The sequence below is a fragment of the Thalassophryne amazonica genome, chromosome 4, assembly GCF_902500255.1.
Source record: "Thalassophryne amazonica chromosome 4, fThaAma1.1, whole genome shotgun sequence".
Classification (NCBI taxonomy): domain Eukaryota; kingdom Metazoa; phylum Chordata; class Actinopteri; order Batrachoidiformes; family Batrachoididae; genus Thalassophryne; species Thalassophryne amazonica.
Window position 1 is genome coordinate 123,846,614 of NC_047106.1, and position 72,089 is coordinate 123,918,702.

Genomic DNA, 72,089 nt, shown 5'->3' on the forward strand with positions numbered 1-72,089 from the left:
ACTAAGCAACCATCTTGTACTACAACCCCTGGCAAAAATTATGGAATCACTGGCCTCGAAGGATGTTCATTCAGTTGTTTAATTTTGTAGAAAAAAAGCAGATCACAGACATGACACAAAACTAAAGTCATTTCAAATGACAACTTTCTGGCTTTAAGAAACACTATAAGAAATCAAGAAAAAAAGATTGTGGCAGTCAGTAACGGTTACTTTTTTAGACCAAGCAGAGGAAAAAAATATGGAATCACTCAATTCTGAGGAAAAAATTATGGAATCACCCTGTAAATTTTCATCCCCAAAACTAACACCTGCATCAAATCAGATCTACTCGTTGACACTGACCCTATGTGTCTTTTTACAAGGAATGTTTTCGCAGTTTTTGCTCTATGGCAAGATGCATTATCATCTTGAAACATCCCCAAACATCCTTTGAATTGTCCAAAATATCAATGTAAACTTGTGCATTTATTGATGATGTAATGACAGCCATCTCCCCAGTACCTTTACCTTACATGCAGCCCCATATCTTCAATGACTGGAAATTTACATGTTCTCTTCAGGCAGTCATCATTATAAATCTCATTGGAACGGCACCAAACAAAAGTTCCAGCATCATCACCTTGCCCAATGCAGATTCGAGATTCATCACTGAATATGACTTTCATCCAATCATCCACAGTCCACGAATGCTTTCTTATCCCATTGTAACCTTGTTTTTTTCTGTTTAGGTGTTAATGATGGCTTTTGTTTAGCTTTTCTGTATGTAAATCCCATTTCCTTTAGGCGGTTTCTTACAGTTCGGTCACAGACGTTGACTCCAGTTTCCTCCCATTCGTTCCTCATTTGTTTTGTTGTGCATTTTTCGATTTTTGAGACATATTGTTTTAAGTTTTCTGTCTTGACGCTTTGATGTCTTCCTTGGTCTACCAGTATGTTTGCCTTTAACAACCTTCCCATGTTGTTTGTATTTGGTCCAGAGTTTAGACACAGCTGACTGTGAATAACCAACATCTTTTGCAACATTGCATGATGATTTACCCTCTTTTAAGAGTTTGATAATCCTCTCCTTTGTTTCAATTGACATCTCTCATGTTGGAGCCATGATTCATGTCAGTCCACTTGGTGCAACAGCTCTCCAAGGTGTGTTCACTCCTTTTTAGATGCAGACTAACGAGCAGATCTGATATGATGCAGGGTGATTCCATATTTTTTTTCCTCTGCTTGGTCTAAAAAAGTAACCGTTACTGACTGCCACAATCTTTTTTTCTTGATTTCTTATAGTGTTTCTTAAAGCCAGAAAGTTGCCATTTGAAATGACTTTAGTTTTGTGTCATGTCTGTGATCTGCTTTTTTTCTACAAAATTAAACAACTGAATGAACATCCTCAGAGGCTGGTGATTCCATAATTTTTTGCCAGGGGTTGTAATCTATGCATGCTCAAAAAGAACTTAACACATGCACAGAAGTGCACATGCACATTTTAACCTCCATGAAAAGCAGTGACAAATCACATGGAAGCGTTCTGTGAAATTTTAATGAAGTTCTGGGTGAGCATGCACACAGGATTGTGCTACCATGTCTCACGGCATGTTGTGATTCAGCAGCACGAAATATACATTAATCTATTGGTTTGTGATATTGTCACGAAAAGCGCCACATTTTCGTAACAGCCCCATGAATACCTTCTAATTCATTCTATGATGTCTGCACAAAATTAAAAGTCAAGTGTTGGGGGGGGGGGGGGTCAGGTCATTATGGTTAGGGTTGGGGGAAGGAGTAGAGTTAGTAATAGTGAGTTAAAAAAAAAAAAGGTCACGAAAATTTGAATCATTTCGTGACAGGAGCACAAAAAAAAATGTGAGACAGGGTTGGGATTGTTTGAGCTGAATTAAAATAAATATCTATAGGAAAGACTTGAGATTAAACCATGGTGTTGTCAAAAGAAAGCAGTTGTGACTTCAACAACACTATGCTGGTCCTACTGCTATCATGCCCAGCTCACAGACACTGTCAGCTGAATGGGAGTATTTGCTGAGTGAGGTCAAATAAAAGCTGAGACTGCTCTCACTTTCAGACCAGTATAAGTACAGAAATGGTCTTAACTGCTGAAGATGCTGTTAAGGACACATATCACAATTTGAGAACTAATTATACAATAACATGTTTTTGGAGGGCCGTATGCATTTTTTAGAGGCCCGACGTTCACGCCCAGTGGCTTAAAATGACAGATATTCGCCCGAGTTAGACAAGGGCGAATATCTGTCATTGTGGGCGACGGCATTGACGGAGGGACTCAGAAAACAATAACATGCTTTTGGAGGGTGGTATGCATTTTCAGAGGCCTGATGTCCCTGCCCAGTCGCCCAAAATGATCGATATTCGCATGAGTTAGACGAGAGCGAATATCTGTCATTGCGTTTGACTGGGCATGGATGGAGGGACTCATAAAATGCATACTGCATGACAACTGCATGTTATTTGCATTATTATCACTTACTGAGATACACAACACGTAATGCGTACATAAAAAGTTGGCTCGCTTTAACTTTTGTCGCGTTGGCTGGTACCGCGCTGCTCTCCAAATTCGGCAGTGCGTCCTTATAAAGCTGGCTACTTTGGCTGTGTTCATGAGAAAATCATCTGGAATATCCATTGGGACCAACACACAATTCTCGCCTTTTTATCTTTTCCTCTGTGGACAGTTTTTTTCCCTCTGTGGACAGTTCTTGGGCTGCGCGCTATAATGTCATTTGTTTATGCACAGCGGGTGGATATAGCCAGGTAGCGTCGACGTAAATCTATGATACCGGCCTAGCAATGCCTCAGTAAAGTGATAATAATAATACAATAACATGCTTTTGGAGGGTGGTATGCATTTTCAGAGGCCTGATGTCCCTGCCCAGTCGCCCAAAATGATCGATATTTGCATGAGTTAGACGAGAGCGAATATCTGTCATTGCGTTTGACTGGGCATGGATGGAGGGACTCATAAAATGCATACTGCATGACAACTGCATGTTGTTTGCATTATTATCACTTACTGAGATACACAACATGTGGAATCACATTAACAATATTTAATGTCATTTCAAAACGCACGACATCCAGCAAACGCATACATAAAAAGCTGGCTCACTTTAACTTTTGTCATGTTGACTGGTACTGCGCTGCTCTCCAAATTTGGCAGGGCGTCCTCATCAAGCTGGCTGCTTTGGCTGCTGTTCATTTTCGTACTATCCATGATAAAATCATCTGGAATATCCATATTGGGACCAACACACACTTCTCGCCTTTTCATGTTATCGTCTGCGGACAATTCTTGGGTTCTGCATGTTATGATGTCATCACTTTATGCACAGTGGGCGGGTATTGGGATACCGCCCGTTACTGCGGGCAGGTATGTACAGGTAGCGTAAATGTAAATCTATGCTACCGGCCCAGCAATGCCTCAGTTAAGTGTTATTAATGTACATTACTTTGAGAGTGAAGCTGTGATGTCCTGAGAATATGCAAGACTGTCAGAATTATTATAAATGAAAGTCCTGAAGCTTTTCAGAGGAAATTGACAAAAAGGTCTCTCTTATGATTTGACCTCAGAGCACTGCTCATTGGTCACAGACAGAATTGCACTCATGATTCAAAATCTCGAGGGACAACTCAGTGACGTCCAAAATATGGCCAAAGTGGAAGATCAGCCTTCCAAAATCATCTTATCATCCATCATACAGATTGGATAGTGTCATAAGAAAGACAGCGATGCCAGTCTTGAAATACAACTACAAAAAGCCTTAAAGAAATGGTATGATGAAGAAGTGGTGAAAGCTGTCGTTCAAGCCATAACTCCCAAAATAAAAACAGAAGCAACTGAGAAATTACAACCCGATATCACACCAGCTCGTGATGGCATCAGGGAAAGTGAATTAATCTATTAATTCTTGATACCATTACAAAATGCGTGACATTTTTGTGACGATATCAAAAAAAATTCTGTGATGGTATGGGGAAATTTAGAGTGACATGGAGGACTGTTGGAGTTATTGTTGGGGTTCAGGTAAAATATAGTGACTGAAATTGCATTACAAAATTGTGATGTAAAGGATCTTACCGTGTGGGCTCAGGAACACTTCAGAAAAAGACTGTCAATTAACATTGTTCATCGCTACATCTACAAGTGCAAGTTAAAACTCTACCATGCAAAGTGAAAGCCATACATCAACAACATCCAGAAACGCCACCGCCTTCTCTGGGCCACTGCATTCTCTGGGCCTGAGCTCATTTGAAATGGACAGGCACAAAGTGGAAAAGTGTGCTGTGGTCTGAAGAGTCCACATTTCAAATTGTTTTTGGAAATCATGGGCGTCGAGCCCTCCAGACAAAAGTGGAAAAATAACATACAGATTGTTACCAGCGCAAACTTCAAAAGCCAGCATCTGTGATGGTATGGGGGTGTGTTAGTGCCCATGGCATGGGCAACTTACACATCTGTGATGGCACCATCAATGCTGAAAGGTACATCCAGGTTTTGGAGCAACACATACTGCCATCCAAGCAACATCTTTTGCAGGGACGTCCCTGCTTATTTCAGCAAGACAATGCCAAACCACATTCTGCACGTGTTACAACAGCTTGGCTTCATAGTAAAACAGTGCGGGTACTAGACTGGCCTGCCTGCAGTCCAGACCTGTCGCCCATTGAAAATGTGTAGCGCACTATGAAGCGCAAAATATGACAACGGAGTCCCCGGACTGATGAACAACTGAAGTCATGCATCAAACAAGAATGGGAAAGAATACCACCTACAAAGCTTCAACAATTAATGTCCTCAGTTCCCAAACAGTTATTGAGTGTTGTTAAAAGGAAAGGTGATGTAACACAGTGGTAAACATACCACTGTCCCAACTTTTTTAAATGTGTTGCAGGCATCCATTTCAAAATTAGCAAATATTTGCACAAAAACAACAAAGTTTATCAGTTGGAACTTTTTCAAATCATTGTACGAGGTCTGTTAGAAAAGAATCAGACCTTTTTATTTTTTGCAAAAACCTGATGGATTTCAATCACGTGTGCTTGCATGAGCCAACCTTGAACCTTTGTGCGCATGCATGAACTTTTTCACGCCTGTCGGTTGCGTAATTTGCTGGTAAGCAGCCTTTGTGTGAGGATTGTGCAGCGCGCTCGGCGGATTTTCATTTCAAGGAAAAAGATGGAACAACTGGAGCAGTGCCGCATCAAATTTTGCCAGAAACTGGGCGACAGCCAGGTGGAAACTATTCGGATTATTCAGACGGCTTTCTGTGACAATGCTCTGGGCATCACACAGATTAAGGAGCGGTACAACCGGTTTAAAGACGTCCGCACAACGGTGGAGAGCGAGCCACGCTCTGGTCGGCCATCAACATGCTGAAATGACCAGGTCATTTCCAAAGTGAAGGCTGTGGTGATGCGGGACCATCGTGTGACTATCCGAAAATTGCGGAAGAGGTGGACATCAGCACTTTTTCGGCACATTCCACTGTGACAGAAGATATGGCCATGAAAAGACTGGCGGTGAAATTCGTGCCGAAGGGTTCGGCACGAAGCTGCTGACGGAGCAAAAGCGCCTCTGTTTTGAAGTCTCACAGGACATGTTGTGACATGCCCACCTCTTCCACAATTTCTCGGATAGTCACATGACTGAAAAGTCACCAAAAGCCGTCTGAATCATCCGAATGGTTTCCACCTGGCTGTCGCCCAGTTTCTGGCAAAATTTGATGTGGCGCTGCTCCAGTCGTTTCGTCTTTTTCCTTGAAATGAAAATCCGCCGAGCGCGCTGCACAATCCTCACACAAAAGCTGCTTACCAGCAAATGATGCAATCGACAGGCGTGAAAAAGTTCACGCATGCGCACGAAGGTTCAAGGTTGGCTGATGCAAGCACACGTGATTCAAATCCATCAGGTTTTCGAAAAAATAAAAAGGTCTGATACTTTTCTAACAGACCTCATATTCTGTTTTAATTTACATTTTACACAACGTCCCAACTTCATTGGAATTGGAGTTGTATTAGTTGAACATAATAATGACACACATCAGAATTACAACAACCGCACATATACATTTGATTGTTTAACATACATTTAACATTGTTTAACATACCTATGTACTCCTAATCTGGATGATGTGCTTACGTGAAAAGACTGTTGTGTTGGTCCTGGTGTCTCACTTTACAATGCAAGTCATCACATTTTGAAGCAAATGATTCATTTTGAGCAAACAGCACTGTGTGTGATGAATTTGGTAGCCCATAGCGGTAACCTGAACCATGACCATAAACAAAACATAGATGAATGCTCCCTTATGATACAGAGGTGAAGCGGACAGTTTTATAAACAGCCAAAAACACATCTCCCCAGTGGTCACTAAATCACGTTTCAGGACTACCTGACTTACTGCATTGTGATATAAAGGGGCACTGACCAAGCATATTGATGTGATGAGTTGGCAGTGACAATGTGTAGCAACTTGAAAGCTATAAGATGAATCTGAAGAAATGTGAAGTGGTTCAAGCACTAAAGAATGCAGTACTAACCACAGTGAAAGAACTGAGAAAATTAATGGGTTTCCTGAGTTATTACCGATCAACACACATGATTTCCCCAAATTGCTAAACCTTGGTATGGACTACTTGCAAAGTCATTTGCTTTAAAGAAAAACAGGCCTTTTTGTTGTGGCCTGTTTTGTGGAGAGCAGTCAACTCAGCCTCCCTCATTACATCCAAGGCATTGATGACTGTAAAGCAGAACTGCAAGTCATAAGTTTGAATTCCTGTCATTGAAATGGGCAGTTGCAGAGCACTTTCACAGGCTACCCAACTTCACAGTGCAAACGTGACAATAACCCTATCACATATATGACACAGACAGCAAAACTGCCACAGGACACTGCTGGGGACAGACTTATCAGATTACAAGTTTACATTCAAGTACAGACCAGGACCAGCAAACACAGATGCAGGTTTTCTCTCAGGATAACCAAAATACATCAAGGAAGCCGTACATGAAAGTACACATACACTGGATGTGTTGGAATCAACTACCAATATTCTTAAAGTTGCTAAAAGAGGAGAAATTGACTATATCTGCAATAACATGGAATGCAAATCCCCTGCCCAGGAAAAACTACCAGTTCAGCCTTGGGCAGCAGAAGAGATGAAAGCAGCACATGAGGCCAACACAGTCTGAGTCTTCAAAGGAAACCATACTCACCACAAACATTGGGAAAAGATGAGGAAAACAGGATCAGTTTGTCACCTTATAACAAAATGGTCCAAAGTTAGGATAGATGGAGACAAGGTCCAGCATCAAAAGAAGACTGTTTCTCGAAACCACTTGGTTACTCTGGAGTCACTGCAACAGATAATATATGAGGTCTGTTAGAAAAGTATCGGACCTTTTTATTTTTTGCAAAAACCTGATGGATTTGAATCATGTGTGCTTGCATCAGCCAACCTTGAAACTTCGTGCACATGCATGAACTTTTTCACGCCTGTCGATTGCGTCATGGCAAAATCTTCTGTCACACTGGAATGTGCCGAAAAAGTGCTGATGTCCACCTCTTCCGCAATTTCCCGGATAGTCACACGACGGTCCCACATCACCACAGTGTTCACTTTGGAAATGATCCGGTCATTTCAGCATGTCGATGGCCGACCAGAGCGTGGCGCGCACTCCACCGTTGTGCGGCCGTCTTTAAACCGGTTGTACCGCTTCTTAATCTGTGTGATGCCCATAGGATCGTCACCGAAAGCTGTCTGAATAATCTGAATGGTTTCCACGTGGCTGTCGCCCAGTTTCTGGCAAAATTTGATGCAGTCACGCTGCTCTAGTCGTTCCGCCATTTCCTTGCAAAGAAAAAACGACGAGAGACTCCACCCATCCTCACACAAAGGCTGCTTACAAGCAAATGACGCAACCGACAGGCGTGAAAAAAATCATGCATGCGCACGAAGGTTCAAGGTTGGCTCATGCAAGCACACGTGATTCAAATCCATCAGGTTTTTGAAAAAAATAAAAAGGTCGGATACTTTTCTAACAGACCTCGTACTTGGACTTCTATTCCATTACAGGCAGCATGTTTTGTGTTTTGTGTGTGCTGGCACCCAGAATCATTGGTCCCCTTCTCATAGCCAAGATAGTCAACCCTGTCTCTGTCTGCCTCAAGCTTCCCTGGACTATGATGATCCATCCCACATAAGCTACGTCAAGCCTGTCTCATCCAGTCCTTTTTGACCTCCTGCCAACCCCCCCCCAACCCCAGTTTGTGGATGGTGATCCTGTCTTCGCTGTGTGGTGGATCCTGTGTTCTCGTCAGTGGGGTCGGGATGTCCAGTACCTCGTGGATTTGGAGGGATATGGGCTGGAAGAGCACTCCAGGGTGCCGTCCCGCTTTGTTTTGGACCCTACCCTGGTTCGTGACTTTTATGCTGCTCATCTTGGCGCTCCTGGGCCACCTGGGGTCAGCTCTTGAAGGGGGGGTGCTGACATGGTTTGGGGTTTGTGGGGATGTTTAAGTTGTTGTGGGATTTATTTCATGTGTTGGTTTTTCTTTGTCTGGTTGGTATTCTATGTCTTCACATTCTTGTTTTGCTGTTGGGGCTTGGTTTGGGTGTGTCAGGTCATGTTTGTTTGCCACGCCCTTTTCCCCTGCACCTGTGTCTGTTTATCCCTCATCACACCAAGCTGCACATTTCTCTCAGGTCACTGCCAGATCATTTGTGCTCTATGCCAGCATTTCCAGCCTTTCTCCACAGTGTCTTAGTCTTCTTGTTTATGTCCTGCTGAGTACCATTGTTTGACTTGTTTTTTGACCTCGCCTATCGCTTTGTGTTTCAGACACTGTTGCTTACCTTTATTTGCTATCCTGTGAACCGAACACTGCCAGTTAAATGAGTAAAGCCTTTTTAACTTACCTTCTTGTGTCTGAGTCCTGCCTTCGTGTCCACCCTCTTCTTTTCTGCAACCTTGACAATGAATGGGGATGCAATAGACAAATGTTCCACCGTTCACAGTGTATCCAATCACATCCACAGAAACCTGTGATTCTTTCAGAGCTATCAGGGGTATCTTGGCAGCTTCCCTCACTCGACTCCTTCCAGTAGCATGACTCAGTTTTTGAGAACGTCCTACCTGACCCATGTAGTATCTGTTTATATTTCTTAATGAGTGATATAAATGAAGTCCAAGACATATTCAGTGACTAGGAAACATTCATGGATTCATCTCCTGATTTGTCTCAAGAAACCTGGCTGTAAAAGTGATGATTTAATACTTATATTTAGAATAAATTGCCCCTGTCTCGGGCAGCATGGTGGCTTAATGGTTAGCACTGTTGCCTCATAGTGAGAAGGTCATGGTTTCAATTCCCACCTGTGGCCTTTCTGTGTGGACTTTGCATGCTCTCCCCGTGTTTGTGTGGGTTCTCTCCGGGTGCTCCAGCATCCAAAGTTACACAGGTTAGGTGCATTGGAAACTTTTAATTGTCCATAGGTGTGACTGTGTTTGTTTGTCTATATGTGGTCCTGCGACAGACTGGCATCCTGTCCAGGGTGTACCCCGCCTCGCGTACTATGACTGTTGAGATAGGCTCGCGACCCTTAATTGGGCTAAGCGGTTGAAGATGAGTGTGTGTGTGTGTGTGTGTGTGTGTGTGTGTGTGTGTGTGTACCCCTCACTCAACTTTTTGGGAATGCGATGCAGGCCTGAAATTCAGGAATGGAGCTATATTAACAAAGGAAATTAAATTGACCACACAAAACATGAAATATCTTGGGCATCACCACATCAGCACTATTGTTTTAGGCCATAAATGAAGTTTAGCACTCACAGACTGCTATTGTTCAGCATTTTAAAAGTGCTGTGTGATAAAGGTAAATGTATCAATCTTGTGGTGTTTCTTCAGTGTTAAGATATTTATTTTCCATTTTCATTATTTTATTTTTACCCGTGGCCAAAATATGGCCATCGGATATTGCAAAGACTTTGCATCCATCCGTCCATCTGTCTGTTTGTCTGTGATCAGCTTAAGTCCATTGCTATTACTGCTAGGGTCACAGGGAACTTTCTTGAGACACAGACCTTGGCTAACAGAAAAATTCAAAGTTGGCCAACCTTGAACTATTTTAAGTGGTCAAAAGGTCACATTCTGTCTCCTATTTTTATGCTCATACGGCCTAGGGTACAACCCCAATTCCAATGAAGTTGGGACATTGTGTAGAATGTAAATAAAAACAGAATACAATGATTTGCAAATCCTCTTCAACCTATATTCAATTGAATACGCCATAAAGACAAGATATTTAATGTTCAAGCTGATAAACTTTTTTGTTTTGTGTAAATATTTGCTCATTTTTAAATGGATGCATGCAACACGTTTCAAAAAACCTGGGGCAGGGGCAACAATGCTCAAAGAACACCCGTGTAGAACATTCCACAGGTGAACAGGTTAATTGGAAACAGGTGAGTGTCATGATTAAAAGGAGCATCCCCAAAAGGTTCAGTCATTCACAAGCAAAGATGGGGTGAGGATCACGACTTTGTGAACAACTGCGTTAAAAAATAGTCTAACAGTTTAAGAACAATGTTTCTCAATGTTCACTTGCAAGGAATTTAGGGATTCCATCATCTACAGTCCATAATATAATCAGAAGATTCAGAGAATCTGGAGAACTTTCTACACGTAAGCGGCAAGGCCAAAAACCAACACTGAATGCCCGTGACCTTTGGTCCCTCAGGCAGCACTACATTAAAAACCGACATCATTGTGTGAAGGATCTTACCGCGTGGGCTCAGGAACACTTCAGAAAACCATTGTCAGTTAACGTATTTCATTGCTACATCTACAAGTGCAAGTTAAAACTCTACCATGCAATGCGGAAGCCATGCATCAACAACATCCAGAAACGCCGCCGCCTTCTCTGGGCCCGAGTTCATTTCAAATGGACAGACGCAAAGTGGAAAACTGTGCTGTGGTCTGATGAGTCCACATTTCAAATTGTTTTTGGTAATCATGGATGTCGTGTCATCTGGACAAAAGAGGAAAAAGACCATCCAGATTGTTACCAGTGCAAAGTTCAAAAGCCAGCATCTGTGATGATATGGGGGTGTGTTCGTGCCCATGGCATGGGCAACTTACACATCTGTGATGGCACCATCAATGCTGAAAGGTACAGCCAGGATTTGGAGCAACACATGCTGCCATCCAAGCAAAGTCTTTTTCAGGCATGTCCCTGCTTATTTCAACAAGACAATGCCAAGCCACATTCTGCACGTGTTACAACAGTGTGGCATCGCAGTGAAAGAGTGTGGGTACGAGACTGACCTGCCTGCAGTCCAGACCTGTCACCCAATGAAAATGTGTGGCACACTATTAAGCGCAAAATACGACAATGGAGACCCTGGACTGTTGAAAAACTGAAGTCATACATCAAGCAAGAACGGGAAAGAATTCCACCTACAAAGCTTCAACAATTAGTGTCCTCAGTTCCCAAAAGTTTATCGAGTGTTGTTAAAAGGAAAGGTGATGTAACACAGTAGTAAACATACCACTGTCCCAGCTTTTTTGAAATGTTGCAGGCATCCATTTCAAAATGAGCAAATATTTGCACAAAACAATAAAGTTTATCAGTTTGAACATTAAATATCTTGTCTTTGTTCTAACCCTAACCCTAACCCTAATCAATTGAATATAGGTTGAAGAGGATTTGGAAATCACTGTATTCTGTTTTTATTTACATTTTACACAATGTCCCAACTTCATTGGAATTGGGGTTGTATTTTAGCATTGCATTATATTTTTAATTTTAATATTTCACATTCTGTATTTTATAGAATTAGAATAATTAATGCATTATTGCACACACTCTGAGACAGAGAGTGGTGGTATGTACCTCTAAAGCTGCCTGCAATCCCAAATAAACACAAAGAGGAAGTAGTTTTATTTTTGTTATTAACTCATTAGAGTTAAATTAGCTATAGCTGATAATGTGACCAAGGTGAGTGCCTTAAGGAAGTGGTTCCTGGATTTAATCGATCACGTGTTGAAAGTGGCAACTATACTGAAGTCTCACGGTCCATGAGATGCTAGGAAGTCCAAAACAATCATGACGGCAAAGATGAAGCTTTAAAGATAGGTAACTGAGAAAAAGCGGCCCACTGGACAGTGGCCCAAAATTTCAACTCAAAAATACCCATTGTGGAAGGCCATAATAACAATCCATTCCTAGGCAGAGTTTGGCAGTGATCATACCTGTTTTAGTGGAGCTATTAGCTGAATGACGTGGAGTGGCAACATCCACAGAAACAACACAAATCACAGGCAAGATACTAGACTTATTATATTATTTGTAGTAATAACAGCTTTTGTTTTAAATAAAGTTAGTGTTGGGGAAAGTGAGGAACACGGACCCACAACAGGGGGCGCAAATGAACGGACAATGAAGAAGTCAAATAACAAGGTTTTACTGTTGTGAAGTCGCACAACAAACACAACAGAACAAAATAAACCAATTCCACTGGTGTCGTGTGGGCAGGCTCGACGATAGGAGACGTCCGTCCGAGTCGAACCGGAACCACCCGATTTCCTCTGCCACCGAACCCCGGGAATACTGGAGCCGCCAAGTCCCGAACTCCCAGGTGGCCACTGCCTCCGCTCGTCGGATCCGGTATTGCTGGCGAGGAACAGAAACAGTCAGATGTGGGTGCGGCTGCACCCAGCAACACGTAGGGTGGAAACACCACCTCCACCTCTAGTCACAAACAATACTGCAGTGTAGGGTACTTATCCGATATGAATCTAGTTCAGTCTTCAGCTGTCTTAAGCACAAGCAAAAAGGTTATTCCTCAGAAATGAGATGACTGGCTGAGTGCGTTACCTTCCTGGTAGAACGATATCTCGGCAATGAGATGGAGATGCCGTCCAGCTGATATACCCCTCAGCTGATGGATGTCAGCTGTTTCAGGTGATGGGTGACGGCTGTCACCTGGGCTGCTCCTGTGAGGCGGCAGCGCCCTCTGGTGCCTGGAGCCCGCACTCCTGGCGGGGCGCCCTCTGGTGGTGGTGGGCCAGCAGTACCTCCTCTTCAGCGGCCCACACAACAGTTAGTCCTTATAGGCTCTAAGGCCCATTGGGCTGATGCTTGTCTCTTGTTTCCATGGCAAGAAGCAGACAAGAGTCCACAACTCCATCTGGATAGGACACCAGCAGTGGTGGGCACAGCTAACCAAAAAAATAGCTTTGATAACAGATAATCAGCTAACTGAAAAGTTATCTTTTATAAAGCTAAACCAATAAACCACCCAAAAATGTATCGGAAGCAACAGATAACTAAATAACTTCCAGTATTGTGTCCGGTACACTTGCAACTACTAACAAGCTGATTTTGAGTTTTAACACTACGATAGCTTCTGGTAGCATCAAAGGCGACTACAGACCCAAACAACGAGTCAGCACTTCTGTCTTTGCCACCCTGCTCTCTGCTAGAACCTCTTGTGTAACAAATATTCATAGCTTCCAGCAGCAAAGCAGTTGCGAGGAGCAGTAAAGCTTAACTCTCTACTCACTAACAGCATTGCCGTGAGGCAGAGGTCTTGGAAAATAAAGCAGTGCTGACTTATGGTATGGTTTATAAATAATATTTATACTGATAGAATAACTCTATTAATGTTAATTATGTCATTTGTACAAAGTTAAAATATAATATATATCTTTTAATGATGAATAATGCACTAATTCTGAAGTTTTGTAACAAACACAGACAGATGGCAAAGGATTATGGGTAAAATGTGCCTCCACTAACACTGATTGGTTGACTCATTCATTCTGTGTAAACCAACACGTTAATGTGAGGTGTGTCGTGTGTTGGTGTTTACATATAAATTTGTTTTTGTAAAATATGCCATTTTTTATTTGTAAAAAAAGGCATTTAAAAAAAAAAAAGCCAAGTTGTAATTTGATAACCGTATGATATAACCAGTGTCAAAATAAATAGAACACTGCCAACTAATGGATGCTCAGTACTAGGGCAAATACTGCCATGAACACTACTGGGCAGTAGATGGCAGTAGAGACCATGAAAACTTGCCAAAAAAAAAATTCCAGATAATCCATGTCTGCTACGTTTAAGATGTGTGGAATTTAATAAACGCAAACTGAATTTCAAACATCTTTATATATATATTACTCTGGAACAAAGATGACAGACAGTGTTTGACATAAGCAGGACTCTAATAGTAAACAGGAATCGATTGCCATGATTCCAATTGAAAATAATGGAGGAGCAACTAAAGCTTCTTCTGGCATTTTTACATAAAGAAACACAATAACAATGTCTATAAACCCAGAGAATATATTCACAAGACTTTTAGGCACAATATACAAAGAGTTTAATGCTGTTGTCCGTGTGGAGCCTGATCAGAGCATCTCAAATGCATTTCTTCTGTCGTGAATGTACTGAGGTACCCATAATGCACCTGGACACAGCATGTCCACACCAAAACCTTCCAAATTAGTGCATTACTTTAAAACTAAAACATATATCTGATATTTTCATGTGACGTTAATTTAAATACTGTAACTTGTCTGAAATTAGTTTGGTTACAATTTTAACCATAAGTTAAAACTGTATGCCTCTGGATGACTTGGGTGATATTGCCAGCATGTTAGTTTGTGACCAGTTCTCTTTTGCCTGCAGAGGATAGTGCGGTTTCTTCTAGAACCAGCTCTCCTCTGTTTATAGAGGATAAAACTGCGCATCTACCATAAAACATTTAACAGGTACAGCAGTGTTCAGAATAATAGTAATGCTATGTGACTAAAAAGATTAATCCAGATTTTGAGTATATTTCTTATTGTTACATGGGAAACAAGGTACCAGTAGATTCTCACAAAGCCAACAAGACCAAGCATTCATGATATGCACACTCTTAAGGCTATGAAATTGGGCTATTAGTAAAGTAGAAAAGGGGGTGTTCACAATAATAGTAGTGTGGCATTCAGTCAGTGAGTTTGTCAGTTTTGTGGAACAAACAGGTGTGAATCAGGTGTCCCCTATTTAAGGATGAAGCCAGCACCTGTTGAACATGCTTTTCTCTTTGAAAGCCTGAGGAAAATAGGATGTTCAAGACATTGTTCAGAAGAACAGCGTAGTTTGATTAAAAAGTTGATTGGAGAAGGGAAAACTTATACGTAGGTGCAAAACATTATAGGCTGTTCATCTACAATGATCTCCAATGCTTTAATATGGACAAAAAAAAAAAACAGTCATGTGGAAGAAAATGGAAAGCAGCCATCAAAATGGATATAAGAATAACCAGAATGGCAAAGGCTCACCCATTGATCAGCTCCAGGATGATCAAAGATAGTCTGGAGTTACCTGTAAGTGCCCTGACAGTTAGAAGACACCTGTGTGAAGCTAATTTATTTGCAACAATCCCCCACAAAGTCCCTCTGTTAAATAAAAGACATGTGCAGAAGAGGTTACAATTTGCCAAAGAACACATTAACTGGCCTAAAGAGAAATGGAGGAATATTTTGTGGACTGATGAGAGTAAAATTGTCCTTTTTGGGTCCAAGGGCCACAGACAGCTTGTGAGACGACCCCCACACTCTGAATTCAAGCCACAGTTTACAGTGAAGACAGTGAAGCATGGTGGTGCAAGCATCATGATATGGGCATGTTTCTCCTACTATGGTGTTGGGCCTATATATCGCATACCAGGTATCATGGATCAATTTGGATATCATACCCTTAAGAGTGTGCATATCATGAATGCTTGGTCATGTTGGATTTGTAAGAATCTACTGAAACTACTGGTACCTTGTTTCCAATGTAACAATAAGAAATATACTCAAAACCTGGATTAATCTTTTTAGACACATAGCACTACTATTATTCTGAACACTACTGTAGGTGCTTAACTGATTTTAGTTTTCATAGATGTTTGTAACTATTCAGCTTTGTTTACCACGTCTGCAAAAATACATTAGCGGTCTAAAAATTATTGGACCAAAATGTATTGGAAGATAATTAGTCGGATGATGTTTTCAAAGTTTTCTGAAAAGCTAATCCGATAATGAAAACATTATCTCTGATAATTAGTGACTAGCGGATTAGTGGAACTGTGCCCACCACTGGACACCAGTCCATCACATGTTACTTCCCTGCCAAGGCCAGTAGCCATGTACAGCTGGGTGGACTGAGACAATGCAGAATCTGTCCAGGAACACAGACGGGATGACTGGAATTTTTTTTTTAAGTATAATTTATTTCTATACTAGTATATTTTGTTTGTTGTCAGATTTGCATGTAGACGTACCTTCCCTTGAAGACTATAATGCATAGTTCAGTGGATGCAGAGGAACCATGGAAGGAAAAAAAAACATCTGTGGTGTTAATGGTCAAGTACAAGCAAACAAATGAAAATAAACCTTTTGTACAGGCAGAAAAAAGTTGACCAATGAAGTGATGTATTAAGTGTAATTTGTCTGAGGGGGCAACTTAATCAATCAACCAATCAAGTTTTATTTCTAAAGCACTTTACAACAACCAAAATTGATCAAAGTACTGCACACAGTTAAAAACAACCATAAGATAAAACATATACATCTAAAATATATTACAGTTGTCGATTTCCAGGGAGTCACAGCTTTTTGTGTCAAAGGCCAATTGAAACAAATGTGTTTTCAGCCTGGCTTTGAACAGGGGAAGGGATGAGATGGAGCGTAACTCCAGAGGAAGAGAGTTCCAGAGTCTAGGACCTGCGACAGCAAAGGCACAATCACCCCACTGTCTATACCTCGACCTTGGAACCACCAGCAGGTGTTGGTCTGAAGAGCGCAACGCTTTGCTGGGCTGGTGAGGGGTCAAAATGTCACTGAGGTAAGTCGGTGTGAGGCCATGGATTGAACTAAAGGTGAACAACAAGAGTTTAAATTGTATTCGGAACTGAACCGGGAGCCAATGGAAGGAGTAAAGAACTGGTGTGATATGGTCGTATTTGTGAGTGCTGGTGAAAAGGCGAGCAGCTGCATTCTGCACCAGTTGCAGACGGTAAAGAGAGGCTTGACTAAGTCCAGTGTATAGAGCATTACAATAGTCCAGACATGAACTGACAAAAGCATGGATGGTTTTCTCAAAATCTCTGCGGTTTAGTAAAGGTTTGACCTTAGCTAACTGTCTGAGTTGGAAAAAGCTGGCTCTAACCACGGAGTCAATTTGTTTATTAAATTTTAAATCTGAGTCAAAAATCACACCCAGATTCCTGACAGTGTGGTTGGGCTGAGAGCCAAAATAAGTAATGTTTTTAACTGAATTTACATGGCTGGAAGATTCAAAGAGGATGAATTCAGTTTTTTGACTCGTTCAGACAGAGAAAGTTTTGTGATAGCCAGACAGGAATTAATGGACTGTGTGTCTGAAAAAGAAGTCACAGGCAGATAGATTTGTAAGTAATCTGCGTACATATGAAAGGACACATCATGATGTGCAATAACAGAACCTAACGGCATAATGTACAACAAAAAAAGGGCAGGGCCAAGAATTGAACCCTGTGGCACACAGGAGGTCAGAGGAGCTGGTGAAGAGGCGAGGTCATTAATCATAACAGTAAAAGACCTATTTGAAAGAGGGGGCAACGTAAATTTAGGGTGCAACAGTTGTACTTACTACATTCATATAATAGATGTTTCAGTTAAACACAAAAGTCCCATTATCTGCACTTGACAGTGTCAGACCATAATTATTTTCCTTCAGGCTGACAGTGTCAGTATCACATGATGCATCATTTGGAGACAAAAGAACAATTAACTCCTCATAATGATGTCGACCATAATTATTGCCCTTCATGCACATCATTGTATAATGTCATCATTGTCTGAATTTTCATTGAAATTCAGCGGTTTAGGAAGAGATGTGCTTACAATATTCATAGACAGAAATACCCCCCCCCCCCCCACACACACACACACACATACACACCTCCACAATCTTTAATCTTTGTTTGCAGGATACGTATTAACTGTTGAGCAGGGATGGCTGGTCACTAGAGAGCACAAGGTTACTGCCACCTTCAAAATTCTGAGAAAATACACTGCAACATAATTAATAAATACAAAATAAGTATGGTTTGCTCATAGTCATAATATGCAAGTGGTTGTCAGACTCAGTATGCATATAAATGTGTTTCAACATGTCAATTCAGTGTTTCCATTTCATTTAGGGTCCCTTCACACATAACACGAAAGATGCAGAAACCGGAAGAAAATCCGCAAACCAAACACGAAATGAGGAACCATGAACCATCCACCTTCTGTCATGAGGGACGCATGTTGCACAGGTGTGCACAACACGTTGGCGATGGTTTCATGCACACTTGTACGTGTGCATGAACACAGTGCAAGCAGCTGCAATGTGTTGCATGAACCACATTGTGCTGTTGATGTGGAGAAAAAAAAACAGCTGTATAATTAATTAAAATCACTGGGTTGATAGAAATAATAAATAAAAGGGGATGCAATACAGAACCCTGTGGTTAAATAACCCTGGTTAAAAAAAAAATGCCACTCACAGGATTCAAACCTGCAATTTACAAAAGCTCAGATTAACAGATGGAATCTTTACCACTGCGCTACAATCACTATCCTGTAACTGGAGCTTAAAATGGCTAAAATCAACAAGGAGATAAATGTATTTGTTTAAAAGACAAAAAAAAAAAAAAAAAAAGCACCATAATAACTGAGAAAACGGCATTTGTTACAGCGTATTTTTGGCGATACATGACTGAAAGTGGCTTGTCATATTGTCATAGTCCTGTGGCGTGCGTGTTATGCCGGATACGTGTCAGGCCAGACATGCATAACATTCAGATCACTGGCTAAGGTGACCTGATGGTGACATGGAGCAGCCTGCTGAGGTGCACTGTGTGCGGCCGCTGCAGCCCGGCTGTGTGCACACAGACATGGCTGTCCAGCCCCCATGTGATCACGTCTGTAAATACATATATCAGCATGTCATGCAAGTGTGCTCCCCCCTGCACGCCACATGTGTTGGGTAGAGCGGTGGGGGGGCACGACACACACACACACACCACATGTGGGGGAGCGCAGCACACGTGCGATGCAATACACACGCACGCCACGCGTGTTGCTTTACGATGCCACACTCGTGGGGCACTTTGACAAATTTCAATGCCAGCTCGAGAGTACGAGGCGTTGGGGGCAGCGTTGGGGGCAGCTCTGATTTTTCATGACTGGCATGCAGTTCCTCTTTGTACTAGTTGGCTTCAATCGTGTTGTGTGTGAATGGGGCCCTTAGGTGGGTGAGAGTTAAGCCAGCTTCCTAGTTGGGTCACCAGTGATACAAAGTGTGTGGAAGGCTCTAAACCTTCCACAATCTCGCCACCTGGGGTTGAGTTTTAATTTAACTTTCCCTCACGGTGGCAGGGCTAATTTTACTGAACAATGAACAAATCACTCATGCCCAGCACAGGGGTTTCACTCATTTTGCATGATTCAAGGCAAAGAACAGTGCAACACACTCTTCAGAACAGGGGAGGTGATGGTCTAGTGGTTAAGCATTGGGTTTGTGACCAGAGGATCCTCGGTTCAAATCCCAGCCTGACCGGAAAATCACTTAGGGCTCTTGGGCAAGGTCCTTAATCTGCTAGTTGCTCCCGGTGTGTGGTGGGCTCCTTGCCTGACATCAGGGTGAATGTGAGGCATTGATATGTAAAGCATCTGATCCAGATGGAAAATCGCTACATAAATGCAGTCCATTTACCATTTTTCACAATCTTAAAGCAGGCTTCGATGCTTTGAATCAAAATGTTTCATGGGTTGAATTCAAAGCAAATGCTGACTGTGGAATAAGTAAGATACAATATCTAGCGTGTAAAACGTTCTCCAGATTATCTGAATCTTCTGGTTATATTATGGACTGTTGATGATGGAATCCCTAAAGTCCTTGCAATTGAAGGTTGAGAAACATTGTTCTTAAACTGTTGGACTATTTTTTCACACAGTTGTTCACAAAGAGGTGATCCTCGCCCCATCTTTGTTTGTGAACGGCTGAGACTTTTGGGGATGCTCCTTTTATAACCAATCATGACACTCACAATTAGTGTCCTCAGTTCCCAAACACTTATTGAGTGTTGTTAGAAGGAAAGGTGATGTAACACAGTGGTAAACATACCACTGTCCCAGCTTTTTTGAAATGTGTTGCAGGCATCCATTTCAAAATGAGCAAATATTTGCACAAAAACAGTAAATTTTATCAGTTTGAACATTAAATATCTTGTCTTTGTGGTGAATTCAATTGAATATAGGTTGAAGAGGATTTGCAAATCATTGCATTCTGTTTTTATTTATTTATTTTTATTAGGTATACTGTACCTAGTGAAACATAATACACCCCAGCAGTAAAATCCTCCATCATTAACAAGTGGAGGTGCACCCTCTTAAAAATCAACTTCACAAGCTGCTACTGCTGTTGAGGTTCCGCTGGCCTGTATGAGTGTGCGTCATACCAAATGTCTTTGCAAAGCAGTAACTCCACTCAAGCAAAACTATCCATCTCCTCTTATAATGTGCATTTAATAAGAATTAAATTGGCGGGTGGATAGATGTGGTTTGAGCCGTGTGATAATGACAGTTTGACTTTTCATGGCTTTGATATGTGGATGACAGCCGCCTGTAAGGCCTAATGGAGCCGTTCCACCAGCATCTGTTAAGAATGCTTCATTGAGTTTACAATTAGTAAGAGCCACGGTTCAGTGGCAGGCTCTATGACCACTGAGAGTACCACACTTTAAGACATTCATCACACTGGCAAGAGTTGGGATTACATTTGGTGAGCATAACATCCACAAATAACTTCATCATTATGTGAAAATTACACAGCATACCTATTTATGAAATAGCAGAACAATTTAAGTCAGGATAAAGCAAAAACAAGCTTACTTATAAACAGGAAAATACATTGTAGTTTTCCAAACACTATGTATGCTGTGTGGTTAAATTTAACTAATATTACTTGTGAATAAGATCATCTGATGATCTGCTGTTTAATGTAAGTTATTATTGAGTTTGGTGATTGAGGCAATCTGCAACACCAGTGCAAGCATCTAGACCTGAAGCAGATCACTGAAAAAATCTTTCAAATGGTGACACAAGCACCAAATTTGGCACAAAGACACCTAGACATTACCCTTTTGAAAAGGCAGGGTGTCCACTTTTTTAACTGGAAGCCAGGTAGGGGTCAACTAAAGAATTACATACGAATCAAAATTAAAAGATGCTCCAATCATATAGAAACATATATCAAAGTATTTGTCTGGTCACAGAGATGCCAAGGTATAGTTTGGACTATCTGTGACTGAATGTTATGGAGTTATGGGGTAAAAACAGCAAGAATGGTGACAAAGGTCAATTTCAGGGGTCAAAAGTTACAGTTGCTCTCATTTTGGGAAAACAAAAACAAAACAAAACAAAATACAGGAGCCCCCAGGTGACCTGCCAGGCATGCCTAGATGGGCCAGCAGAAGGGAGTGAGAAATCCCACAGAAGGGAGGAGTACAGGATTAGACCCTGTGACACCCAGGAGTATTCCTCAGGTCCATAGTACTCCTAGTCCACCAGATACTGGACTTCCTGGCCCTGCCAACGAATGCCCAGGATCTGCCACACAGTCCAGACGGGATGGCCATTCATGAGTTGGATGGGCGGAGGGGCATCAGCCAGAAGGCACAATAGACTGGAGTGCACAGGAAACATGGAATGTCATGTGGATGCCAAGAGACCAGGGCAGATGCAGCCGGATGACCACTGGGCTGAGGACTCAGGCCACAACATATGGTCCAAAGTAACGGGATGCCAGTTTCCGGGGATTCCATTCACAGGCAAATGTCCTGGCTGATAACCATACCTCCTGGCCCGCCCGATCCTGAGGGGCTGGTGTATGATGCAGATCTGCATGGTGTTGGGTCCTGTCCCTCATCTGGAGCAGGGAAGAATGGGCTGTCTTGCCAACAGCATAGCAAGTGGGCACGCACAGATGGCACCGCCAGGTCCTCCTCTTGCATGGGGGACAATGAAGGCTGGTATCCAAAAAACACTCAAAAGGCAAAAGTCCTGTGGCTGAGCTGACCTGAGTATTGTGGGTGTGCTCCACCAATGGCAGCTTCTCACTCCATGATGTGGTGTGGGAAAATCTAACACACCAGAGGATAGATTTGAGTTCCTGCTTTACCTGTTTGACCTGACCGTTGGTCTGTGGGTGGTCTGGGAGATGAAACTGAGGTTCTCGGTCTGACACAATATCTGATGGAAGGCCATGCAGCCACAATACATGGTGGACTAGGAGATCCATGGTCTCGTGGATGGATGGTAATTTTGGCAGGGCCACAAAGTGTGCTGCCTTGGAAAAGTGGTCCAAGATTGTGAGGATGGTGGTGTGTCCTTTTAATGATGGGAGTCAGTTATGAAGTCCAGACAGATGTGAGACTAGGGGGAGCTAGGAATGGCAGCTGGTACAACAATTTGCCCCTGGCGCAAATGGTGCAGACTTGAACGTAGCTCCTCACATCTGCCTGGACTGTGGGCCACCAGAAATTGTGATTGATTATGTCCGAAGGCAGATTGGTTCAATGATGACATGAGAATTTGGAGCAGTAGCAAAAATGGAGAACTGGAGACCGGGCATCTGGAGGAACAAACAGCTGTCGGAGTGGTCCTCCTCTCGGATTGGGGTGCTGGCATTGTGCCTCCCAGATGACTCTTTCAATGTCCCAGGAGAGGACCATGTCCAAGGGAAGGATATGGTCTGGAGTTGCTGGCTGATCCGCATGTGAAAACTGTCCAGACATTGCATCTGGCTTGGTATTCTTGGATCGAGAACAGTATGTTATGGTGAAGATAAATCTACCAAAAAAGAGCAACCACCTGCCTTGTCTGGAGTTAGATGGTTGGCAGACTGTATGTAGGCTAGATTTTTGTGATTGGTCCAGACTATGAAAGGCATGGCACTACCTTCCAACCAATGCTTCAATTCCTCCATGGCCTGGATGACTGCCAGGAGTTCAAGGTTCCCGACATCATAGTTTCTATCACCAGGAGTCAGATGCCGGAAGAAAAACACACAGGGGTGGAAAAGGTAATCTTCCTCAACTCGCCGGGACAGGATGGCCCCAATCCTAATGTCGGAGGCATCAACCTCCATGATGAACTGGAGGTCTGGGTCAGGCTGGATAAGGGTGGGTGCTGAGGAGAAATGGTGTTTTAGTACAGAAAAACAGTATCAGCTTCAGGTGACCAAATAAAGGGACTTTGAATGATTTGAGTTTTGTGAGAGATGCAACTACCTGATTGAAGTTCCTGATAAATCTATGGTAGAAGTTATCAAAACCAAGTAACTGTTGAAGTTGTTTGACAGATAAGTAACTGCATTGATCTTAGATAGGTTGGGCTTAATTTGATTCTTGGAGATGAATCCAAGGAAGCATATGGTGTCTCTGTGGAAATCACACTTCACTGCTTTAACAAACAAACAGTTCTGTAGTAAATGCTGGAGAACCAGACGGGCGTGATTGGGATGATCAATAAGGTTGTTGAAGAAAATCAGAATGTCATCTAAACAGACAAATACAAACCAGTTGAGGAAGTTCCTATGGACCTGGTTTATTAGGGACAGTTGATTAGGCTGAAGAGCATGACTAAACATTCAAAATGTCCCTGGAGGTGGTGAACACAGACTTCCACTCATCACCCTCCTTGACTAAGACAAGATGGTATGTATTCCGTCATTCTAATTTGGAGAAAATAGCTGCCCCAGGCAGGGAGTTGAATGCGAAATCGAGGAAGGGAGTGGGTATCGATTGTGGACCGTAATGGCATTATATGCCCTAAAATCGATGCGTGGGCGCAGTGTCCCATTCTTCTTGCCCACAAAAAGAAGCCTGCCCAGCAGTGAGGAAGAGGGTCGAATGAGACCAACAGCCAGAGAGTCCTTGATGTATTGCTCCATTGATTCCCCTTCTGAGTACTACAGGTTGTACAACCAACTGGTAGGGAGGAATGCATCCAGAAGCAAATCAATGGAGTAAATGTATGGTCGGTATGAATTTTCAATTTATTTTTTTTTATCTAGCACCAAATCACAATAAAGCTACCTCAAGGTGCTTCACATAAGTAAAGTCTAACTTTACCAGCCCCTAGAGCAAGCACAAATATGACAACAGGATAAAACCTCAAACAGAACAGACTCAAAGGGGTGACCCCCTACTTAGTGTCACATTTTAGCCATGATCGGGGCTTTGATTCTGGTTTTGCCTCTGTCCTTTCTTGGCATCTGCCCCAGCTTTGATTTATTAGTTGTTTATCTTCGTTATGTGTGTATTCTCTGTTCTATTTTGCTTTGCCACTTTGTTTCTTTGTTACTTTTATACGAGGTATGTTAGAAAAGTATCCGACCTTTTTATTTTTTCAAAAACCTGATGGATTTGAATCACGTGTGCTTGCATGAGCCAACTTTGAACCTTCGTGCGCATGCGTGATTTTTTTCACGCCTGTCGGTTGCGTCATTTGCTTGTAAGCAGCCTTTGTGTGAGAATGGGTGGAGTCTCTCGTTTTTTCTTTGCAAGGAAATGGCGGAACGACTGGAGCAGCGCGACTGCATCAAATTTTGCCAGAAACTGGGCGACAGCCAGGTGGAAACCATTCGGATTATTCAGATGGCTTTCGGTGACGATACTATGGGCATCACACAGATTAAGGAATGGTACAACCGGTTTAAAGACGGCCGCACAATGGTGGAGAGCGCGCCGCGCCCCGGGCGGCCATCAACATGTTGAACTGACCGGATCATTCCAAAGTGAACGCTGTGATGATGTGGGACCGTCGTGTGACTATCCGAGAAATTGTGGAAGAGGTGGACATCAGCACTTTTTCAGCACATTCCACTGTGACAGAAGATTTGGCCATGAAAAGAGTTGCAGCGAAATTCATCGGCACAAAGCTGATGGCGCAGCAAAAGCGCCTCCATGATGAAGCCTCACAGGACATGTTGGGACATGCCCAGCTCTTGCACCATTCTGAAGATTCAGACGGCTTTCGGTGGCTTTTCAGTTGTGTGACTATCCGAGAAATTGTGGACGAGCTGGGCATGTTACAACATGTCCTGTGAGGCTTCACGGAGCCTCACAGGAGCCTACACGGTGGCGCTTTTGTTCTACCATCAGCTTCGTGCCAAAGCCATCGGCATGAATTTCGGCATGAATTTTTTCATGAAATTTTTATTTAAGAAAAGTATTTGTTTCACAACAGTGGGTTTTAAACGGTTTCTCCGTTTGTTTACAATTTCCCCAGCCTTGGAGAACATCCTCTCACAAGGGACAGAGGAAGCTGAAGTGCACAAATACCACAAGGAAATCTCATATATATGAGGATACACCTGCTTGTGTGCAACACAGTAGGCCAGTGGGTCCTCTGTCCTGGGAATGTGAGCATCTTTCAAGTATCTAAAAACCAAAGAAAGATTCTGTTGTGATTTTTTTCAGGAGAAAACAAAAAACATATTATAAGAAATAAGGCTTTTTATTTACCTCTGGACCTCTGCAATGGCACGAGCTGTTGCATTGGTACTCTGTGTGCCTACATGGCTGTCAAGCAGGCCCCAGATATTTTCATCTTGTGCTGATGATATGGACGGTGATGAAGGTGATTGTGGTGGTGGTGGTGGTGGAATGATGCTGGCACATTCTCTAGTGAGCCTGTCAACTGCTGCCTGTGCGCTGGTGGAACTGCAAAATCCCATTTCTTTAGTGGAGGAAAAGGAGTGTTCTGATAAACTGGACCTTCAAATCTCGGTTGTCGTCCTGCGTCTTTGTCTGTGTGATTATTGTTTTTCTGTACTGATGGGGTTTTTTTTCCTCATTGCTGCTGTGTAACGCAGTGGCTATGAGTGTTTTTTTTTCTCCTTTTTCCTTCGTGTGTGCTTTTTTAATATGTGTTTATGTACCGGGCCGGCCTATGTGTGTTGTGTGTCGTTTGTTATGGGTCGGTCTTGGTTTGCTCAGCCCTGCTATTGACCAAGGCAGGGATGTACATCTGGAGCTGGTCCCCAGGCGCCTAATGGCAACTTCTGCTCCTACTGGCAATTAGGATAGATTAAATGCAGTAGACACATTTCATTGTGCAGGGAACGTGTTCTTTTGTACATATGACATTAAAATTCTTTTGAATCCTTTGAATCCTTTAAATCTGAGATCCACAAGAGTCACGATTGACTTTTTCTCCAGAATTGCAAATTTGTCATTGAGAGTTTTCTGGATATTGGTAGCCAGTTGCAGTGCTGTGGTATGTCTGGTGGTGGTGCAGTGTCTTGTGTTAAGATGTTTCAGCATCTTCACCAGAGGGATCACTTTTGAGCCTGATACCCTTTTCTCCTCAGACAGCTCAACAGTTACTGTTTTAAATGGCTTCGAGATTACAAGACACTGTTCAATAGTAATGTACTCCTCAGCTGTGAAGGGAATAGTCTGAGATCTAAAAGACGCAAGGGCAGCACTCAGTGGCTCTCGCTGCTCAAACAGTCTTTGGAGCATATCACAAGTGCTGTTCCAGCATGTATCAACCTCCTGAATCAGTTTCATGGCCTGCCCATTTGTGCCTGGACCTCACAGAGTTTTTCTTTGGCCCTGGTGCTGCACTTGAAAAGGTGTACCATTTTGCGTGCCTGGGAACGGATTCCCTCAAGCTCTGGGGTTTCATGCAAAGATCTTTTTACCACCAGATTGAGGATGTGTGCAAAACAGGGGACATGGTGAAGGTTTAAAACATTGGAACAGGCAATCATGTTCGCAGCACTGTCAGTCACCAGACTGGTGACCTTTCCGGTGATTCCCCACTGTGCCATTAAGGCTGTTTTGGCCTCTGCAATGTTTGCAGCAGTGTGCGCCTCGGGAAATTTTCTTACACCTAGAAGAAGAGTGGAGAGCTTCATTTTCTCTGAAATGAAATGGCACATCACTGCTAAGTATGCATCAGTGTTCAGTGAGGTCCACATATCCGAAGTCAGACTGACAGCTGACACAGTCTGCAACTCGGAAACTGCCTTCTCCTTGGTCTCCTGATACTTTCTCTCAAGCATTGACTTCAATGTCTTCCTTCCAGGGATGGTGTACTCTGGGTCAAGAAGCTGAACAAAAGCCAGAAAGTCTGAATTTTCTACAATAGTGGCTGGGCATCAAGGACACTCATGTCCAGCAAGGCTTCATCCAATTGTTGTTTCCTGGATACTCTAACATAAGAAACATTGTGTAAAAATAGGCAAAATATGTAATATATAAATTGTCATTGTAAAAATGTAATGTCAATCAATCAATCAATTTTTTTTTATATAGCGCCAAATCACAACAAACAGTTGCCCCAAGGCGCTTTATATTGTAAGGCAAGGCCATACAATAATGATGTAAAACCCCAACGGTCAAAACGACCCCCTGTGAGCAAGCACTTGGCTACAGTGGGAAGGAAAAACTCCCTTTTAACAGGAAGAAACCTCCAGCAGAACCAGGCTCAGGGAGGGGCAGTCTTCTGCTGGGACTGGTTGGGGCTGAGGGAGAGAACCAGGAAAAAGACATGCTGTGGAGGGGAGCAGAGATCGATCACTAATGATTAAATGCAGAGTGGTGCATACAGAGCAAAAAGAGAAAGAAACAGTGCATCATGGGAACCCCCCAGCAGTCTACGTCTATAGCAGCATAACTAAGGGATGGTTCAGGGTCACCTGATCCAGCCCTAACTATAAGCTTTAGCAAAAAGGAAAGTTTTAAGCCTAATCTTAAAAGTAGAGAGGGTGTCTGTCTCCCTGATCTGAATTGGGAGCTGGTTCCACAGGAGAGGAGCCTGAAAGCTGAAGGCTCTGCCTCCCATTCTACTCTTACAAACCCTAGGAACTACAAGTAAGCCTGCAGTCTGAGAGCGAAGCGCTCTATTGGGGTGATATGGTACTATGAGGTCCCTAAGATAAGATGGGACCTGATTATTCAAAACCTTATAAGTAAGAAGAAGAATTTTAAATTCTATTCTAGAATTAACAGGAAGACAATGAAGAGAGGCCAATATGGGTGAGATATGCTCTCTCCTTCTAGTCCCCGTCAGCACTCTAGCTGCAGCATTTTGAATTAACTGAAGGCTTTTTAGGGAACTTTTAGGACAACCTGATAATAATGAATTACAATAGTCCAGCCTAGAGGAAATAAATGCATGAATTAGTTTTTCAGCATCACTCTGAGACAAGACCTTTCTGATTTTAGAGATATTGCGTAAATGCAAAAAAGCAGTCCTACATATTTGTTTAATATGCACTTTGAATGACATATCCTGATCAAAAATGACTCCAAGATTTCTCACAGTATTACTAGAGGTCAGGGTAATGCCATCCAGAGTAAGGATCTGGTTAGACACCATGTTTCTAAGATTTGTGGGGCCAAGAACAATAACTTCAGTTTTATCTGAGTTTAAAAGCAGGAAATTAGAGGTCATCCATGTCTTTATGTCTGTAAGACAATCCTGCAGTTTAGCTAATTGGTGTGTGTCCTCTGGCTTCATGGATAGATAAAGCTGGGTATCATCTGCGTAACAATGAAAATTTAAGCAATACCGTCTAATAATACTGCCTAAGGGAAGCATATATAAAGTGAATAAAATTGGTCCTAGCACAGAACCTTGTGGAACTCCATAATTAACTTTAGTCTGTGAAGAAGATTCCCCATTTACATGAACAAATTGTAATCTATTAGACAAATATGATTCAAACCACCGCAGCGCAGTGCCTTTAATACCTATGGCATGCTCTAATCTCTGTAATAAAATTTTATGGTCAACAGTATCAAAAGCAGCACTGAGGTCTAACAGAACAAGCACAGAGATGAGTCCACTGTCCGAGGCCATAAGAAGATCATTTGTAACCTTCACTAATGCTGTTTCTGTACTATGATGAATTCTAAAACCTGACTGAAACTCTTCAAATAGACCATTCCTCTGCAGATGATCAGTTAGCTGTTTTACAACTACCCTACACAACTACTAATGTGTCCACAAAGATTTAATGTGGCCATGATGTGACCACAAGTGAAGTGACAATGATACTATTTCTGTGAACAGGTGACATTTGAAAGGATATTAAGTGATATTTTTCCAAGGTGATTGCTGGAGTGAGTGCTGCGAGTGAAAAATCCTTTTGCCCAAAGTTTGGTGCTTGTTCCTGGTGGAATGGAACAGAATTAGTAGACAATAGTAGGCTACTATAGACTACTATGATTATAATAATTCAAAAGAAAACAAAACAAAACAAAGATGAACCTCAATCAGTATTGCCATTGAGTCGACTTAGTTCAGGAGTACTGGAGGTTGACATTGAAGCAGCAGCACCATCCCCATGGCACGGAGGTGCCTCAGCATTGACGAAGTGTTGCCGCAATAAGATAATTCTTGTTGACACTGCAAACACAGAACCTTAAAATTATGGAATAGGCTATTGTGATAATGTATAGCCTATATGAAACCTTATTAAAAGTGAAATACCAGGCTATATATGCTTTTAAAATATGATGTGAGCCAACCTAGGCTACAAGCTAGTATCGGATGTTTCGTATATAACGTCTAAAACATGGTAACATGACAGCAGTAGCCTAAAAAAACTTTTTTTTACCTTACTGGGGATAATTAGGTCGAAATGTTCCCACACTTGTGATCTTTTCTTGATTGCAGTATTGTCCATATTAATTGCAAAAGCTTAGCTATGAGACAACGTGGCAAGAAACCCAACCGGAACATTTTTGTGTGTTTTTATCCATTGGGACAGTGGCATGTTTCGGACCCCTCCCAGCGTAGGAGTGACGTACGATGCTCCTCACGTCATTAGTCACGTGGTGGACACAAGCTCCAACACATGTCGGACGATATTGCTTTGAAAGGAGTGATACAAGCGTCTGTGCATCAGTACAATTGTCACGTCCTTACTTTCCAGCATTATTAGTAAATGCATGTGTAAAGTTGTGAATGTCACACACAGTCAACCGGTGCACTGAATTTCTTTTAACTTCTTCTGCTCCCACTAACATTCTTCCCATTTTATGTTTATTCCATATGCAAGGGTACCAAATAAACTATCCCGACATGTCTTCACGTCATGCCCATCTGAAACTCACACTCAGTGTAAATTAATGTTCTGTGTTCATGTTGACTGATTTGATGGAGTGGAGATTTCCAGCTCCTAAGGCTTATTTACATGAATTACCATATTTAAATAGGGGCATGGAAAGGGAGGAGCTCGGTTCATCTGCATGTACACTCAATTCCATGTTGACTGGGATGTACAAATGGAACACGCTAGGATCGATCTATATGCACACTTTGATACATCTAATTTTTTGTACTTATACCAGTTTCTGGGTTTTGGTGTACGTCATGTTTCAATAGCAAATCCATGCAAGTCTTTGTACATGAGGCCCCAGGTGAAGATCTCTGAGTAGCGATATGGTTTCATGCAGAGGAAGAGCACTACAGATGCAATGTTTGCCTGAGAATACTGATGATATACTATAGAGAAGGCCAGAAAGAGTTACATTGTGTGTTTGTGGATTTAGAGAAAGCTTATGCCAAGAGAAGAGATGTGGTATTGTATGAGGAAGTCTGGAGATGTATGTGAGGCTAGTGTAGGACAGATACAAGGATAGTGTGACAGTGGTGAGCTATGCAGTAGGAATGACAGTCTCATTCAAGGTGGAGGTGGGATTACAAAAGCAATTTCTTTCTTGTTTGCAATGGTTATGGATAGGTTGATGGATGACATCAGACATCTGCAAACATTATAGTCCATGTAGACAGGAGTCTTCATGGACTATAATGTTTGAAGATGACATTGTGATCTGTAGGGAGAATAGAGCAGGTTGAGAATAGCCTGGAGAGGTGGAGATGTGCTCTGGAGAGCAGGGGAATGAAATTAAGTACGAGCAAGACTAAGTATATGTATGTGAAAGAGAGGGGGCCCAGTGGAGTAGAACGGTTACAAGGAGTAGAAGTGTTGAAAGTAGATGAGTTTAAATATTTCTGGTCAACTGTCCAACATAATGGAGAGTGTGGTAGAGAGGTGAAGCATGAGTGCAGGCAGGGTGGAGTGGGTGGAGAAACGTGAAAGGAGTGATTTGTGACCAAAGAATACAGTGAGGCAAATAAGTATTTGATCCACTGTGCATTTTTCAAGTTTGCTCACCTACAAGAATGGAGCAGTCTGTAATTTTTATTGTAGGTACACTTCAACTGTGAGTGACAGAATCTAAAAAGTAAATGCAATAAATCACATTGTATGATTTTTAAATAATTAATTTGCATTTTATCGCATGAAATAAGTATTTGATCCAATAGAAAAATAGACAATATTGGGTACAGAAACCTTTGTTTGCAGTTCCAGAGGTCAGACATTTCCTGTAGTTCTTGACCAAGTTTGCACACTGCAGCAGGGATTTTGGTTCACTCCTCCATACAGATCTTCTCCAGATCTTTCAGTTTTAGAGTTTCAGCTCCCTCCAAAGATATTCTATTGAGTTCAGGTCTGGAGACTGACTCGGCCACTCCAGGACCTTGAAATGCTTCTTCTTAGTTGCCCTGGCTGTGTGTTTGGGGTCATTGTCATGCTGGAAGTCCCAGCCACAACCCATCTTCAATGCTCTTACTGAGGGAAGGAGGTTGTTTGCTAAAATCTCACAATACATGACCCCATCCATCAGCATTTCAATACGGTGCAGTTGTCCTGTCCCCTTTGCAGAAAAGCACACCCAAAAATGATGTTTCCACCCTCATGCTTCACAGTTGCGAGGTGTTCTTGGGGTTGTTCTCATCCTCCAAACACGGCGAGTGGAGTTGATACCGAAAAGCTCTCTTTTGGTCTCATCTGACCACATGACCTTCTCCCATGTCTCCTCTGGATCATCCAGATGGTCACTGGTGAACTTCAAATGGGCCTGGACATGTGCTGGCTTGAGCAGGGGGACCTTGCTGCCCTGCAGGATTTTAAACCGTGACGGCGTCATGTGTTACGAATGTAATCTTTGTGACTGTGGTCCCAGGTCTCTTCAGGTCATTGACCAGGTCCTCCCGTGTAGTTCTGGGCTTTCTCAGAATCATCCTTACCCCACGAGGTGAGATGTTGCATGGAGCCTCAGACCGAGGAAGACTGACAGTCAACTTGTGTTTCTTCCATTTTCTAATAATTACACCAACAGTTGTCTTCTCACCAAGCTGCTTGCCTGTTGTCCTGTAGCCCATCCCAGCCTTGTGCAGGTCTACAGTTTTGTTGCTGTGTCCTTAGACAGCTCTTTGGTCTTGGCCACGGTGGATAGGTTGGAGTGTGATTGATTGAGTGTGTGGACAGGTGTCTTTTATACAGGTAACAAGTTGAAACAGGTGCAATTAATACGGATAAAGAGTGCAGGATAGGAGGGCTTCTTAAATATAAACTAACAGGTCTGGGAGTGCCAGAATTCTTGCTGGCTGGTAGGTGATCATATACTTATTTCATGCAATAAAATGAAAATTAATTATTTAAAAATCATACAATGTGATTTTCTGAATTGTATTTTTAGATTCTGTCTCTCACAGTTGAAGTATACCTACAGACCTCTACATTACATTACAGACCTCTCCATTCACTGTAGGTGGGAAAACTTGAAAAATTGACAGTGGATCAAATACTTATTTGCCTCACTGTATCTACAAGAGTGAAGGGAAAAGTTTACAAGACGGTCATGCAATCAGCTGTGTTGTGCAGCTTAGAGACTGTGGCACTAACAAAAAGACAGGAGGCAGAGTTGGAGGTGGCAGAGCTGAAGATGCTGCAATTCTCCTTGAGAGTGGCGAGAATGGACAAGATTAGGAATGAACATATCAGAGGGACAGCTGAGGTTGGACAGTTTGGAGACAAAGTCGGAGAGGTGAGACTGAAATGGTTTTGACATGTGAAGAGCAGGGACGCAGAGTATATAGGGAGAAGGATGCTGAGGATGGAGCTCAGGGCATGAGGAGAAAAGGAAGGCCAAAGCGGAGGTTTATGGATGTGGTGAGGGAGGACAGGCAAGGTGCTTGGTGTTACAGAGGAAGACAGAGGTGGGACGAAGTCACTGTCAAGTCATGAATCCTCAAGTCAAATCTCAATTCAGCTTGCTAACAATTGATGGTCATTATGACTTGAGACTTGACTTGAGACTTGAGACTTACCGATTCATGACTTGAGAATGACTTGCTGGTGACTTTGTCCCACCTCTGGAGGAAGATACAGATGACAGGGTGAGATGGAAATGATTGATCTGTAGGAGCAGTCGAAAAAAGAGGAAGAATAGTTTCAAACAGCCTTCTTACAATGCAAAAACCCATAGTGTATAGTTCCTACATAAAATTCAAACTCCCCTGTTTTGACTTCAGAAGAGCTTTAGCATATTTATACTTGCTATTCTGTGGCCCTCCCTTTGGTTCAAATTTATAGGACCTCTTCCATAAATCCCTCCCCCAGCTCACCGTGTGAGAGAAATATATGGAAGCTCCACTCCTCTCTGCCTCCTTGATGACACCAGAAGCAGTCAAGTGAATCAGGCCCTGTGCATGGTGAAAGCAAAGAGCCCGTGCTTCATCTCTCACCTCAAAATCATTATTACCTCATTAAGTGTGATTAAGAGATCATTAACAGCTGCATGTCCTGTCAGTATTAATTACTGTGATGGGTGCGTTACACCCAATGAGCTCATCAGTGGGCTTAGCCACTTTAATGAACAGGGAAGCACTGTTTTACAGAGTGTGCTGATCAAACTTTGACGTGCTATTGTCTGAGCAGGTGAACATCCCACGACTGCATTATAACAAAATGCGTTGTTCTACAAGGAGACCACATTGAACACTCTAATTGATCTAAGTTACAGACTTGTGTTACTGTGTTCACCCATGAGAATGCACAGAACGAGACAACAAAAATTCTTAAAAAAAAAATCTTTATATTCTTAAAAAATTATGACAAAAAGTTTCCTGGCCTCATATATATATATATATATATATATATATATATATATATATATATATATATATATATATATATATATATATATATATATATATATCAGTCACTCTTTTTCCGTTAACTGGCTTGTTCAGCAAAAGAGATCAATGAATTTCTATTGCTAAGATTTGTGCAAAAGTTAATTTGCTAAGCACTAATTACCAGAGAAGGGATGAAGTCCCTGTCAAGTCATGAATCTGCAAGTCCCAAGTCAAGTCTGAAGTCAGCTTGTAAACATTTGGTGGTCATTATGACTTCAGACTTGACTTTGGACTTGCTGATTCATGACTTGAGAGTGACTTGATGGTGACTTCGTCCCACCTCTGCTAAATACTGACACCATGTAATCACTAACTTGCAGTCACCAAAAACACGCTTGACTTTCAACTTCATCTGAAATAAAGTTTTCTTATTTGTTTTCTTATGTCACCTAAAATATGAGAAGAGCTAATATCCTCAGATGTGGTGTTTACCTGAAAAAGATTCAGTTCCCTGCACTCTACAGGTCTGGAATGAATTATCATTGGTGACAAATGTTGCAGTGCTGTGATAAAAGCAAATCACCACTTGCATGTCATCAAATGATGTGCATGCGCACGGAGGTTCAAGCTTGGCTGATGCAATCACACATGATTAAAATCCATATAGTTTTTGCAAAAAATAAAAAGGTGTTGTGTGGGCCGCTGAAGAGGAGGTACTGCTGGCCCACCACCACCAGAGGGCGCCCTGCCTGGAGTGCGGGCTCCAGGCACCAGAGGGCGCTGCCGCCTTATGGGAGTAGCCTGGGTGACAGCTATCACCCATCACCAGACACAGCTGTTCCACTCAGCACAGAGGTATATCAGGAGGACGGGGTCTCCACCTCAGTGCCGAGATATCGCCTAAGACTGAGGTAATATTCTCTGCATTTATATTCTGAACAACCAGCTAAACTTGTTAAACCTTTTCAGGACTGTTGACTACTGATAGCTTCATTGCTTGGATAAGTACTCACCTTCCTGCTGTACTTTGACAAGAGGTGGAGGCGGCTTCTCCCCTCTCCGTTACTGGGTGCGGTCGCATCCACACCTGTATGTTGTTGCTCTCTCCCGCCAGCAGTACCGGATCCGACGAGCGGAGGCAGTGGCCACCTGGGAATTCGGGACTTGGCGGTTCCAGTATTTCCAGGGTTCGGTGGCAGAGGAGATCTGGGTGGTTCCGGTTCGACTGAGACGGACGTCTCCTACCTTCGAGCCTGCCCACACGACACCAGCGGATTCGACCCCAAATTGTGATTGTTGTATTTATTGTGCTCGTTTCACAATAGTAAACCTTGTTCTTTACCTTCTCCATTGTCCGTTCATTGCGCCCCCTGTTGTGGGTCTGTGTTCCTACACTTTCACAACAAAAAGGTCCGTTACTTTTCTAACAGACCTTGTATTTTGACAGAAATGCTGCTCATCATCAAAATGTTCCATGAATTGACAGCAATCCTGCCCAAAAGCATACTGTTACCACCTCTTTTTGATCTGGCTTGGCTTCTGCCATCCCATCTGGGAGTCATGGACTCTCAACCACTGCTTATTGCAGAATTCAGGGAAACTACCAGTACCAATGGGCCTCATGGCTTACATAGATTCTGAGAATCAATAGAGATTTTAAAGTTAAGACAGATATAGGATGAGTGCAGTATATTATTGTACCTACCAATTTTCATAGTCTTGTGACTGGAATAAACAGTGACCCCACTGAAAGCAATGTGACTGCTGATTTTACCTTCAGAAAGTTTCATCATTCATCCAAGTGGCTTCTTCAGTCATAAGTATAGTTTGATCAGTTGTATGACCATTCTCTCCTGCAACCTATCTCCAATCGAGCCACTGGAGTATTTAACTGCGGCTCAGACATCCAGATGGCACCAGATCTTTCAGTCTCCATTGTGGTACTGATGTCTATACCTAAAATCCGAGACGATATTTTCATGGCTTATAACAGAAATAACAGTTCACAGTGTGCTTTAGATCCTCCATGCCTAATCCACCAGAACTGTAGTGGCCATCTGCCTTGGTTCACCCATATTCAACTCTTTTGCCTGCCCTGCTCAGCTGTTCCTATCCTCCTCTGTCAGACCATTCCAGCCAAGCCTACCTACATCTTACCTAAATTTGTTAAGATTATGGCTTCAAGGCCCGAGGTCATCCATCAAGTTGTTGAGTTGCAGCCTGTACGGCAGTGTGGCTGTACAGGCCAATGTGGGCACGGTCTGCTACAGTTGTTGCAGGTGTAATCTGTCAGTTGGATGTCTATGGTAGAAAGTGCTGGCTGGAGTCTCTGCTGTCAGCGGAGCCTCCTCTCTCCCCACCAGGCCTCTCTCCTCTCTTCAGGTTTCCTGATGATGGTTCTGGTGGTGGACCACCAGCCGGCACAGTCTGCGGCTGCCAACTCCAGCTCCGCAGGCTTGGAGCCACCTGCTCTCAGTTTGCATTTGCAAATGTCTTTGAACCAAAGCACAGGTCGTCCTTCTGCTCTGGAGACTGTGGCCAGCTCACTCTACAGTTCATCCTTTGGGGTGTGGCTGTCCTTCATTCGCCTGACATGTCTGAGTCAGTGCAGGCATCTCTGGGTCAGCATGGCAAACATACTGGTCATCCTTGCCTTGGCCAGGACATCAGAGTTGGTGACACAGTCCTGCCAGGTGATGCCAAGGAGTCTTCTGAGGCTGCACATGTGGAAGGCATTCAGCCTGCATTCTTGGTGGGAGTAGAGTGTCCATGCTTCACTTCCATAGAGGAGAGTGCTTAGCACGCATGCCTGATACACCCTCATCTCGGTCATGAGCATGCTGTTGTCCCAGACTCTCTTCATTAGATGGGCCATTGCTGTCAATGCCTTGCCAATCCTCACGTTCAGCTCGGCCTCGAGGGTGAGGTTGCTGGAGATGATGGAGCCCAGGTAGGTGAATTGCTCCACCACTTCCAGGGTGTGGTCAGCGATGAAGATGCAGGGATCACTGCTGACATCTTGGTCCATGACCTGGGTCTTCTTTAGGCTTATGGGAAGCCCAAACTCACTGCAGGCATCTGCAAAGCGAGTGATCAATCTCTGTCATGCTTCCTCAGTGTGGGCAGTGTGGATGGTGAGGGCAGCATCATCTGCGAACAGCATCTCCCTGATGAACACCTTTCGCACCTTCATCTTTGCTCGGAGGCGTGTGAGTTTGAAGAGGCTGCTTCTGCTGTGGATGAGTATGCCATCTTCAGACTGTTGGAAGGCGTAGTGCAGCAGCAGAGAGAAGACACACCCCTGCTTCACACAGTTCCTAATTGGGAAGGGGTCCAAGGATGATCTGTCATACTGCACAGTGTCACTCATGTTGTCATGGAAGGATTGATCATCGTCAGGAGCTTGGGGGACATCCAATCCGGTGCAGAAGAGCGAAGTGTCCTTCTCGACTGACCAGGTTGAAGGCCTTGGTCAGGTCCACGGATGCACCAATACCAGTATCGGTTACCGTATTAATTTACTCATACTTGTAATCATAAAATGTGTCTGATACTCCGTGACCTGATACTGCTTTACAGCAACGTGATGTCAACCTCTCAGTGCGGGATTTTGATGCACACGCTCTGAAATTTCAGGAGTAAGACGAAATACATCCACCAATGCTGTCTGCTAATTGGCTGAGAGCTGCGGTGCATCATGCAGAGAAAATTCACATACATGGTAAATAAAAAGTCTTACCTGTTCGTGGAATTCATCACCATATGATCCTGAGAAATAATCCACATAAAGCCTCCTGAGTTTGGAACATAACATCTGAAAATACTTTAATTCCTCGTTTGGCTGGAAAAAAAGTTCCTCTGTGTCTTCACTTTGCACCGCAGTTCCTCCATCAGAAATCCGATCAGGGCTTGAGCAGTGGAGATTGTCCATCAGGTGGTGAGTTTCAGCCCTTGATGTGGGTGTTCAGGTGTCTCGGTCCGCTACAGGGATAATTCGTTTGCAGAATTTCTGTGACGCTGCGTTCGGACCCTCCGCTCACTTCCACAAGCTGCACTTTGTGCCAGAGGTTGGTTCACTGTGTGCCTCATTCATTAAACGGCTCATTTACCACACACAATGGGCTATTCTGTCTGAAACCGAGGAAACTATCCCATGATCCACGAAGGAAAAATAAAATAATGTTAAAATTGCTACATTTTGCTTCTTTGTGTCACGACACCGCACGTGTGTGTGTGTGCCTGTGTGCACGCAATGCCATGTGTGCGTAAGCCGTGCTCCTCCAATATTACATGTTTCACCTTTGGGGAAAAGAAACATTTACAGTTTGTATTTGTGTATGTTACCTGTACGTAAAGTCTTTAATTAAAAGTTAAAAAAAATAGTGTGGAGAGTGAAAGACTGTTTAGCTCAGTGTTGTAAATAAACATAACAACATAAACAGGCTTACAGCTGATAATGCAGAGAAGCTGCTTTTCATCAAAATAAATCTCTCACATTTTCAAAAAAAGGCTTTTAGTCCTCACAGACATAAATAAAGTTATTTATGGACAATTTCAGTTCAGTTATTGGTGTGGTATATTTTGTAGTGCTGAAGTTACATTTCACTGAGATGTTTGGCAGTGTCATGTTTGTTAAGAAACACACAATTAATGTTAAAGGACAATTTGTTGTAGTCAAAAAGTGATGTTACATGATTTAAGAGAAATGTTTGTAAATAAAAACAAAGCTAATGACATTGGTAGCAGTTACAGTCAAAAAGTAAGGGCCCCTTCATACCTAGTGTGAAGTTTGGTCAAATACGGTGAAACAGTTTCAATTAGCGCCCCACAAAACATTGCATCACCAGACAGGTGTGCATGATCCCGGTGTGAGGGTTTGTGCACAAAATCGTTTCTTTTGAGCAGCAACACAGTGCACCACATCGCGCCGCTGATGTGGATTAAATAAAACATAAAAAACAGCTGGTACCTGTGGAACCACATTGTGCTGCTGATGTGGATTAAATAAAACATAAAAACCAGCTGGTATCTGTGGAACCACATCGCATCGCTGATGTGGAATAAAAAAAGAAAAAACATACCACCCACGGGATTCGTACCTCCACTGTACTGCTTGTCAGCCCAAAACTTTACGACTGACCTACTAGCCTGTAATTGGTGCAGGGAAAATTCCTGAAATCAACAAAGAGTTGATCATTTAAAAAAAAAATAAATAAAACCATACACCATAAAAAATACAGCATTTCTCTTATCAAGCGGGATGATCCATCTGTTCCTCTGTAGATGACCCATGGTCACAGACATACAGTCATAAAATGACATGAATGAGAAGCAGTTTGCGCTTCTCATGTCTACATCTGCTGGCACATGTCCAGCCGGCCAGCGCCATGTTTTTATTTATGTCCACATGATGACGGCAAACAGACATGTGCATCACAGTGGGCAGTTGTTAGTCCATGTCCGTCCAAACATAGAACATGTTATCCAGCTAGGATGTCTAGAATGACAGATCTCCAGAACCGCTTCAGTGGGAGGCCACACCTCCTGTCAGTTCAGTGCACACACCAAAGCCACACTCCTGGGGAACTTAGACAAATTTCACTGCCAGCACCACAATGATTGTATGCAAACTGTTGTCCTGCCAAGAGTGCGAATGGCCATACATTTTCTAAGTGCCAAATGAGTGGTTTTAGATGTATGTGTGTGTCAGCTGGAATTTGGCCAACACCTGCCACGAGAGGGATTGATGGGTTCACACAGCACATACTCTGTCTTTTAGCCACTAGTTACTCCCTTCGGCTGCTCCCTTGTTTGCACTCAGGATCATCACAGCAAATCCAAGGTGGATCTGCATGTTGAATTGGCACAGGTTTTATGCTGGATGCCCTTCCTGATGCAACTCCACTTCACATGGAGAAATGTGGCAGGGGTGGAATTTGAATCGAGAACCTCCATCCATCCATCCATCCATCCATCCATTTTCTTCCGCTTTATCCGGAGTCGGGTCACGGGGGCAGGAGCTCAAGCAAAGTTGCCCAGACCTCCCCATCTACACACACCTCCCCCAGCTCCTTCGGGGGAACCCCAAGGCATTCCCAAGCCAGCCGAGAGACGTAGTCCCTCCAGCGTGTCCTGGGTCTTCCCCGGGGCCTCCTCCCGATGGGACATGCCTGGAACACCTCTCCAGCGAGGCGTCCAGGGGGAATCCGGAAAAGATGCCCGAGCCACCTCAACTGGCTCCTTTCGATGTGGAGGAGCAGCGGCACAACTCCAAGCTCCTCCCGAATGACCAAGCTCCTCACCCTATCTCTAAGGGAGCGCCCAGCCACCCTGCGGACGAAACTCATCTCGGCCGCTTGTACTCGCTATCTCATTCTTTCAGTCATGAGACAAATCTCATGACCATAGGTGAGGATCGGAACGTAGATCGATCGGTAAATCGAGAGCTTTGCCCCTATTCAGTTCTCTCTTCACCACAACGGTCCGATACAGCGACCACATCACTGCAGATGCTGCACCGATCCATCTGTCGATCTCATGCTCCATCCGTCCCTCACTCGTGAACAAGACCCCGAGATACTTAAACTCCTCCACTTGAGGCAAAGACACTCCACCGACCTGAAGAGGGCAAAGCACCTTTTTCCGGTCGAGAACCATGGCCTCGGATTTGGAGGTGCTGATTATCATCCCGGATGCCTCACACTCGGCCGCAAACCGCCCCAGTGCACGCTGAAGGTCCTGATTTGACAAAACCAACAGAACCACATCATCCGCAAACAGCAGAGACGAGATTCTGTGGTTCCCAAAGCAGACCCCCTCTACACCCTGGCTGTGCCTAGAAATTCTGTCCATAAAGATAATGAACAGAACCGGTGACAAAGGGCAGCAATGGCGAAGACCAACGTGCACTGGAAACAGGTTTGACTTACTACCGGTAATGCGAACCAAGCTCTTGCTGCGGTCATACAGGGACTGGATAGCCCTTAGCAAAGGACCCCGGACCCAGTACTCCCGGAGCACCCCCCACAGGGCGCCCTGAGGGCCATGGTCAAACGCCTTCTCCAGATCCACAAAGCACATGTGGACTGGTTGGGCGAACTTTCATGAACCCTCAAGCACCCGATGGAGTGTGTAGAGCTGATCCAGTGTGCTGCGACCAGGATGAAAACCACACTGCTCCTCCTGAATCCAAGGTTCGACTATCGGTGGAATTCTCCTCTCCAGTACTCTGGAATAGACCTTACCGGGGAGGCTGAGGAGTGTGATCCCCCTGTAGTTGGAACACACCCTCTGGTCCCCCTTCTTAAACAGAGGGACCACCACCCCGGTCTGCCAGTCCAGAGGCACTGTTCCCGACCGCCACACGATACTGCAGAGGCGTGTCAGCCAAGACGGTCCCACAACATCCAGAGACTTAAGGTACTCAGGACGGATTTCATCCACCCCAGGAGCCTTGCCACCGAGGAGCTCTCTAACCACCTTGGTGACTTTGGCCTGGGTAATGGATGAGTCTGCCTCTGAGTCCCCAGTCTCTGCTTCCTCTTCAGAAGATGTGACGATGGGATTGAGGAGATCCTCGAAGCATTCCTTCCACCGCCCGACAACATCCCCAGTCAGGGTCAACAGCTCCCCACCCACACCATAGACAGTGCTGGCAGAGAGCTGCTTCTGCCTCGTGAGGCGTCAGACAGTTTGCCAGAATTTCTTCGAGACCGACCGACAGTCCTCCTCCATGGCCTCTCCGAACTCCTCCCAGACCAGAGTTTTTGCCGCTGCGACTGCACGGGCTGCGGCACGCTTGGCCTGCCGGTACCCATCAGCTGCCTCCGGGGTCCCACCTACCAAAAAAGACAAGTAGGACTCCTTCTTCAGCTTGATGGCATCCCTTACTTCCCGTGTCCACCACAGGGTTTGGGGATTGCCGCCACGACAGGCACCAGAGACCTTGTGACCACAGCTATGAGCACCCGCATCGACAATGGAGATGGAGAACATGGTCCACTCGGACTCCATGTCTCCAATCTCCCCCGGGATCTGGGAGAAGCTCTCCCGGAGGTGGGAGTTGAAGACCTCGCTGACAGAGGGTTCCGCCAGTCGTTCCCAGGAGACCCTCATGATACGTTTGGGCCTGCCAGGTCTGACTGGCTTCCTCCACTCGCAGCGGATCCAACTCACCACCAGGTGGTGATCAGTCGACAGCTCAGCCCCTTGATCATCGACCTCCAGCTCAGGGTGGCCTGGTGCCACGTGCACTTATGGACACCCTTGTGCTCGAACATGGTGTTCGTGATGGACAAACTGTGACTCGCACAGAAGTCCAACAACTGAACACCACTTGGGTTCAGATCGGGGAGGCCGTTCTTCCCGATCACCCCCCCTCCTGGTCTCACTGTCGCTGACCACGTGGGCATTGAAATCCCCCAGGAGAACAATGGAGTCCCCAGTCAGAGGGTTATCTAGTACCCCTCCCAGGGACTTCAAGTAGTTCGGGTACTCTGCACTGCCGCTCGGCCCGTAGGCTGAGACAACAGCAAGAGACCTGTTCCCGACCCAAAGGCGTAGGGACGCGACCCTCTCATTCACCGGAGTGAACTCCAACACATGGCGACTGAGCTGGGGAGCAATTAGCAATGCGATCCCAGGTCTCCGCCTCTCCCCATGGGCAACACCAGAGAAGTGGAGCATTCAGCCCCTCTCCAGGAGTTGGCTACCAGAACCCAAGCTGTGCGTGGAGGTGAGCCCGACTATCTCTAGTCGGTATCTCTCAACCTCCCTCACATTCTCAGGCTCCTTCCCCCCAGTGAGGTGACATTCCACATCCCAACAGCCAGGGGCTGTGAGCACGGAGCGGGCCGACGGGCCACCCGGCCTCGACCGCCACCCAGTCCTCTCTGCACCCGACCCCCATGGCCCCCTCTGCAGGTGGTGAACCCACAGGAGGGCAGGCCTACATCGCTCTTTCAGGCTGAGCCCGACCGGGCCCCATGGGCTAAGGCCTGACCACCAGGTGCTTGCACAAGAGCCCCAACCCCAGGCCTGGCTCCAGGGTGGGGCCCCGGCTCCGCCATACCGGGCGACGTCTCGGTCCTTGATTTTTTTACTGGTCATGGGAGCTTCTGAACTGCCATTAGTGTGCCCTGTCAACTAGGACCTGTTTGCCTTGGGAGACCCTACAAGGGGCATAAAGCCCCCAACAACATAGCTCCTAGGATCATCCGGGTACGCAAACTCCCCCACCACGATAAGGTGGCAGCTAGAGGGGGAGTGAATTGGGAACCTTCTGCACTGAAATCAAGTGCACTAACCACTTGGCCACCACCCCTACTCTGTCTGTCTTTTAGCCACTGGTGTGCGCAAATAGCTGTAGCAACAAGTGTACAAGGCATTCGAGGCAGGGACAATTTTACACGTTTTGCACATGATGCCTGCTTCATGCACACTTCGGCCAAACATCACATTATGTGTGAAGGGGCCCTAAGGAACAACTGATGAATAAAACATGTTTTCAAAGTCATCATAAAACTATAATGGTATCATTAAGTATTTGTATCAGTACTCGGTATCCCAAATGTAAGTACTCATACTTGTACTCGGTCTGAAAAAGGGGTATCAGTGCGTCCCAAGTCAGGTCAATGAAGGCCATGAACAGGGGTCGTCTCTGCTCCTGGCACTTCTGTAACTGCCTCAGGGAGAACACCATGTTGATGGTCGACCTAGTGGCTCTGAAGCTGCACTGGGACCCACTCAGCGAGGAGCTGCAGTCTGTTGAGGATGACGTGGGTGAAGGTTTTGCCAATGACACTGAGAAGTTAGATGCTGTGATAATTATTACAGTCACTGTGGTCCCCTTTGTTCTTATACAGCATGATGATATTGGCATCATGCATGTCCTAGGGTACTCTCCCTTTCTCCCAGCACTGTAAAAGCAGCTCATATAGGTGGTCCAGGAGGGAGCTGTCCTTTCTGGCTTTGATAACCTCCGGTGGAATGCTGTCACTGCCTGGAGCTTTGCCACAGTGAGTCGATGGCCTTGCGGAGCTCTACTATGGTGGGTGGGGTATCCAGCTCCTACATGATGGGCAGTGGGTTGTTTCCTCGATGGCTTTGTGAGTGTTCTCCCTGGAGTACAACTCCTGGTAGTGCTCCGCCCACTTCTCCATCTGTTGGTTGCGGTCAGTAAGGACTTGACCAGAGGCAGATTTTAGGGGAGCAGTCTTGATGACGCTTGGTCCAAAAGCTTTCTTCATGCCATCATACATGGCACAGATGTTGCCACAGTCAGTCGATGTCTGGATGTCCTGACACAGCACTTGCCAGTGCTGGTTGGCAACATCGCAGGGCTGTCCGCTGGGGATTTCTCCGGGCAGTACATAGAGTAGCAAGAGTATTCTCTGAGGGCTCTTTCTTGTATGCGAGGAGAGCAGCTCTCTTGGCTGCAATGACAGGCTCCATCTTCACAATTCCTGCCTCAAATCAGTCCTCACTCCCCCTTTCTCTCCTTTCAAAAATTACTGAGGCAGCCTGGGACACAGCATCATGGATGTAGTTCCACTGTGATGTGGCGCTGGCGGAGTGGCAGTCCTCAAGGACACTATCAATGGCTCTGGCAAAGCGCTCACGCAGTTCTGGCATTGACATTCTAGCTGTGTTGATGTGAGGACGACCCTTCTGCCTCGAGCAGTGGATATGTCTGGGGAGAAGACACTTTGCTGAGGACCAGAGAGTGGTCGGTGTTGCAGTCAGCACAGTGGTAGCTGCACGTGATGAGTACTTGGTTCAGCAGGGATCTCATGGTGATGATGAGATCCAACTGGTGTCAGTGAAGGGACCTGGGGTGTCTCCAGAACACTCTGTGCTATGGTTTGGTGGGAAAGAAGGTGTTAGTGAGGCAGGAGGCCATGGAAGAAGCAGAGCTCTCTTTGAGCTTGCCAATGCCAAAGTATCCAATGCGTTGCGGCCAGAAGCTGTAGTCTGCACCCACTTGGGAATTAATGTTGCCGAGCAGGAACAGATGCTCCTTTTAAGGAATCACTTGAATCTTGGCCTCAAGCTCCTTGTAGAATGCATCCTTTGCCTCAACTATAGAGCAGAGTGTGGGAGCGTAGGTGCTAAGGATGTTCGCTGGTCCAGAGGTGAGTTTCGCACTGTGAAGCCGACACTGTAGAGCCGGTGCTCATCTAGCTCCTGTCCCTGCCAGAAGAACATACCATCCTTCTCCTTAAGGGTGCCGTTGGAGGCAAGTCTTGTCTCCTGTAGCGCAGCTGTGACAACATTGAGTCTGTTTAGCTCATGGTCGATGACTGCTGTTATCCTGGCATCGCTGATTTGCTGGATGTCATCAAAGAGGCTGGGGCGCATAGTTCTGATGTTCCAGGTTCCTTTGCTGCTTGGTGCAGAAATTACAGTCCATCTTTCGGCTTTTGGCCTACTCTCCAAGCATCCATTGAAGTGGGTGAACTGTGGCGGGCCAACACACTATTGGCCGAGGCAGGTGGTAACTAGCCAGTAGGACATGATGATCCCTCCAACTATCAGAAGACAACCCGTAACGCCTGTGAGCTTATGCCAATCTGCTCTGGGCTTAAAATTCGTAACTGCTGTCTTCCCGTGTTGTTGCTGCCACTGGAGTGATCTCTCCAGGGCACAGGCCTGGGTGATGATATGGAGATTCTGGGATGCCCAGTCATTAGAATTTCCCTCTTGCCATTGCTGGTCATGTCCAACAGAATGGACGAGCTGATACGGTTGGCACGAGCGCTGCTGCAGGAGTTGCCGGAAGTTGACACAATGTGTTGACAAACCATCTTCAGGACTCCACTCCAGATTTTCTGTCAGGGTTTACTCCCTTGGCCTTTGTCACACCCATGACACCACAAGGCAGTGGTACTATTTGCCCATGGCTGGTACACGACAGCTTTACCATGAACAGACTGCCAATGCCCGAGCCTTCCACATTCACAGGGGACCCAATACAATTCGAGTAGAAAGCTTAATTTACTGCACTCATTGATTAAAAGAATATCTCACCTGCTGACAAACTGCACAACTTAAAGAAAGATGTGCGAGGTCCAGCTCAAAAGACACTTGATGGCATCCTCTACAGAAATGACAGCGATGCATACAGGGACGCATGGGAACCTGTTGGGTATTTTCTCCTCCAAACATTCTTAAAACCTTTAACAAGACAAACAGAGTCAAGAAACACCAGTGAGACAGAAAGTCAAATATTACGCGCGGAGTGCGGCCAGGCTGTACACCAAGGCTACACTAAAGTCTGGCCTGCTTTTCCGCTCTTTTTATTAAGAGACGCCCTCATCACATAAACAAGAAACTTGTCCTAAGGGTGGGGGTAATGACGCAAGACAAGTTTCTTCCCATAACATAAACGCATACGTCAATAAGTGCAGCTGTAAGGAAGAACACTTCAGGTCAGCACATCTCGTTCGTCTGTTGCAGGTATCAGCTGTTCTGCATCTGCCTGAAGTGTCCTGTCTTCCACACTCCTTCACACTAAACACCACATCACAAACGTCAAAACAAAATTGAATTCTCAGGATTGCATTAAGACAGGTGCAAAACAGCACATCTCCGTTCTCATGAGAAAGAAGACAAAGCTAAACAAGGTTGAATAACACGTACGTTCTCAGGGTGAAGTGCAAAACAGCACAACACCGTTCTCATGAGAAAGAAGGCAAATGTACAAACGTTTAACAGTGATAACATATATACAAAATCTTTAACATTCCCCTCCTGTTTATCGCCTGTTAAAACATACAGTAGGCATCACTCAGCTTAGCACTTCTTTTTGAGATTTTCACTAAGAGGTTCATCATGGTATGTTTTCTCTAGGCTTACACCCCAGAGGTGATGTCATCATTGTCACCATCATCGGTGTCTGGGTCATCATACTTCCATTGGTCTGGGTACAGGTCAGGAGAGCCATCGTCCTCCTTGTCGTCATCTGTCCCCAGAAGTGGATATGATGCTGGACCCCCTCCTGGTCCTGGACTTATTGCTGTGGTTATCATTCTATTTACAAGGCCTCGGAGACATGGAATACAACAACATCCACACAATGTTAGAATTGCAGCAAATACTGCTATAGACACTAATAGTGAAGAAATCAAAGACCTCCATTTTCCCATCCCTTCCAGCCACCAATCCCAGCCTTCGGTGTTTACTCCACTGTGCTCTTTCATCTTCCTGTTCAACGTCCTCAGCCCGTCAATGGCTTGAGTGAGACTGCCGTCTGCAGCTGTGTTGTTGGGAATGAATGTGCAGCATTGTTCTCCGAACATGGCACAAACACCTCCTTTCTCTGCCAACAACATATCCAGAGCAATGCGATTCTGGAAGGCCATAAGAGACGTGGCTTCTAACTGTGAATGGACAGCCTTAAATCCTTCCTCAGTCCAATTTCCTAATTTCTGTACATTGTAGTGGATGTAGTTTATTCTGTCCACGTTTTTATTAATTGAGCACCACCAACAGATGGAAGATTCGAATCCAGCTGCTATTTGATTAACCAGTTTATACTCGTCAGGCACTCCCCTGGGGACTCCTATTGCGTCAATATATGTTGGATTTCCCACTCCTTTCCAATCTCTTTTCACTCTATGTCTGGCTACGCCTTTCTGCCAATCTTCAGGAATAAGAGAGGCTGCATATGTCGTAACGTCTTCAGGGGTCATGGGTATGGCTTAACTGGTAACAATAATGATATTAATGCACAATAACCTGACACATTTCGTGGCAGTCTGTCAAAGATTCTGTTATCCCCACACCACCACCATACGTCACTCCTCCCGACAGGTTTGAATGTGGGAGTACTATGGACCACATTCTTACACCAGGCGGTGTGGTTTAAGCTACTCAAAGTCTTACTTGTCCCTGTCAAGTGTACAAATGTATGGTTAGCATGCCCAACTTTGCTTGAGAATAAAGGTTTGATCTTAGTTAATTTGGTCACTGGATAGATCTTGTCCCACTTAAGACATTTGTTGTTTACCGCAATGTATGTCTGTGTCATAGCAGTCAGTAGACAGTCTTTGGGTAATGCTGCCGGTATTACCTGTAATACAGGTCTGGGTCCCATACACACAACACAGTCCTTCTTTGCTGCTAGTCCTGCTTGTTCTGCCATTAAAAGCCAATTGTTATTTTGTCCACTAATTCCTGTAGTTACTAGGAACCAGTCATCTGCCTTCATGTCTTTTGTGCCTTGTACAGACACCCCCTTTGCTTGTATGGACACCCCCTTTGACGTACTTAATTCGGTCAATATTGGTTGCTGTACTCTATCTGTCTCACAGAGGAAGAAATGGAAATACGGGTCTTTTCCTTGTTTGTATACCCAAAGGAGGAACAACCAACAGTCTCCCTCTATATCAGGTGGGAATATGGTTCCTTTTTCTGTGGTATTCACCACTATAGACAGCTTATCATCTGTTTGATACATTTTGAGACTTTGACTCTGGTACTTACCCCACTCGGTTTGTGCCCATCTTGGTGTCCATCTACTCCATTCATCGGCTACCAACGTTTCCCATCTCCTATCTTGTTGATCGTTGGTCATATACCATGAGAAACTATTTCCGTAATTAGTCCCTCTGTCACCATCCGGCATTCCATGGGTAAGAGCACTATATGGTACAGAGATGATCACAGAAGTATTTCTAGGAATGCACTAGGATTGGCCTGTACACCAAATCGGTATGCATTATTCCCATCACAGCTATGTACTGTGGCATTGATTATCGGACTGGGGTCTTTGTTACTTCTTTTTGGTCTCTGCAATCTGCGGATGTGATCCTTATTATCATGTCCCGTGCTCATGGCTTTTAATAATACTCCCAATTCAAAAAAGAAAAGTAGCATAACAAGGACTGTCCGTGGGGTCCAGAAACCCCCGTTCTTTTTATTTTTTTCTTTCGCCATTTCTGCACACTACAGCACACCTATGTTCAGAACAGTGGCTTCTTAATGTCTTCTGCTAGCTTTCGTGTCTAACCTGGATCTTAACACCAAGCTCACACACTATTACTAGTCTTGTCCTACTGTTCTTACTGTTTGTCTGTGTCTGCAGAAATGACTTTCTTACAGTGAGTTAAATGAATCCATGTACTTCTTTCCCCAATTGTCAAAGCTGTGGGTGTTGTGAGTAGTACTTGATAGGGCCCTTCCCATTTAGGTGAATGCCAGTGTTTTCTCTTGATGCTTCTTATCAACACCCAGTCTCCAGGTACCACTTTAGGGTCCTCCTGTGGAGAAATGGGATCATCAGTGTTTGGAACTCTCCCTCGTTGTCCTTCTAACATTTTTCTCATGTAATCCGCCAAATTGGCTTCCTCAGGTACATTCCAAATTTGTCCATAATATGGCAGTCGATATTTTCTGCCAAACAATGTTTCATACGGTGTCAACCCCATGGTACTAGTTATGTTTATATACATTTTTACCAAATCTACACAATGCGTCCATGGTCTGCCTGTTTCCTCCATTGTCTTTCTAAGTCTGTTTTTTACTGTGCCATTCATCCTTTCCACTAATCCGGCACTTTGTGGATGATAAGAACAATGATTTTTTAGATTAACCTGTAGTGCTTCTCCCACGTATTGCACTATTGCATTAACAAAATGCGCTCCGTTATCTGAATAGACTGTTTCTGGTATTCCAAATCGTGGGATGATGTCTTTGCATAATGCTTTAGCCACTGTAAGTGAATCTGCATGTTTTGTAGGGAACAATTCTACCCATTTTGAGAAGGCATCAATTATGACTAAACAAAATTCCTTCCCTTCATGTTTACTCAGCTGTATATAATCCATATGAATCACTTGAAAGGGATATTGTGGTGTTGGAAATTTACCTCTTTGGGGTCTCAAATTGCCTTGTGAGTTGTGTTTTGCACATATCATGCATGCTCTACAATGCTGTTTTGCATATGCTTCGAACCCATAAAGACAAAAAATAGATTGCAATTGCGATATCATACCCCCTGATGAGACATGCGTCACGCCATGGCTCATAATAGCTGCCCATTTAAACATATTTTTTGGCAATATGGGTTTCTTTTGTGGTCATACGTACAAGTCATTTGCATACGTAGCGCCTTTAGCTATCCACATTTGTTTCTCTCTGTCAGTTGCCTGCTGTTGCATGTCAGCAAGCAGTGTATGACCTAAATGCAAATCTGGAGTAGTTTCCTGTACAACACAAATAGAAGAAGCTGCTGCTGCCTCTTTTGCTGCTCTGTCAGCAAAATCATTTCCTTTTGAAACACTGTCAGAGCCATTGGTGTGAGCCGCACATTTGCATATAGCAATTTGTTGAGGCAACTTCACAGCTTGCAGTAGTGCAGTTAGGAGAGTGGCATGAGTCACTGGCTTTCCAGATGATGTCACCATTCCACGCTCCTCCCACAGTTTTGCAAACACATGCACTGTGCTAAAAGCGTACTGGCTGTCTGTATAAATTGTTACAGCCGTACCTTTAAACAGATAGCAAGCTGCAGTTAAAGCAACTAATTCAGCTGCTTGTGCTGAAAATGACGATGGCAATGAAGCAGAATCTAATACTTCTGAATTTGTGACGACAGCATATCCAGATTGCGTTTGTCCATAAGCATTTTTGGTGGAAGAACCATCCACATACACGATTGTACTGTTTGGGATGGATGTGTCCCGGAGGTCTGGGCGTGCTTTTGTACAAACTGTTGCTACATCAAGACAATTGTGCGGCTCACCATCCTCAGGTAAAGGTATCAATGTGGAGGGATTCAATGTTGTACAGCGCTCTATCGTAAGGTGTGGCTGTGATAATAGCAAGGACATGCACGAAAGATGTCTTGCTGGGGACAAAAGGCTCATGTTTGTCTGCAACAAAAGTGCAGAGACTGCATGTGGAACTTTCAATGTCAACTGATGGAATAGAACAACATTACTGCTACTTTGAACAGCCATAGAGGCCGCAACAACAGCCTGTACGCATGGTGGTAAAGCACTTGCTACTGCATCCAATTTAGATGAGTAGTAGGCAACTGGCCTCAATTTTGAGCCATACACTTGAACCAAAACACTAGTCATGAACTTATTCTTACAATCAACTGTTTGAATGAATGGTTTACTATAATCTGGTAGTGCCAAAACTGTGGATGACACTAATGTTTGTTTTACTTTTACAAAGGCTTCCTCAGCATCTTTGTTCCATTCCAACACGGTTGACATTGAAATATCATCTTTGTACATCAAATCAGAAAGTGGACTAGTCAACTCTGCATAGCAAGGAATCCATGCCCTGCAGTAATTTGTCAATCCAAGAAATGACATCATCTGTCTTTTAGTTTGTGGTTTTGGAGCGTGCAAAATTGCTTCCTTCCTGTCAGACAGGATCGTGCGCCCTGTGGCTGATAACTCATGTCCTAAATATTTTACTTTATCCCTACACAACTGAACTTTGTTTCTACTCACTCTGTGGCCATTGTCAAATAAGAAACATAATAATGCTACTGTGTCAGTTATGCAGTTTTCTCGTGTGTCAGAGGCAATCAAAATGTCATCAACATACACTAACAGCTGGCTATCTGCCGGTGGAACGAAATTGGCTAAACATGCTGACATGACTTGAGAATAAATAGTTGGGCTCTCTGCGTAACCCTGCGGTAATCTGGTGAATGTATATCGTTGTCCTTTAAAGGTAAAAGCAAACCAGAATTGACTATCTGGATGCACTGGCACAGAGAAAAATGCATTACTTATGTCAATTACTGAGAAACTATTAGAATTTGGTCTCAGCGAATTTAACAAGGTATGTGGATCTGGGACACATGGTGCTCTTTTAATCACAGCAGCATTTACTGCCTGCAGATCTTGAATCATTCTCCACCCCACTGAGGGCGGAGCCTTTTTCACAGGAAATATGGGTGTGTTACATGGTGAATCTGGACATGGCACTATTACTCCTGCTGTTAATAAATCCTCTATTACTGGCCTGATTCCGTCAATTGCATCAGGTTTCAATGGATACTGTCTTACACATGGTCTGTATTCTGTTTTTGGCCTTATAACTACAGGTTGTGCATTTTTAATCAGTCCTACGTCTGAAGGACCTGTTGTCCACAATCCTGACGGTACTGAAGAGAGAAGAGCATCCTCTTCAGGACTCAACTGAAACACTCAGGATTGTGAAGTGGACGCATCAATGTGTGTTCCAGCTGTCAGCACCAATGAGACATTAACTGGCACTTTATACAACTTGGTTGATGGACTGAACTCCGTTCGTGGGCCAACTCTACTCCAATCAGAGGCTGACAAAGCTGTTATGACTGTCAGTCCCAATTCTTGCCATTCTGTCAAATATGGCTTACAAAGTGACATATGTAATGGCATACCTGTGAATTTCAATTTTGATACATCTTCAGTGGCGCCTGTTACTGTTATGACGGCTATTGAGTTGCCATCATGAATCAAATCGGTCATTGTCAGTTTCACAGGTGAAACATTTTTCAATTTAGTTTCATAGTCACCATCCGGACCTGGAGGATCTTTATGCCACATTGTGACATGCAGGTCAGGTGGTGACATCTTTTGTTCAGGATTTTTTAGTAGGGCTGTCGCTTGCAAGACGACATCTTTACCCCATCCTGCAGCATCTTCTTCTGAGATGTCAAATGTATAGTAATAGTGGAATGTGGGGTCAGCGCTTTCTTCTCTTACCATGTTAACGCCTCCTGTGCGTTCAACAACTAATTTCCCTTGTTCCACAATTATGGACAAGCCCAATGCAGTCAATCCGTCTCGTCCTAGGAGGTTAACTGGACATTGTGGCATGCTCAACACTGACATAGTACACGTCAGGCCAAATGGATCTGTCAACGTTATGGGTTTGGTGATAGGGACGTCTGATGTTTGTCCATTTGCAGAGCGAACCCTAAAGAGTTCGTTGCTTAATTGATGGACAGGTATGTTGTCATTACATGTGGTTCTACATGCTCCTGTATCACAAAGGAATGTCACTGGTCGTCCATTTACCAACAAAGTCACTTCTGGTTTTGGTACCGGATTTCCCAGCAAGGCACACAGATCCATACATACAGATTCAGACTGCCTATCTGATATGGAATCATGGATTATGGATTCTAGTCATTGTGGATACTGTGGCTGCGGAGGATTATTCCGTTGTGGAATTCTCCCTGCTGCTCCCTCAGTAGGTGGATTTGGACAATTTCTATACATATGTCCCTCTCTTCCACAGTTCCAACAAATCAGGGGACCACGTGGTGGCCCTCCCTGCTGTTGTGGTTGCCATGGTCCTTGACGTTGTGGCTGTCCACCTTGTCTATTTTGCCATGGCTTTTTGGGGCGTTTGCACTGCTTCTGCTGTCTTAAGTTGCCCTGCTGGTAATATATTTCATCATCTCCATGTGCTACATACACTCCTTTGTCGCTGTTTCTTGTCTTTTTCTGTTTTAAGACTTCTTCTGCATGACAGCAGTGTGTATGTGTGTCTTCCAATGTGCCTGTAGGCAATCCAATCCAATGTTTCTGTATCCAAGCTTTTATATCCTTATTGGAATGTTGGATCAGAGCGTTTTTCAATTGTTGTTCATACACAGGTGTTTCTGGCAATATGCCACTATGGACCCTAAACACATTCTCAAATCTGCACCTAAACTCTGTCCATGGCTCTCCTTCTTTCTGAGTTGTCCTGGTAATTTCAGTATAATTTATCTTTGGTCCTAACACTCCTTTTGCACGTGTAATCATAGCTTCCACTCTTGTTTTCAAGACTAGATCATCATGTGTCAGTGGTACGCCTTGTTGATCTGCAGGATTCCAGTCTCCGCGTACCTGACTCCATTTAGGGCCACATGCTTTCATCCACACCTGTTGGACTTCAGGTCCATTAAGGTGGTAAGATGTTCTAATGCTTTCTATATCCTGCATAAATCCCTCAATATCGACATGTGGCGATGGTATCATGTCGACTGCTGCTTTGATATCATCAGCATTCCATGTCCGATAAACGAGCATGGTTGGTAGCTGTCCTGCTGTTCCTGCACGAGGATTTGGTACTTCTATCATAGGATAGGCACCTCCCTGATCACTATGTTCCACCATGGGAGGGGCTGTAGGCACTTTCGCTTGACTGCGTGTTTGTGGTTTTTCTGGTTTTTCTCTTTTTACCTTAGGTTTTACTGCCAAATCATACTGTGGTGGCGGTACATCGTCATCCTCTGGTAGAGGAGATAAAGGTCTCTTTGTCACCGACGATCCAGCCGGCGGTGATTGTTGAGGCTGTTCTGGCTCTCTGTGCTGAATTATCACATCTTCTTCTGCCTTACCTACAGCTTTCTTTTTCCTTGCTTTCTCTAATCGTCGCTTCTCTGCTCCTTTCTGTCTGTTCTCTGCTTCTTCCTCCCAAAATGCCACTAAATCTGCCCCTACTTTCTGCATCTTTTTCTCATCACCTTTATGTTCCCGTTTTAACTCCTTCTTCAGCTTTTGTATGCTGATCAGGTTCAGTCGTCCGTCAAAGTCATGTTTATTTATCCAGGTCTCCAATTTCTTTGTTGCTTTTGGATTTTTTGCCTCCATAACTTTCCAGTCGTCAGTTGATAAATTTTCCTTATTTTTAGACGTCTTACCCCCCATTTTTATTATATTTTTTTATCCCTTGTTATAATTTGGACTTCAGACGGGGGCACACCTAGGGTGTTCTAAATCTGAAGTTTCACACTTTCTTTGGACGTGACAATTAATTTGCCGTCGTGTGGTTGATTCCTTTCACCTCCCCGTAGGAAGCGGAATCACTTGCCTGCTGCTTCCACACGCACGGTTGTCACTAACGTTGTCCAAAGTATTACACTTTCACACAGTTATTTACACTTGCGCAAAACACTATTTACACATAGAAACACTCCTAATAATCGTACGCGTATTCTTATGTCAGGGGAGCTTGCCCTCCCGTGAAATTTAACTAATGTCCTGCCTTAGGGGACTCCGCCGTCCCTGCCAAATTTAACTGCTTTTTTACAGTGCACATATTTCTACCCGGGATTTCCTGTACGTATTAAAACAGAGGAGTCCGTATCCTCCTTCCGGAATTTAACTACTCGCGTCCCTCGCAACCGTAGAGGAGTCCGCCCTCCTTACAGAGTTTAACTGTGTTTCATTAACAGACGATTCTGTATCATCGCTTACGGAGTTTAACTGTTTTATGCGATCACTTCTATCCCCTACCGGTACGCGTATATAAACAGAGGAGTCCGCAACCTCCTTACAGAGTTTAACTGCTTTGCATTAACAGGCGATTCTGTATCATCGCTTGCGGAATTTAACTGTTTTATGTGATCTGATCACCACTCACTCAGTACTGTTTACAAAGAAATTTTACTCACTGACTCGACTTCCTGTCTGTCTTCTTCGGGAAAATCTCGTCAACCAGACGATGCCAGCGGTGGTCGACAATTGCAGACACGATCAATCGATCGATCAGACCTTGGCCAAGGATTTACGTCTGGACTTGACGACCTCCGCCGGACACCTCCGGTGTTGTTGAGATCCCGGACGAGCCCCCAGTCAATGTTGGGTATTTTCTCCTCCAAACATTCTTAAAACCTTTAACAAGACAAACAGAGTCAAGAAACACCAGTGAGACAGAAAGTCAAATATTACGCGCGGAGTGCGGCCAGGCTGTACACCAAGGCTACACTAAAGTCTGGCCTGCTTTTCCGCTCTTTTTATTAAGAGACGCCCTCATCACATAAACAAGAAACTTGTCCTAAGGGTGGGGGTAATGACGCAAGACAAGTTTCTTCCCATAACATAAACGCATACGTCAATAAGTGCAGCTGTAAGGAAGAACACTTCAGGTCAGCACATCTCGTTCGTCTGTTGCAGGTATCAGCTGTTCTGCATCTGCCTGAAGTGTCCTGTCTTCCACACTCCTTCACACTAAACACCACATCACAAACGTCAAAACAAAATTGAATTCTCAGGATTGCATTAAGACAGGTGCAAAACAGCACATCTCCATTCTCATGAGAAAGAAGACAAAGCTAAACAAGGTTGAATAACACGTACATTCTCAGGGTGAAGTGCAAAACAGCACAACACCGTTCTCATGAGAAAGAAGGCAAATGTACAAACGTTTAACAGTGATAACATATATACAAAATCTTTAACAGAACCCCTTAACCAAAGGTGTGGATATTCAATTGTTATCCAGAAAGCTTTTAGACAAAGTCTGGCAAAATGGCCAAAGATACAAACAAAGGACTCTATAGGATTTAGAGCTTTTGCTGATTTCATTCAAACATGTCATGAGGCTTTGCCCCAAGTCGATGGTATAAACATTCTCAACGATTGTGAGGAGAAACAAAAACCTGTACAAAAGTTACCAGACTAGGCAGCTGCAAGGTGGAATTGTGAAGCTACTCAGTTCATGAAACAAAGTGAGAAGTTTCCAAGTTTAAAAGATTTTGATGAGTTCATGTCTTCTGAAGCAGAGATCATGTGCAACCTGATCACAACACTTCAGGCTCTCCACTGTACAGACTTCACCACAATCACTGGTAAAGGCTGCCAAAAGTAAAAAAGACGACGGACACAAACTTCACAGTTGCCCACAAATCACTTGAAGATCAAAGGACATACATAAAGGAGAAAAAACTTTGTTATGGCTGTCTCAAACCCGAACACAGTGCAAAGGACTGTCGCTACAGACTTGTATATGAAACACCCTACCTGTCTGAATGACTTCAACTATGACAATGACAAATCAAAGTGATGCAAATTATTGGTTGAGCTAATAGGATTAATAAATGGAATAGCTTTGTGTTGAATTTTTGGTCTCCAAAGTAAAGGTCACACAAGGTCAATGTCCATTGGATTGTATGACATGTGACATAACTAAGCATGATACATGGTGCAAACTATTCCTTTTTAAAACCCTGTTAACTCAACTAATAATTTGCATCATGTTTTATCAAAATTGGAGCAACTTTAACTCTTGACCCCTGTACAAACTGAAACTGACCATTGTCACCATTTTTGCTGTTTTTACCCCATAACTCCTGATCATTCAGTCATAGATAGTCCAAACTATACCTTTTTGGAATCTTTAAGATCAGACAAATAATGTGGTGTAGCTTTCATAATGATTTGAGCATTTTTAATTTTGACCCCTGTGTAATTCTTCAATTGACCCCTACCTGGCCGCCTATTGACAATTCAAGTGGCCAGTTGTTTTTATCAAAAGAGTAATGTCTAATGCCGCATTCACACTGGGCGCGACAAGAGCGACAGCAGCGACAAGTTGCCATGTAATCCCTATGGAAGGACGCGTTGTGGCACCAAGCCACGCAGCGCGACGCAATGGACGCGAATGAAGCGATGCGAGTGAAGCGATTTTGAGCAATTGTCGTGCAATATTGTGTCGCGATATTGTGTCACGAGCAGCCCCACAGCAAGCAGCTGAGTTGTTTATGTACGCACGGAGCGAATCGTCTGAAGATTATTTTATTAATTAACTACACAGATGTATAATAAAGCAAATGGTGACTGGTTTCTAAACACAATTATGACAGAGTTTTTGGAGCGAGCAGCAGCCCTGCAGAGTTTTTTTTTAATTGTTTACATTGTTTACATTACTTGCGTGTGAACGGGACAGGAGGTCCTCAAACTGGGTTCTACAGAGGCAGAAGGACCGCTGAAAGCGGCCATCATCCAGACGCAGCTCCTGCAGCAAATAATGATACTCCCTGAATTGGGAACATCTCATGACATTTGTCAGCTTTACACAACAACTCGCTCTGTGTGATCAAGCTCCGTCATGTTAACTTGACTGACAACCGGAGCCGGTGAGCGGAATGGAAGCTCCTCCTATTTGATGACGCACTGGGACGAGTTTTTGCAGCAAAAGCAGAGCGACACACCGGGCGATGGTGGCGCGTCCATCGCCACGCGACTGATGCAAATTTGTGGCGTCTGGTCGCGCCCGGTGTGAATTCAGCATAAGGAGTATTTCTGCCAACTTTGGTGCTTGTATCACCATTTGTACGATTTTGTTCTAAATATTCTCTTAGCTGCTGCACTAGGTACATCCCAGTCTCACTTTTTTTTTTCATGCTCCCGTGACGAAATTAGTCAAATTTTCGTGACTAGGTTTTTTTAACTCATTATTCCTAACCCTACTCCTACCCCCGACCCTAACCTTAACCATAACCTAATCTTACTCTTTCCCCCACCCTACCCATAACCACCCGACGCCCCCGCTTCACTTTTAATTTCGTGCAGCCATCACACAATGAATTAGAATGAATTTGTGCTGCCGTGACGAAAATAAGGTGCTTCTCGTCACGATATCACGAACCAACAGATTAATGTATATTTCATGCTGCTGAATCACGACTTGTCGTGAGACCAGGTTGCTATGTACCAGTATGGCTTTCTTCAGAGCAAAATCCAGGTACAGAAAAAGCTTGTTTATGCACTCTTGGGACACACAAAGTGACACAGTGTTTGTTCATTGACCAAGATGTGTCTAATAGTCTCAAAGCTAGGTCTACCCCAATGAAGTTAAGGCCCACTACAATGCTTGGAGAAGATGCTGTTGTGCCAAGTGAACATGTCTCAGGTCTCAAAGTTAGAGGCTACAACTCCTCAGAAACAATTGAACTCCCTCCTGCTTACACTAAAGACTGCATACCAGTGAACCACTCTCACATTCCTACCTGTGAAACAGCAAGGCAATGGAATGAAGTCATGGTCTGCTTGAGGTTTCTTCCTCAAAGGGAGTTTTTCCTTACTACTGCTGCTCTGGGTGTTAGTAAGGCTAGACCTTACTTGTGTGAAGCGCCTTGAGGCAACTCTGTTGTGACTGGCACTATATAAATGAAAATAAATTAAAATGTAATTAAAATCATCTTAAGGAAATAGTGAATGCCATTCCCATGCAGCTAGAATGTGAAGTTGGCTTGTTAATTGGCTACAATTGATCTAAGGCACTGGCGCCAAAGCAGGTAATCTTAGGAGGCGAGAATGAACCCTACGCAGACCGCGCAGCATTGGGCTGGAGTGTTGTAGGCCCTACATCAGCTCATAATGACTCTTTTAGTATGTTCACTGTGTGCCACAGAGTTACAGCCAAAGACCTCCCCCTAGTGACTCCAGCTGACGCACTCAAGGTTCTTGAGTCAGACTTCAAGGATAATAAGAAGGATAATAAGTCAGTGTCTCAAGATGGTATTCTCTTTCTGAACACGTTAAAAGAAGGCATTTACAAAAACACTGAAGGACATTATGAAATGTCACTTCCATTTAAGGAGACTCTTACCGGACAATAAGCAAATGGCCACTGTGCGACTTCAAAGCTTCAAAAACAAATTGTCAAAAGTTCAGGATCAAAAGGATTAAAAGTACAAGGAGCAATATGTGACGTTTATGAGTGAAGTCATAGAAAAGGGTGATGCAGAGGACGTGAACAGTGAAGCAAAGGAAGGAGAAAGGTGGTATATCCCCCACCATGGGATATATCATCCTCAAAAACCTGAAAACTCAGAGAGGGACAAAGAGATACCCCCAGCTGCAGACATTGACACAAACGTACCACTCAGAGATCCAGATGTTGAAACAGTACATGCACTGAACACACTCAGAACAGAAAAGAAAGGTTAATCAGACAAGTTGACGTTTTCCTCATGGTACAGAGACACCCAAGCCATAGCTCGTCTCATTCATTGTGCCAAGAGAGATAAAACAACAGACCACAGCACAGTACAAGAAAGACAAAATGCACAATGGGTTATTTTAAAAGATGTACAAAAACGTGAATATGCAGAGGAGATAAAGATGCTCAAAAATGGAAACGCACTCCTTCACAAAAGCAAAATGTTTCAAATGGACACTTTCCTTGACAATGATGGACTCCTTAAGGTGGGAGGAAGGCTCAAAAATGCATCATTTTCCTCCGCATTGAAACATCCGATGATAGTTCCTTTAAAAGGTCACCCCATGTCACTCAGCTGATAATAGCTCATTTCCACAGTAAAGTGCAACACCAAGGGAAAGGACTGACAATCAGTGGGATCAGATCAAATGGATTTTGGATTTCAGGTATCAACAAAGCCGTGGCAAACTTTGTGCACCAGTGTGTAAGGAGAGGCACAGAGGAACAGAAAATGTCTGATCTCCCAACACAACGTTTAGATCCATTTCCACTGTTTACATTTTGTGGAATGGACTGTTTTAGAGCCTTTCTAACTAAACAAGCTCACAAAGTGCACAAGCGTTATGGACTTCTTTTTACCTGCCTTTGCTGCAGAGCAGTGCATATAGAAATGTTGGATGACATGACTACAGACGCCTTTATTAATGCACTTCACTGTTTTATAGCCATAAGAGGAGCAGTCTGAGAGATAAGATACGATCAAGGAAGTAACTTTGTCGGAGCTAAAAACAAACTGCAAAAAGCTTTAAAGCAAATGGACTCGAACTGTATCTCCAGTTTTCTTGATGAAAAACAGTGTGACTTCAAAATGCACACTCACCATTCAAGCCATACAGGAGGCGTGTGGGAAAGACAGATCCGTACAGTTCGAAGCATTCTGCACTCAACAGCTTCACTTTCATCAGGCAGAATAGATGACGCATCATTAAGGACATTCTTTTATGAAGCGATAGCGATCATGAACAGCAGACCTCTGACTGTGGACAACTTAAGTGACCCAAACAGCCCAGAGCCACTGACACCAAATCACCTGCTTACTATGAAGTCAAAGGCAGCCATACCCCCTCCAGGTAAATTAATCAGAGAGGACATTTATGCACATAAAAGGTGGCGGCAGGTGCAATACTTATCAGAACAGTTTTGGTCAAGTTGAAAAAACGAGTATCTATCCAACATCGCAACAAGGGAAAAATGGCGCACTCCAAAAAGAAACTTGAAAGGTGGAGATGTTGTTATGGAGAAGATGGATGATTTACCCTGCTATGAATGGAGATTAGCACATGTAATGGACACAGTAACTGACAATGATGAACTCATAAGAAAGGCAAAGCTTCTCTTTGGAGAGAAGGTTGAGAAAAGACAATGTACCAGAAAATCTTCCATAGTGGAACGCTCAGTGCAGAAATTAGTTCTACTCCTGGAGACTGTTTAACCACTTTCTACAGCCAAAGGTTTATGCTTTCATATGGACTATGTATTTTCATAAACTTTAAAGGTCACAGATCATTTCATTTGGAAATCATTATTGTTGCATTTAGTTACCAGTTAAGTGCTAATGACTTGGTGGGAGTGTAAATGACCTTGCGTCAGTTTTCTTATCACAAATTAGTTCACAAGTTTATTATTCTGTTTCAACAACAGTACACTTAATGCTTTTATTTTGAAAGGTCCAGAATGGCAAGGTGTCATAAATCGGTTGTAACTGCTGAAAACTGCAGCAGCGCAAACTCCGAGGTGCAGAGAGAAAGTGTGCTCCATGATTAATGTGGCTAAAAACTAATTTTGAGGTACAATTCTAAATTGCAAAGTGGTCCAGTGGCACCTGGTTGATGAGGGAACAAGGTTGTTGTGTTTTGTAAATATAAGTTTGCTATATTTCACAAAGTTTGCAGTTTGCTACTCAGGGTGATGTTTACTAGTTAACACCCACTAGACGGTGCTAGTGCACTTTGGTAAAAGCTATCGTCATGGTTGATTAGCTTTTGTAATGAAAAGACAAATAAATGGTTAAACGACAATGTTTAAAAGGTTTAATAAATATTTATGACATTTTGCACTCAAGGTAGAGATTATTAAGGATATATAGGTAATAAATAAGGAAAGGGGATAAGGTAAAAACATACTGTTTGAGTTACTAATGTTATGGTTTGGGCCGGAGTGGAACAGAGAACCCAGATGCTGGGAGCAGAAATGAGAATGGAGTGAATCAGAACACTGGTTTATTTACAAACAGTGTATGGAGGAGGATGAGTAGGCAGCCTTGAATGGTGGAGACAGGGCCCGCACAATGGTGGAACCAGGGAACTACAGTCCAGGTGGCGTTGAGCCCAAGTGCAGAGTGGATGATGCAATCTGGAAGCCAGGTGACCGCCTTGTAAGAGTGTTCCATGATGCATAACACAAAATGGCTGACACACATCCAAAATGTCCTCGTAACAATCTGATCTTTTTATACAGTGAGGAAAATAAGTATTTGAACACCCTGCGATTTTGCAAGTTCTCCCACTTTTAGAAATTATGGAGGGGTCTGAAATTTTCATCTTAGGTGCATGTCCACTGTGAGAGACATAATCTAAAAAAAAAAAAAAGAAAAATCCGTAAATCACAATGTATGATTTTTTAATAATTTATTTGTATGTTACTGCTGCAAATAAGTATTTGAACACCTGTGAAAATCAATGTTAATGTTTGGTACAGTAGCCTTTGTTTGCAAATACAGAGGTCAAATGTTTCCTGTAGTTTATACCAGGTTTGCACACTGCAGCAGGGATTTTGGTCCACTCATCCATACATATCATCTCCAAATCTTTCAGGTTTGGAGTTTCAGCTCCCTCCAAAGATTTTTTATTGAGTTCAGGTCTGGAGACTGGCCAGGCCACTCCAGGACCTTGAAATGCTTCTTACGGAGCCCCTCCTTAGTTGCCCTGGCTGTGTGTTTGGGGTCATTGTCATGCTGGAAGACCCAGCCATGACCCATCTTCAATGCTCTTACTGAGGGAAGGAGGTTGTTTGCCAAAATCTCACAATACATGACCCCATCCATCCATCCTCCCTTCAATATGGTGCAGTCGTCCTGTCCCCTTTGCAGAAGAGCACCCCCAGATTATGATGTTTTCACCCCCATGCTTCATGGTTGGGATGGTTTTCTTGGGGTTGTTCTCATCCTCTAAACATGGTAAGTGGAGTTGATTCCAAAAAGCTCTATTCTGGTCTCATCTGACCACATGGCCTTCTCCCATGCCTCTTCTGGATCATCCAGATGGTCACTGGTGAACTTCAAATGGGCCTGGAGATGTGCTGGCTTGAGCAGGGGGACCTTGCTGCCCTGCAGGATTTTAAACCATGACAGTATCATGTGTTACTAATGTAATCTTTGTGACTGTGGTCCCAGCTCTCTTCAGGTCATTGACCAGGTCCTCCTGTGTAGTTCTGAGCTTTCTCAGAATCATCCTTACCCCACAAAGTGAGATCTTGCATGGAATCCCAGACTGAGGGAGATTGACAGTCATCTTGTGTTTCATCCACTTTCTAAAAAATAATCGTAACAGTTGTCTTCTACCAAGCTGCTTACCTGTTGTCCTGTAGTACATCCCAGCCCAGTGCAGGTGTACACTTTTGTCCCTGGTGCCCTTAGACAGCTCTTTGGTCTTGGCTATGGTGGACAGGTTGGAGTGTGATTGATTGTGTGTGAACAGGTGTCTTTTATACAGGTAACAAGTTCAAACAGGTGCAATTAATACAGGTAAAGAGTGCAGAATAAAGGGCTTCTTAAAGAAAAATTAACAGGTCTGTGAGAGCCAGAATTCTTACAAATACATACAAATAAATTATTAAAAAATCATACATTGTGATTTCCAGATTTTTTTTTTTTTTTTTTTAGTTTATGACTCTGTTTATGACTCTCACAGTGGACATGCACCTAAGATGAAAATTTCAGACCCCTCCATGATTTCTAAATGGGAGAACTTGCAAAATCGCAGAGTGTTCAAATACTTATTTTCCTCACTGTATATGTTTAATTGATACAACCAAAGCATTCATGTCTATTTGGAAAAAGAATCAGCATGATGGAACACTTTGTTTTATTGCGTGAAGCTACACTACATACATAAACACACACTATAAGATTTTTACATAACCATGAACACACTGCGAAGACACCGCCCCCTTTCACCACCCTGCAGCCAGTTCACATAGACACTGATTCAAGCCAGGTTCAGGACCACCCATATGGGGGTGGCTTAGGCTGGTTATAAAAGTTAGAGAACAAAGAAAGTCTGGATTCTTTTGTTCCTGGTGTTTGCATGCGATCAGGTCAAGATCCCAGAGATAACTCTGTACCGGTGCAACAACTCTATCAATACAACATCTAAACTTTGAAGTCCGTTTCCTGTCCAATTCTTTTTGGAGGTCTCACTGTGATAAAAGAACCTAACAGCCTGCAAGCTGTCAATGTGGAATCTGGAGAAGATACACAGGTGAGTGAATTGCTGAGCACACGAACCGAGTCAGTTCCAGAAGTAGATCAACTCAAATTCACAGTCAGAAAGAGACAGTTTATCTTAGCTGAGTCCAGCCTGTTGAAATGAGCTGAAGCTGTTGAAATGAGCTGAAGTTAGAAAACGACAACAAAATGCTGAGCTTGGAAACTCAGATAAGCTGTAGGAAAAAATGACAGACCAAAATGCTGAGCTTGGAAACTCAGACAAGCTGCAGAAAAAATTGTAGTGCACAATCCAAAAAGCATGGGAGCTCAGAATAATCACTCCCGACTCCCGGCCGTCCCTGGTCACACATAGGTCTGGCCTTTGTTACAGGGCTTCTTCCATCCCAGGGTAACACAGTCGTCCTCATGGTGACAATGGAGTGAAAAACAGCAGCAGCAGCAGGAACAGGCAGTCCACACAGTACAACCCCCCCCCCCCCCATGGGAGCCCCCTAGGCGACCTTCCAGGACAATCAGGATTGTCCCGGTAGAAGTCCCGGATGAGGAAAGGGTCCAGGATGAGGCCCTGCTTGACCCAGGAGCATTCTTCAGGTCCATAAACCTCCCAGTCCACCAGATACTGGAAAGCCCGTCTCTCACAACAAACATCCAGTATCTTCTGGACGGTCCAGGCTGGATGACCGTCCACTATCCAGGCAGGTGGTGGTGGAGTAGCTGGAGGACACAGAGGACTGGAGTGCACCGGCTTCAGCCAGGAAACATGGAAGACCAGGTAGACCAGCAGCGAACAGGGAAGCCAGAGTCGAACGGCATAAGGGTTGACCACCCATTCTACAACAAATGGCCCGATGAATCTGGGTGACAGCTTGGGAGCGTCCGTTTGCAGAGGGATGTCCCGCGATGAAAGCAACACCTCCTGCCCGGGCTGATAGTCAGGGGCGGGGGTCCGGTGCCGGTCAGCATGGCTCCGGGTGTTGGTCTTCAGCAGGGCAGAACGGATGGTCTTCCACACCTGACGGCACCTCCTGAGGTGGAGTTGGACAGAAGGAACGGATATATGGGCTTCCTGAGATGGAAATAAAGGGGGTTGGTAGCCTAGTGAGGCTTCAAAGGGGGAAAGCCCAGTGGCTGAAGAAACTTGAGAATTATGGGCATACTCCAGGCAGGGAAGATGAATACTCCAGTCCGTCGAGTGTGAGGCTGAAACACACCTGACGGTGGCCTCGAGGTCCTGGTTCGCCTGCTCTGCGTGCCCATTTGTCTGGGGATGAAACCCGGACGACAGGCTGACCGAGGCCCCAATAGCAGCACAAAAGCTTCACCACACTGGCAAAGTGAACTGGGGCCCTCGGTCAGATGCATTGTCCTGGGGGATGCCATGCAGCTGGACCACATGGAGGACCAGGAGGTCGACGGTCTCCTGGGCTGTTGGGAGCTTCTGCAGGGGATCAAATTGGACTGCCTCAGAGAACCGATCCATGACTATGAGGACGACTGTGTTACCCTGGGATGGAAGAAGCCCTGTAACAAAGGCCAGACCTATGTGTGACCAGGGACGGCCGGGAGTCAGGAGTGGTTGTAGCAGCCCAGCAGGAGGCTGGTGAGATGCCTTGCCCCTGGCACAGATGGAACAGGCCTGCATGAAGTCCCTTACGTCTGCCTGGACAGTGGGCCACCAGAAGTGGCAACGGAGGAATTCCAAAGTCTGATGGATTCCAGGGTGGCAGGACAGCTTGGAGGAATGACAGAACTGCAGGACTTGGGATCTGGTTTCGAGTGGCACGAAAAGTCAACCGGGTGGCCCTACCCCGGGATCAGGATGGCGTATGAGGGCTTCCTGGGTGGCTTGCTCAACATCCCAGGTCAACGCCCCCACAATCATGGATCAGGGAAGGATAGCCTCTGGAGGATTCTGTGATTCCTTTGGCGGTGAGAACTGGCGTGAGAGGGCATCCGGTTTTCCGTTCTTGCTGCCTGGTCGGTATGAGATTGTGAAGTTGAATCTACCAAAAAACAGCGACCACCTGGCTAGACAGGCATTCAGGCGCTTGGCTGACTGGATGTATTCTAGTTTGCGGTGGTCTTTCCATACAATAAATGGAACTGCGACTCCCTCCAGCCAGTGTCTCCATTCTGCAAGAGCCTCCTTAACCGCCAGGAGTTCCCGGTTACCTACGTCCTAGTTCCTCTCAGCGGGGGAGAGGCACCGCGAGAAAAACACGCATGGATGGATTTTGTTGTCACTCTTTGATCTCAAGGACAGGACAGCCCCTAGCCCAGAGTCAGAGGCGTCCACTTCCACTATAAGCTGATGATCCGGGTCCGGCTGAGTAAGGATTGGTGCAGTGGCAAACTGTTTTTTTTAAGGAGATTGAATGCGGAGTCGGCCTGAGGAGTCCACTGAAAGACAGTTTTGGAGGAAGTGAGTGAGGTGAGAGGAACTGCAACCTGACTGAACCCACAGCAGGAGAGATTGTATAGTCTGCTCGAGGGTAGCGGGGTGCCTGGAAGCAAGTCAATGGCACAGTCATAAGGACGGTGAAGAGGCAGTGAGTGTGCACATCCTTGCTGAAAACATCACCAAGGTCGTGCTACTCAGAGAAAACTAAAGACAAATTAGGTGGTGAGTAGACCACCTCCTTGGCAACAACACTGGGATGAACTGAGGAACTGATACACCCCTTGAGACAGGCTTCACTCCATTGAGTGATAACCCCAATCGAACAATCGATACCGGGATTGTGTTTAGAAACCCAAGGGTGGCCTAAAACCACGGGAGATGACAAGGGAATAACAAAAAACTAAATAGTTTCTCTGTGATTTCCAGACACCACTAATGTGACAGGTTTAGTACAGTGAGTGATGGCCGAAAGGGCCATGCCGTCTAACGCATGCATGGACAGTGGGGAAGGAAGTGGTTCCAGAGGTATATTAGCCATGGAAGCTAAATCAATTAAATTTCCTTCAGCTCCTGTAATCAGAGCTGGGGCCGAAAGCATCTCATTGCAATAAAAAAATAGTAGCCAAGATTTGAGTACGACTGGATCCCACACCTGTGAGTTTGGCTTGGCTCACCCGCAGCCTGGATCCTATGGATGACCATTGGCTTTTGGCTGAACGGGGCAAGTACTGAGGATATGCCCCTTAGCACTACAATATAGACATTCCCTGGCTACCAGTCTCCATTGTTGTTCTTCTGCGGACAATTTGGCCCTGCTGAGCTGCATAGGCTCGACAGCAGGGGGAGCTGGAGTGTCGAAGATTGATTCAGTGGAGCTTGGTAGGGATGGCCCCAGAGTGCTGCAGGGTGGGGCGAGTGGAAGCTACCAGGTCAGCCTGATGGCCTTTGTCCTGACGTCGCTCCCTCAGATGGTTGTCTAGACAGATAACGAGGAAGATGAGAATCTAGACCAGCTGGTTCGTCCCGGACCGCCAGCTCATCCTTCAGTGCGTCATTCAACCCATTAATGCAAACGCTTCGCAGCACATTTGCATGAACATCATATGAACAAAGAATGAGGACAGGTAATGTTTGTAGGTGAACAATCAATGAACATTATACAAGCGTTCACAAATGTCCAGAACAGGCATGAAATGTGTCATACACTATCGGAAGCAGTAAGAAAGAGCCCAAAAAGTCTGAAAATTTCATGGAAATCGGTTTGGTAGATAAAGTTATTACATTTTCAATGTATGAAAATTTGTTGAAATGTGGCGTTACTGTGTTGCAGTGGACATTTAGTGTTTTCAATTATGTTGAAGGAAGTCTTTATGTGCTGTTGCAATCCACATGGAAATGTGTTTTATAGCATATCTGATAGCAATTGGTAAGTTTTTATTTTTATTTGATAAAATGTGGATGTCATGTCCACATATGTGGACATGACATTTTTGGTTGTCTAGACCATAATACTAAGTATTGTTTTATGAGAACCCGGTGTCCACATAGGAGGTCATTATACTGCCACTTGGAGGTGGTAGAAGAGTATAACACATTCAAATACAGATTCAAGATGGCTGACAACACACCTGGAAGTTCACATGGCAGCTCTTGATACAAATCTCGCTCAGGTAAAAAAATAAAACAACAAATTTCATGGCTGATTCACATTCAAATGTGTAAAAAAGTATTCAATGTTTGTTCTGGGAGTCAAATTTTTCAATAGTAACTGTAATGATTTACCATGCCGCTAAACACGATGTCCACGTACATTGACAGACGGACCTAGTTATGCTAGCTTTGTTGAAATGTCCACAAATGTGGACACTGGGAGTTGGGATAGTTTTGGTTGTCAACAATAGATTACTACATCAAAAATAGATGTAACTTCCTTTATTAATCTAAATAGATTATTCTTTGATTTTTCTTATGTTTTTTCCAGTGCGTTATACTCTGTCACAAGCATTGGAGTTACTAGGGTTAATTGGTAGAGATAACTCAGACTTGGAAGATTTGTCAGACATTGATGATCCCGCTGGCTATCAACCCCTACGGCAGGACCCAAGCAGCAGTGAGGAGGACAGTAGCAGACGTGAAGACCACATTAAACAGCCCTCTAAGCCTATCGGGACGTAAACGTCTCCGCGACAAACATGAAAAATATAGTTCAGATCATGAAAGTGCCAGTTCACGCACTCCCAGACATCGCTCTTGGACACAGCAGGATGATGCTGATGTCTCAAAAAAGGTCACTATAGATACAACACCAGAACCAAGTTATCAGAAACAGACCAAGACCAAAAGGCAGGAGATGCAATGGAGGGCTTCTCAGCTAACACCAAATCAAGCCCAGTTTGAGCATGAGGAGGAAACTGAGCAGGACAGAGAGGGATAGACCCCAATGGACTACATAGAGCAGTACATTGATAAAGATTTGTTTATCATTTTTTTGGTGCCTGCATTTTGATGTCTTGCATACAGTATCCTGCAATCAGGATGTCCTGGTCCAAAGACTTGAGACTTCCTGCTATCACTGAAAAGTTCACACGTGACAGATTTTTCAGACTGAGGCGATCACTCAAAGTGCTCATTGATGATGATGTTCCCCAGGATCAGAAACACTGTGATAAACTCTGGAAGGTGAGGCCTTTCCTGAACCGCATTCTGAAAGGCCCGACCCCAATGTGTATCCATTGATGAACAGATGATACCATTCACAGGAGCTTGTCTGTGTTGACAATATCTGAACAGGTTGAAGAACCAGAGGATCTGGGTTTGGGAGGCTTGGTTATAGATCATCTGTCTCAAACTCTGCATCCCAATACAAATGTCTACTGTGATCAGTTCTTCACATCCATTCAAATTGAGGAGCGACTGATGAAGAAGCAGATCTATGTAACTGGTACAGTGATGAAAAATCGGATTGCTGCAGCAGTGCAGAAGCTACCTATGGACAAATCAATGAAAAAGAGTGGAAGAGGTACCTCGGCACAAGTTACTACTAAGGAAAGAAAGGTTTCTGCTGTGAAGTGACAATATGACAATAAACCTGTATTGATGATGTCTGCTGTTCATAAGAGAGAACCAGAAGACACCTGCCAGAGATGGGACAAAAAACTGAAGTGATATGTGACCATCCCCCGACCAAATATTGTCCGGGAATACAACTCCAAGATGGGTGGAGCTGATCTTGTAGCTAGAATTATGAGTTACTATCGCATGAATGGCCGTACAAAGAAGTGGACACTGCGGATGCTAATGCACTTCACGGATATGTCTTTAGCCAACAGCTGGCTACTGTACCACAAAGACCTCACTGTACGTGGTACAACAAAGAGAAACATCATGCAGTTCCTTAAATTTCGAATGGAAGTGGCCAGGACCTTCTTGGCTCAGCATGACAATGACAACTCTGAACTTTCAGAGCAGGAAGATGACCAGGAAGTTTTGGTCCAAGGGAAAAGGCACCCAGTAAAGGCAGTGCCCCATGTGTCAGTCCGCAGGCAGGCTAATGCACATATGCCAGAGATGGTGACCATGAAAAATGCAGCGCGCTGCAAAGCAAAAGGCTGCTCTGGGAAAACTCAAGTGCAGTGTGTTACGTGCAAAGTGTTCCTCTGCTTACAGGCAGATCACAACTGTTACAGAGCCTTTCACACATAGACACAAACATTTTCCTATGGGTGGAAAAAACTTTGAAGAAATAGTTTTGGAGTGAAAGAGAATTCTGTCATGTTTCATGCCATGTTCAGCGAACTGAAAATAATAGTTTGAAACAGTAACAATGCAAAATGTGTTGTTGCACCTTACCCTTTATATGAGCCAGTTTGCTCAAAGGAGCATTATTTTTTCTCATGTTTTTGCACTCAGGACAAATGCGGCTGTGCTCAGGCAACAAATAAAGAGATTTGGACATAATTACTCAATTGTCATTTTATTGTGTTCTATTGGAATTTAAAACAAATGTCCACATATATTGACATCATTTTTGTCAGAAACTACGTACAAAGGTAATTGTTGAGTATGGTAGTGTCCACAGGCCCCATCCTCATTTTATAGACACATGGCTGTTCAAGAGCAAAGTCTACATGCCTTGATATATTCAATCAGAATAAATTTTAGAAATTATTTCAGATGAAAAGACATGTATGTATGTTCATGTTTGAGGTGAAAAAAAAATGATCATGAACTAGTTACCATTTTTTGCTTTATTCAATTTGCAAAATTTGCACTAATTCTGTTAAAATTACCCATGCAACAATTTTTTATTCCAAAAAGTTTGGAAAACCATGTAAATCAGTGAAACCCACTTGCAGAAATCATACAGTATGTTTTTGATACTTAAATTAGTAACGAGATGCGCAATTGATCCCAGTAGTTGGGGCCTGCCGGACACTAAAGGGGCCTGCGGACACTACAATAGAGACTTGTAAGGCACATAATACAGCATTGGCTAAACCTTCTTAAATACTTGAAGCAACATATTCTTGGTTGTATCCACTGCGGAATAATGAATGATAACATTTGTTCTTGTATGCATTGTTTCAGGTCGGTGGCATGGACCTGCAGACACTACACATTTTTGTGTGCAAGAAGAACAACTCATCAATGTATACATTTTTGTATGATTCACATAAAAGACATATATGTATATATTATAAACATAATTTATTATAGCGGGTATCAATTCTGAGAAATGTGGCATCAAGAAGGTAAGGTAACCGAATTAAATTACAGTAATGTTCAGAATAATAGTAGTGCTATGTGACTAAAAAGATTAATCCAGGTTTTGAGTATATTTCTTATTGTTACATGGGAAACAAGGTACCAGTAGATTCAGTAGATTCTCACAAATCCAACAAGACCAAGCATTCATGATATGCACACTCTTAAGGCTATGAAATTGGGCTATTAGTAAAAAAAAAAAAAAAAAAAAAATAGAAAAGGGGGTGTTCGCAATAATAGTAGTGTGGCATTCAGTCAGTGAGTTTGTCAATTTTGTGGAACAAACAGGTGTGAATCAGGTGTCCCCTATTTAAGGATGAAGCCAGCACCTGTTGAACATGCTTTTCTCTTTGAAAGCCTGAGGAAAATGGGACATTCAAGACATTGTTCAGAAGAACAGCGTAGTTTGATTAAAAAAAGTTGATTGGAGAGGGCAAAACCTATACACAGGTGCAAAAAAATTATAGGCTGTTCATCTACAATGATCTCCAATGCTTTAAAATGGACAAAAAAACCAGAGACGCATGGAAGAAAATGGAAAACAACCATCAAAATAGATAGAAGAATAACCAGAATGGCAAAGGCTCATCCATTGATCAGCTCCAGGATGATCAAAGACAGTCTGGAGTTACCTGTAAGTGCT

The 72,089-nt window shown here is 43.9% G+C and overlaps 1 long non-coding RNA gene across 1 annotated transcript; it reads right to left on the minus strand.

Moving 5' to 3' along the window:
* Positions 1–4,596: 4,596 nt before the first annotated feature.
* LOC117509279 lies at positions 4,597–21,478 on the minus strand. Its single transcript, XR_004560354.1, has 3 exons — positions 21,343–21,478; positions 17,136–17,140; positions 4,597–4,607 (listed from the first exon to the last, which is right to left on the minus strand). It is a non-coding gene; the product is annotated as an uncharacterized LOC117509279 (long non-coding RNA).
* Between the last annotated feature and the right edge of the window lie 50,611 nt (positions 21,479–72,089).